Consider the following 72,089-nt stretch of genomic DNA (forward strand, 5'->3'; position numbering starts at 1 on the left):
TTAGAGCACATTTTGACAGTTTTAAGTGCATATTTTTAGAGCATATTTTGACAGTTTTAAGTGCATATTTTTAGAGCATATTTTGACAGTTTTAAGTGCATATTTTTAGACCACATTTTGACAGTTTTAAGTGCATATTTTTAGAGCACATTTTGACAGTTTTAAGTGCATATTTTTAGAGCACATTTTGACAGTTTTAAGTGCATATTTTTAGAGCACATTTTGACAGTTTTAAGTGCATATTTTGACAGTTTTAAGTGCATATTTCGCCACTTTTTTAGTGTATATAATCCGTTCTCTATTGACGACATATGAATTTTTCTGCTTTTTTTCAAAGTAAGGGCATTTGTTTGTGTTATTATTATTTCGTCCAATAGTTCTGAAATTATTTTTCTAGTTAGAAAATTCCCTCACAGTAATTAATAATTTTTTTTAAAGTAATTATGAAGTTATTGATTTCATTGATTTTTTTTCTCAATAACATTGAAATATTACTTCTTTCATCAATTCTAAAATTGTTTCTTTCACGCATTCTGGAAAATACATATATATATACAGTCAGCCCTCGGTATTTGCGGTCTCCTTCCCAGGTTTTTTCGAAAATGCTGTTGGGGGAAATAATTTTCGTATGGGAAAACATATAAGTTGTGCGTGTTACCATAAACGTTCAAAAAATTGCTCTTAAAAGTTTTTCTCTGGTGCTTCTGAAAATATTTGTACAAGACTGTTGTTTAAATGTTTCTAAAAGTGAAAAACTTGCAAGGAAAATTCGAAATATTGACAAAGGTTAGCTTCACTGCAGCGATTTCTCGTTATTACGGCATCAACGAGTCTAGAGCAGAGGTCTTCAATCTTTTCCTAGTCGCGAGCACTGCCTGTACCCATCATCAGAAGGAAGAGCACCCTTACGGCAAATTTGTCATACGAATGCATGAAATGAGGATGATTTCAACCCTTGAATGAAATTTGTTCTAGGTGTTTACTTGGAAATAAATATTATCTTATATGAAGAGATGGTATTTTTTCGGCCTGAAATATACTGAGAAATCGAATTTTCTGGATGTTATGCCGAAACTGATATTTGGAAAGAAAAGTGATTTGTTTCCTCCGGGAATCGCGAACCCGGATCCCCTTGCATACCGGGCAAGTGCGCTAACCAATACAGCAGAAATACACTTTTCAATTCCTTACAACACGCATTAGTAGCGTGAATCGCTGAGTGGAGTCATAGGAGCCTCCCTTAACTACAAGAAATACCATCTCTTCTCATACCAAAACGCCAACTAGGGGCGAAAATTGCTGTAGTTAAGGAAGGCTGCTATGACTCCACTCAGCGCTTCACGCTACTAATGCGTGTTGTAAGGTATTGAAAAGTGTGTCTCTGCTGTATTGGTTAGCGCACTTGCCCGGTATGCAGGGGGACCCGGAGCAGACATATCACGTTATCTTTCCAAATATCAGTTTCGGCATAACATCCAGAAAATTCGATTTCTCAGTATATTTCAGGCCGAAAAAATACCATCTCATCATATAAGATAATATTTCTTCATCAAAATCTCATATAGAGCAACTTAAAATCGAATACTGTTTCTCGTTGCCGTCTATATCCTGAAAAGCCGTCTTTTCCATTTATTTGTACGACTGAAAGCTAGTTGTAGAAACTACGAAGTGTTCCTAGCCCTTCTAAAACTTTTGCAGATGTCCCTGGAATTTTTTTTTTTGCATATTATTATCTTCCGCGTTAATATCTTCGTCGTCATGTGCATTTCAAACGCATCGTTCTGTAGTTCTCATAACTCAGTTATCAAACTTTCATTCGTTCATTTTGAATGGAACTATAACTATGGAAATCAATAACTGTTTTCATTTACCCATTTTAGGTATCTCATTGATGAACTGGCAGGGTGAAACGGGATAAATCCCCGAGTCTCGAGTACTATTGAGGTCAAATTCGTCAGAGGTGCCACTCTCTTAATGTCCGTCGTGGGGTTTCATGCTATAAACACAAATCTATAGCCCTGAACCTAAAGGACTTAGCCCGGCAGTGCCAAGCTGAAGCCCTACCCTACACGCAACAGCAGCGAACTACCCAACAGTAGCATAAAACTATCTCATGACGGTCAAAAAAAAGTCTTGGATGGGTTCGAAATGGGTTTTCTACCATTTTAGGTATAGAAAAATTTTGAGTAGCAAAGATAATACAGGCTGGAATGAGTAGTGAAACATGAAATGCAATCTGTTGCGAAAACAAAAATAATACGTCATCTTTTTAAAACCCGTGCTATTAGTTGCAAGTTTTCAATCCTATCACAATTCCCTCATTACATCAATCCAACTTAACCCCTCAGTTGAAATCCCTAGCACCTGTAAAGGAGACGGGTCAATTGTAACTGAGAAGCCACATTGGACAAGGTGGGGATAGGCAGAATTCCACCATGAGGTTGTGCGGATGGGGAAAAGTACTTTCATAGGGAACCAATTCTGATTGATGGCCCAGTCAGTAATAAATTGGAATATAGTCCAAGTAAAGAATATAATACGCTCTCTGACACAAATATAACAAATTCACAGTTATATGTGGAAAGCTTCTTCATTGAAAATTTGTTTAGACTATTTGAAAAATCTCTTTTTGGGTGGAAAAAATCTGAAATTTCAGCGACTCATAACTAAGAGGTACATCGTAAAACGAGTAAAAGAAATAACATTATTTTTCCTATCCCTTTGGCGGAAGAGCAGAAAATCGTCTTATAATTGAGAGAAACGTGTCAAAAAGAGGAAGGGTGTGTTAAGGTAGTGAGAGATCACTGTATTTGCCATTTTTTTCGATGCGAACTTTTCCCCTCCTGCAATGTTTATCATCAAGGAAAGCCTCAAAAAATGTTTGGGTCCCAGGGTCTACACGTCGTTACCGGTGAATCTGTGAGAAAACGTCTCATAACTCTAATTACTGCAGTATTTAGAATTATATTATGAGAGTAAGGATTCAATATTAGTGGCATAAATAACAACTTAAGCGTGATTGTTTGACTCAAATTATTACTATCACCTCCAAGCTTCGTCCTGCGATGATTGGAATTCGACTAGCAATAATTCTTGCATATCTTCGCGATGCTGTCCTTTGTAATTCTCTTGACTTCCCTAAACTGCGGGGTGCTTTGATCGATACAAGAAATAGCCGCAGTGTTCTCCCTTTCCCAAGATTTGCTCGAGGAAATGAATACAAAGACGTTGGAAATGAGTATAAGACGTTGAGACTCTCGTACGGAACGTTGTTCAATTCATTCATTATCATAGATAGACATGTGAAGACGGTTGTTCACAAGACGGTGAGTTCTGCGAGAAGAAGACGGTAGTTATTAGCATCACTTTCGGACGTCATTTATTCATTTTGGCAAACAGGTCGCGATAGGAGAGCATTAAGAAATGATCGAAGGCTTTTTGACAAGTAAGTAATCTCTTCTGGAACATTTGGTAATTATTATCGCGCGAACCACAGCGTGGAAAAAAAGGAAATTCGTTTCTACGATTTTCTTATTCCGTTTCTTCGATGCTATTAATTACCGATCTCATCTCGGAGTCTTCAGATCTCCTTTTTGTTTTGTTTTTTTTATTCATTCAACTATCATAATCATTCGTCTAAATGATGCAAATGAAGGGCGTTTAAGCCTCATCAGTGCCCGTCCCTGTCGTTTAATGTAAATTAATCGAACTCGTGAAAAATAGTTTCGTCGGGTGGTTGAATTTTAAGGCCGTTCATTCAATATTACGTAACATTCAATACATTTGAGAATTATAAACATGGCGGTAAAATGACGCCCTATTTACAGTCGCTGAACTTGAGGAGAAGCTAATTTCATTTTGTTTTTTGCACCTGCCTTTGGGTTAAAAGTAATGGGCTGCCATTAACGTAAAATTTAATGATAAGTTCAGTTCACGTCGGAAGTCTACCGACTACGAATATAATCCCATTTTTCCTTCAAAAGTTTTTTTTTTTTTTGCCATAATATTCCAACTTATTTTTCAAGTGGTGATGCGATTAATAAATTCTATAATAATAATACTTCAGACTGAATATCTCAATAGTAGTTAATGAAATAGATGGGTTATTTACACGTGTCTATTTTATCCTTGAAATTCCACAAAACACCAGTTAACTCTTAGTTCCTTCAACTGATGTTTCGATTTTATGAAAACGTCCACAGCATACAAATCTACTTCACAAGATCAGTCTTTTCGTGTTTCAGACATGGAGTTTAACTGCGCCAAAGTGATAAATTTCAGACGATAGACCGGGCTTGTCGATATCTTAGGAGAAGAAAAAGAACCTCCATACATTCCTTGTCGAATATAATTCAAAGTTTCCACGAAACATATGGCTCTACGATTGGTAATCATACACACGAATATCTCAACCGTCTCGTATATAATGCTGCATTGAAATTCTCGCTAGACTGAACTGAGTATCTCACCGTTCCATAATGCCATATTGCATTGCTAGCTAGACTGGAACAGATTATTCACCTTCCCGTGACGATGGATCGAAATTCCCACTACAATGAACAGATTATCTCACCGTTTTTAAACGCATGCCATATCGAAATTCTATCTAGACTGAACGGATTATCTCACCTTTCCGTAACGCCGCATTAAATCGCTTGTTAGACTTAAACAGATTATCTCACTTTATTCCTGTATTTAAATACTCGCTTGACTAAACGAAGTATCTCACCCTTCCGTAACGACGACGTATCGAAATTCTCATTGCACTGAACAGATTATCTCACCGTTCCGTATCGCCGCATTGAAATTCTCGCTAGACTGAACAAATTATCTCACCTTTCCGTTACGCCTTGCCGAAATTCTCACTAATTCCAATGGAGTATCTATACGGTTTCTCTCTCGTAACGCCGCAAAATTCTCGTTAGATAGCCCGTAAACTGTATACTTCGACAATCCAGTGTAACGCTGTATCAAAATTCTCCCTAGACTGAGTTGAGTTTCTCAACAATACCGTAATGTCTTGTCAAAATTTCTCATGGACTAAACTATTTAAATACATAGTACCTTAATGGTTTTATGACGCCACATTTCAATATTTCTTTCATTGCCGAGCAAAATAAAATACTTATATATTCCCCCTTAGTCATTCGATTTCCACTCCCCTTATAATAAATTACTTTTCCCATTTTAGTACTCGTAATAGCCAGTTGAAACAAAAATAAATAAATTTGTTTGTTTCATTTACCTCAACGTATCGATCCCTGCATCATTTTTTCGAGGGGATCACACAACATGAAATAAAATGAAAAAGAAACAGCGGAATCACCTGCTTATCGACTGCAGATCGAAATGTTAATAGAAAAAAAAAATTACGAATGTAATATAATTTTTTTCCCATTCTCCTTAATAATGGATGTCGGCTGGCCATTGCATCGTTGTTCAGGTGCTTGCTATCAACATAGCTCGGAAAAGGTGCGGGAGAACAAGTGAACAGAAAAAAAAGTAATATAATAATAATAATAATATATAAAATAAATCGAGACGGACGGCACATTTCTGTACAACTTGACTTCCTGGAATAGAAAATTTTCCGTCCACCTGCTGATTCTTGTTTTTCCTACACACGTATCCCGCTCCTTCCTATAATATAATCTTTCTTTCTTCTTTTTTTTTTACATACCCACTTAACAATATTCTTACAACATGCATGGCACATGTCCGCACGACTAGCCCATTTCATATAAGAACGGTGTTCGATCAGTTCAAGTTGCGTCGATGTGCCGCAGTGAACGCGAATATACCAAGGTACTCACTGATTAATACTCGCTAAGTACTGTATTGATCACGTTATGAGCAGTCACGCATGCTCTTGCCACTCAACATGTACGACATGTCAAATATCGATATCAGCTATAATCATCTACAGTTGAATTTACGTGGCATCTGATTTCCCGATAATCGAGTAATTTATTCATGGTCAATTTGCATATACATATATATAGAGCATTAAGCATTTATCCTTTGCCCCTATATGACATATGGTGGCGAGGTTATTAATCTTTGGGTTCGTGTATGAGACGAGGTGTGAGCGCAAGTGGATGTGTATTTGTCGAAGAAATCAATGAAGTTATCTGTTATTGCTGAGATTTGTATCCTTATTCAAATTATGAGAGCAGTACGAGGAGTGAAATTTAATATTTTGTAAAGAACTATGGATGGGGTGAAAGATTGTGGTAGGCTGGGTGACAGCAACAAGTTACACGGCTGTCAGCCTGTATTAACTATAGATTTATTTCATCAAACAAGGGATTTCTAGATTTATCTCAACAGAATTGCTCTTTAGACACAACCATTTTGTTTGCACGAGTTTCTGATATTGTTACAACTATTCCGTTAAGCCGAATCAAAATTTCGCTAGACTGAACCAACAACCCAAACTGTTCTACTACTTCGAGTTAAAATTTTCGCTATATTGAACCAGAAACCATAACTGCAGCGCCGAGTTAAAATTTCCGCTTGACTGAACCAGAAACCCTTCCCTAACTGTTCCGTAACGCCGCGCTTTGTGAAAATTTCCGCTAGATTAACCAACACACAACCCCAACTGTTCCACATCGCCGAGTCTAAACGAGTCTAAATTTCCACTTGACTGAACTAACAACCTGAACTGTTCCACAATACCGAATTAAAATTTTCGCTAGACTGAACCAGAAACCCTTACTATTCCGTAACGCCGCGCTTTGTTAGAATTTTCGCTTGACTGAAACAACAACCCTAACTGTTTCACAACGCCGAGTCAAAATTTATACCAGACTGAACCAGAAACCCTGACTATTCCGTAACACCGGGCCAAAATTTTCGCTAAACTGAATACATTTCATTCAGTTCCACTAGTGTTCGCAGAACCCTGGTCGGGTAGCATTTCCTTCTGAGGTGTTAAAAACAAGAAGAGTTATAAACAAAATGGCGGAATCAGATATAGAGGGGACAAGAAAAAGCCTCATTACTACTCTTACAAGAAAGTGTATATCGAGGTTGTTGGCCACGTGCGTACGCGTGGCGTGCTTTTCTTTCTTTTTTTTTAATGCAGCGACTGGCGTCGGCAGATGCAGGCCCCAGCAACGTTTGGCCAAAAGAGAGCCAGGTGCGAGGAAACTGTTACGTCCAAATTAAAAGAAATGTTTTTTGGAGATAAAACTTTTCACCCCGGAGGGAGGTTGAACACGGGGATCCCAGGAGGCTAAACGAAAGGTGGGGAGAAGGCAGGTGTTCGGCAATAACTGTTGCGCCAAAAACGTCTTTCTGTCCGTATATATTTTATTATCCTTTTTCTTCTATCCATATAAACATACATCTACTTCTTCCCCCCCCCCCCCCACCCCAGTGGTGTAGACAGCAAACTGAAAACAGCGCCCTCTCTGTCTGTAGAAATTTGAATACGGCGTTACGGAACGGTTGTGCTGTTGACTTTTCTCTGGCGGAAATTTTGGTTCAGTGTTACAGAATGATTGAGAGTGTATTTAGTTCAGCCTAGCAAGAAATTCAGCACGTCATTGCCGAAATAGTTAAATATTTGAATTAGTCTGGCGGGGAAATTTCTGACAAGGCGTTACTGTAGGGCTGAGATGTTCAGTCTGGCGGAAATTTCTAACAAAGGGTTAACGAAGGGTTGAGATGTTCAGTCTAGCGGAAATTTCTAACAAAGGGTTAATGGTGGAAATTTCTGACAAGGCGGTATTGAATGGTTGTAGGGTCACAACTGGGGGACGGGGCTGGCGGGACTTTTGAACCGTGTGGTGGACCGAAGCAGTCGCAAATTTTACGCTTTAACCTCTCCTTCAACTTTACAAGGGGGAGCCAAAATGCGTGCTTGCCCCAGCTGATCAAGCATCGGATTGCGGCCCTGAATGGTTAAGATATTTAGTCTAGCTAAAATTTTTTGACAAGGCTTTATTTAATTGTTGAGATGTTTATTCTGACGGAAATTTCTGAAAAGTGTTACTGAAGGGTTGTGATGTTCAGGGTGGCGGAAATGTTTGACAAGGCGTTATACTGAAGGGTCGGGGGGCAGCACACAGGCAGCAACACGGCACATAAAACAACAAGGGCGCGATCACGACACTCTCCAGAAACCCCCCGGGACAAACTGTGACCTGGCCTTTGAATGATATGAATGTGTATAAATACCGTCTGCATCGTGTCTTTATGTATATACTGCATATATCATGTATATACAGGGTGTTCTGTTAAAGGACCGACAAACTCAGAGGGTTGTTAGTAAGCATTAAGAGGAACAAAAATTTCAATGGAACATGGCGTCGCAAACCACATAGAGAGGGTGAAAATCGGGAAAACGCATGCAGGCTCTGAGTCCAGAGGAGACGAAAAGTAGATGTCAATTGATCGCTGAATGCGCTAATGGTTTCGCTCACCATATCTGACGTAAACAGCGTCGCCAAACGCATGAGCTGGGGAAGGATCACTCGCTGCGGACGACGTAAATTAGCGCTATTGCGGTAGCAGTTAATTGTCTGTTTCAATGAGTATCGTGATGGCTGACTACACGAACGACGAATACGCTGATATGCATCTGATTTACGGTCGAGCAGATGGCAATGGGTGTACCAACAGCAATATCCGATGAGGCGTTGTCCGCACCGTCCGGCGCATCCAGGAATCGTTTTTACGTCGTTGTAGACTGTGCAATGACGTCAGAGGCCGCCACTTTTTTCCAACAATTCTTGTAATAATTAATCAAATAAATCTTTTTGCAGTTATTATTGTAATTTTTTGTCGTTCCACCGTGACGTCGAAACCAGCATGCGTTTTTCGCGATTTTCACCATCTCAACGTGGTTTGCGACGCCATGTTTCTTTGCAATTTTTGTTCCTCTTGATGTCTACTAACAACTCTCTGAGTTTGTCGGTGCATTAACAGAACACCCTGTACTGTATATTCTTTAGTTTTGGTGTAACTATTTTTCATTTACAATAAAAAACCAGCATTAGCGCCACCCCTCGAAAGGGATTCGGCAGTAAATTGTCCCTAGACGGGTCTATTGTCTGCGAATTTAATTGCATTGAAGGGTTGGGATGTTCAGTCTGGCGGAAATTTCTGATAAAGCGTTACGTTACGGAACGGTTGCGGAATTTAGTTCGGTACAGAAAGAAATTTCCTGTTGCAAAGAGCAATTAGGCCTACAAAATTTGAAATTCACGTATAATACCACAGGCAAAATAACACGCCGAGTTGTTTGATTGTGAATTCGGAAGACAGACATCAACAGTTCTTAAACTCATAGCAGGCATTCTCCTCGGAAACAAATTTCACCTTAGGTACAGAACACATACATGGCACATTCCGACATGCACCAATTCGTTAGAAGTCCCTCAGATTATAGCTACTGGAAACCCCAAGCTGACTTATCAGTCGTCTTTGTGCAAAGTGTTGCTCAATGTTATCACTGCAGCAAATAGCTGTTCTCTATACCGTTTGGTTTTTAACGATTAGACTTTGAACAGAAAACCGATGTTTTTTTCATATTAAGATGGAGGACGGTGAATCCACTAGGTTTTTCCCAGTCTCCTAGACGAATATGAAATTGGCACGTCACTGCTAACGGGGCCGCAACTGGGAAAGGGGGTGCAAGCACGCAGGATCAAAGGGAGATTCCTAGCGCAGGATGAAAGGGAGATGGGTGTGACACGTTCATCCTTTCACCACTTTTTAAACATCGCATGCTTGCACGGGCTGACCAAGCATCTGGTTGCAGCCCTGTGTCGCTGAACGGGTGAGATTTTTATGACATATTTAGTTCTGACCAGGATAGATGTTTTATACGACTTTACTGAGTGGTTGAGTTATTTACAACGGTTCAAAAGTACTGTCGGGATCAATTTAGAAAGCAGTTTTGGCAGCTATAAACAACGTGGTACCTGCCATAACTGAAAATCTTACTTCCCTTGACCGTATATATATATATATATATATATATATATATGTTACGATGAATGTAATAAATCTGGTTATTGTGTATAATAACCGATTGTTATGCATAATCACTGAGCATTTTGGTAAGTTTGATAAATTTTCATAAATTTATCACTTTTATCGGTGATTATGCACAGTACTCAAACGTCGGTAGTAAATTTGATCTCAATCTCTCCCCTAAATTAATCAGTTTTACTAGCGATTATGCATAGTATCCAAGCGTCGTTGGTAAATTTAATAAGTACTAAAAAAAATTATCACTTTTAACGGTGATTACGCATAATACCCAAACGTCGCGTCGTTGGTAAACATGATAAATCGTTTATATATTTTATAAAAATTTAATAATTATAAAAATATTAAAAATATACTATTATACATGATGATTCAGCATGTATTGCGTCATTATATCGGGGTACGATCGTGAAATTTGTTATCATTAATCGGGGTCTGAATATATTCATCGGAAATACTAAACTCATTTGGATTTTTTTTTCATATTTATCAAATTCACCAATTACACCAGGGTATTATGCATAATCACAGATAAAGGTGATAAATTTCAAGCGCTTATCAAAATCGCCAACGACGTTCGGGTATTTTACATAATTGGCCGGTAAAAGTTATAATTTTTGTAGTATTTACCAAATTTTTACCAATGAGACGCTTGGATGTTACGCATATTCGCCGGTAAAAGTGATAAATTTAAGCCAGGTTTTTTCCGAGGAGTAGAATTTCAGCGCCGTGTGAAGCGTGAAAACGCTGATTGGTTGAACCTGAAATACGGGTTTTTTTTGACCAATCAGTGTTTTCACGCTGCACGCTCTGTAGAAACCCGCTCCTAGGAAAAACCCGGCTTTATCAAACGTTCACATTATTACGTTCTTGCTCCAACAGATATTGGTGAAATTACAAAAATTGTAAGGTCCTTGCCAAGGGCGTAGCGAGGGGGGGGGGACTTGGGAGTCTGCCCCCCCCCCCCCGAAATGTGAGAAAATGACCGAAAAAAGGAAAAAAAGATGGCCAAATCTATTGTTCTATCACTTTGGCCCCCCCCCCGAACGAAATTTTTGCCTACGCCCCTGGTCTTTGCGCAATTCGGCTACTTGCTTTGATATCATAACTACAAAGGTTTTAAAAAGTCTTCCTTCCTGTACTTTACAACTTCTTGCAGATCTTATAAATAATTGTATCGAAATATCTTAAGTCTCTGAAATCAGCAGCTGTGATTCCTATTTACAAAAATGAAGATTCAAATTGTTTGCATAACTAAAAACATAGACCTATCTCATCTCAAACCTCTAAAGTTTTTGAAGCAGTTGTTAAATCCAGAATTTACTCTTCTTTTATCTACTAATAATTTTTTTTCTCGAAAAATCAACATGGTTTTTTATCTGTCAGAAATACAGAATCTGTTCTATTGAAATTCACTGAACTCATATATAACGTCCTCCCTTCCTTCGCTTTGGACGTCCTCCTTCAAAAAAGCGGTTTGTGGTATGATGTGGTGTGGAATTCTTCCCTGTGGAAGCTTTCTGTGGTAGTGCATTCGTGGTTTTGCGGCAGGATGACTCTCGTGAAGTATCTTGGATGAGAAGGCTTGCTACTGAGACCAGTGTCTTCCAGGCTGAGGTATATGCAATTTTGCATGCAGTTCAATGGGTGCAATCCGAACAGCATCCAGTGCTCATATTTTCAGACAGTGCATCTAGTCTGTGGGCCATAAAAAATCCACGTTCACCGTATTACAACGTCAGAGAGATTCGTCGCATCCTGTGTGGAAATCCAAGAATACGGTTGGCCTGGGTGAAAGCGCACTCTGGAGTAGCTGGCAACGAGCAAGCTGACAACCTTGCTAAGGAAGCCGCTAATCTTCAAACTCCAGGTGAACACCCATGGCCAAGGAGCTTTGCTCAACGTTTATTGCGTGAGGATCTGTTGAAGACGTGGCAATGTAGTTGGAATTCTAATGCGGCCAAAGACGCCTATAAAGTCCAACGACGGGTCCGTTGGCACCATTATGTTTGGCCCAGAGAAAAGATAATAGTGGTAACAGAGCACGGTCCATTTCCGGTTTATTTCGAACGGTTTAAGCGCTCAACTCACTCTGCTTGTAATTGTGGAGCTTCTGGATCTCTCTGGCACTATGCGACGCAGTGTCCAATGACGGCTCAGTTCCACTTTGGTAAGATGCCAGAGTCTTATACCTTAGCCTGGAAGATAAGGACCCTTCGTAGTCCTACGAACTTTCACCGCCTCATAGGTCTTGTCAGGTTTCTGTAGCAGAAAGTTCACCATATGCACGACAAAACCAGAGGAGCACGTGAACCGAGAGGAGGCACCGACCCGACGTATGTGCCATCAAGGGAGTGCAGCAGTCAGGTGAGACAGTATGATTTGCGGCCAAGACTGAGAGGAGTTACTGACGTCACGCACCCGCCCTCGCGAGAGAGCGGCAGCCAGGCGATGATTTACAACTTGCGGCCTAGACGACGGCGGACCGATACTAGACCGATACCGACAATCGAACTGATACGTGGGAGCTGGACAATGGATGGCTGTGATTAGCTGATTTACTCTGCGATTCGAAATTTTATATTTATTATTGACAATCATTCGATTAACTGACGATGGCAAGATTCTTATGGGAGGGCTATCATCGCATAATCTTATTTATAATTTCGATTGTCGATTGGCGTTTTATGTTTCGAGTTTAATCACCTGTTATATGATTTTAGATTGACGATCGTCTTCATATGTATGTATATATATATATATATATTTTTTTTTTTGGTTGCCTTCGTATGAGGCGACAATGTTTTGTTTTTATAATAAAACTTTCCGGATACACCCACCCTTCGGGTACGCTTCGATATCTCTATGAGATGGGAAGCGGGGTGTGTCCGGTCTTCAAAGGTCAAAGGTGTCACAAGTGGAGTTCCTCAAGGATGTGTACTTGGGCCCCATACTTTTTTCACTTTATCGATAAACTCGATCAGGGTATCGATGGGATTACTAGCAAATTCGCAGATGATGAGAAGCTAATGGGGGTAATCGGGAATCAAAACGATAGGGAGTTGCTCCAGACCAACTTAAACAGGATTGCAGCATGGGCAAATGAATGGAGCATGACGTTTAGCGTTGATAAGTGCATGGTCGCTCATTTTGGTTCGAACAACCCACGGTTCTCTTACGAGTTGAATGGTGTCGCTATCGCGGATGCAACTAGGGTCACCGATTTGGGAATTCTCATTGACGAGCGGCTTAGGTTTTCTGAACATTGTTCAGTGGTGGTCAAAAAATCGAATAGAATGCTCGGCCCCATTTTCAAAAAGGTCTCTTCGCATTCTCCTAAAGTCATTCTTCCGCTTTTTCGAGTCTTAGTTCGTCCTGGACTGGAGTATCCTGTAAGGTTTTGGAGACCATACCTACAGAGGGACATAAACTTGGTTGAAGGGATGCAGAGAAGAGCTACGCGTGTCCTTATTGGCTTGAGTTATGAAGAGAGACTTCATTTTTTGAATATGTTTACATTGGATGAACGCAGATGTCGAGGAGATATGATCGAAGTGTTCAAAATTTTCAATGGGATAGATAGGATGGACCATGAACTTTTAGTACACCGCCAATCAACTGCTTTTACAAGGGGACACCAGTATCGATTGGTGAGGGACAATGCAAGGCTATGGTGTCGCAGGGAATTTTTCTCTAATAGGGTTGTTAATAAATGGAATAGCTTACCCCCGGAGGTAGTAAATTGTAACACAATTGACACGTTTAAAAAGAAATACGATAAACATGTTGGGGTAAGTCGAGAAGCTCTATCCATTCTTAGAATAAGACAACCATAAGTATTCTTTATGGGCGTTGTATAATATTTTATCACGTGTATGTATTGTTTATAATTTGTGTTAATTGCATTTTTAATGGGGTTGCTGTATTTTTGAAATATATGACATCCATATTTGTTATGGGCATCTTTTTCTCAGCCACCTCGTTGGGCATTTTGCCTGTTGTGGCGTTGTATTTGTATTAAGTAAACAATTTCCTCGTCAATGATACGGCATCATCAAAACTGGGAGAACATCTAGAATCACGGTAATTCTCACGGGGACCCTATCGCTGTCTCTCACGTAAAGAGGTCTCACTGATGAAATGTGTGTTGAATTGAACTAATAATTCGGAGTGGGATAATTCGTGTGGTAGAGTCGGATCTTTTAATAGAGGTTTAAGAATTATATGAGTCGGTGAGGATAAGTGGGAAATTCTTATTTGTAGAGCAGTGTTTTTTTAATGGTAGAAGTGGAAAAAGAACGGACGAGAGAACGTGAAAGCTTTATGGGGTTTGCTCTTTTTCTTCCCCAACTGCGGTTTTCAGTGATTTTCTGGAGGACGATACGAAGGCAATTCCCCCTCATCGGTGGAATACGTGATAAACGGGAGAATATATCTGGAATCACGGTAATTCTCTCAGGCCGCTCATCGTTCCCTCTATGAAAAGCCCCCCCCCCCCTATTCTCTCAGTTGAATTAAAAAAAAAAAGCTTTGAGAAGAGATGATCTAACAGTAAGTCAAGGATATCAGTCATACACGTCCTTTTCAAAAAATTAAACCCCCCTCCCCTCCAGCAATATACGACAGCAGTTCATGAATTCTCGAGATGGAAAGCCAAAATTAAGGGTACGGTTGTATAATTTGCATTTTCAACTTCTAAGGCAGTGACATCGGTTAAACTGGGCCGTGAGTGGTTTGCTGTTTCATTTTACCCATTTATTTCCCTCCCTTAATCTTATATATGGCTTGGTCGCTTATAAACAAACCCTACATTCCTAGCTACATTACAGAAATTTAGCGCATCGTGATTGGCCGAATTGAGTGCTGATGAACCATTGCGTCATTTATAGTGAAATTTTGGCTGGTGACGTTTAACAATAGTTATACTTAATTGTGCTTGAATCCGACATCTACATTGGAGCAATGGTTAAAACTTAGGGAACACGTAACGGAGGTTGTGTGTTCGATTCCCTCTCAAACCCACTCGAGATTTTCTTTTCCCAACCTTTCATCTTTGCTGTCATTTATTGATTCACTAAAAAATTCTTCCAATTTTTTTTTCTTGATTTAATCAAATACAGTTCAAGTGCATGAAGATGACAATAATAACGGCTCGCAAACATAAGCGAAGATATACTTGGAAGTCTGAGGGGGCACGGTCATTATTGCTGGGGGCCCTGCTATCATTTATTGATTCAGTAAAAAGTGAAAAAGTGCTTTAATTTTTTGTTACTTAACTTCGAGATTCAGTTTCGCCAAAAACTTCACCCCTCGTGACATTTTGTTATCTTTCTTGCTCGTAGTAACCAATCGCCGACGTGCTCAATGCCTCTTATGTTACTAAGAATGTAAGGATTGTAATTACAGGGCAGGGCCTTCCAATCACGAAAAAAAAAAAAAAAATCAACCTTACAGCGGGATTCCAAAAGTTGACAACCATTGTTTTAAGGGGCTCTTCTTGGCCATATCGGCGGCAAAAAATTTGCATTACGTAGATTAAATGTGTATCTTAAGGGGGTTGGTGCACGCAAATTTTCCAAAACACACATTTTCCAATTTTTCAATTTTTAAATGCTATGAAATTTTTTGCGTCTGTAACGAAGTTTTTGTTCTATCTGTACTAAAAATATTTTACAAATATTTTAATATAAACTGCTGACAGGCATTACACATGCCAATGTTTTTCCCTATAATGATATTTTATCAAAACAAAGTTTTTTTTAGATAAGGAAAATTTTCTCGAACAACACTCATTCAAATGTCTCAAAATTTTGTGCAGCTCTCAACACTATGGTGTTATATACTTTAACACGAGCTTTCAAGATTTTAATTGGCTATTTTTTTCTTTAGTTTTAACTTTAACAACACGCAACTTTTTCAAAAATCACAAAAATTTTCCCTTATTTTGTGCCATAAAATTTTTTCAAAATAAATTTTATAAAAAAAAAAAAATCCTCGTGTTTTAAAGTATCTAACACCATAGTGTTGAGAGGCGCACAAAGTTTCAAGACATTTGAATGGGTGGTGTTTGAAAAATGTTCCTTATATCTCTAACAAAAAAACCTAGTTTCAAGAAAACAGCATTTTAGTGAAAAACATTAGCATTGCGTAATGCCTGCCAGCAAATTATATTAATATATTTCTATAGTAAAGGTAGAAAAAAAACTTTAACACAGTTAGACGCAGAAAATTTCATAGTATTTAAAAATATCCCTTTAAAAACATTTTAAAAGTTAATTTTAAATTTTATAAAATTTTTTTTATCCCTTTGGGTCAAATAGTGTTTATTCTGTAGTTTTCTTTTTGTCTTTCTGTCTTGTATGTTTTTCATTTTGTCTTGTTTAAATAAATAAATAAAAAAAATGTTTTTTGGGAGAATTTGCGTGCAACAACCCCCTTATGATTATAAAATCTTTGCTTCAAAAAATTAGAGCTCCCCGAAAGAGTTGTTTCAAAAAATTAGACCATTTGACTTGGAACCTATTATTACATGGATATTTTCATGCAAATTTACATCAACTCGATCGAATTTCACATGTTTTGTTTACGAAATTTGAGTTGTGCTTGTTTAGGATGGCTCATTCTTCTAAATGCTACTGATAGTGCTTTGAAAAGGTAAATAAAAGTGAAAACTTGACAAGAAAAATTGGATATATTGGACTATGCTTGGCGAAGTCAATACCTGCTGTGGTCCGCCATTACGGAATACACGAATCTACAGTGAGATATACCGTAGCCGTAGCTGCACCCGTGGCAGTCAAAACTTTGCAGCGCCTATGGGATCCATGTGTTTCACTTACAGAAAATGTTTTTTTTTTTTGGGTACAAGACTGACACAAAAATGTATTCCAATTGATTATAATATTATAACAGAAAAAGGGAAAAATTTTATTCTTCCATAAAGAAAGGGCTGGTGAAACGTCTATTTCATCAGAATTTTATGCAAGTAAAAGTTGCTTCATAGGTTTAAGAAACGATTCGGATTGCGCAATGTAAAAAGCACTGGCGATCAAGCCTCTGCCTACCAGGAGGCAGCTAGAAAATTTCCGAAGACTTTGTAGAAAATTATTGAAGATTATATGAAGGGTTATGCTATTAGCAGGTGTTTAACGCTGACGAAACTGCACCATTTTGGAAGAAAATGCCGCAAAGAAGTTGAGCAAGAGAAAAGAAGCGAGCTCCTGGTTTTAAGGCAAGTAGAGATAGACTTAATGTATTGTTTTGCGCAAATGCGAATGGGTACATGATAAAGCCCACTATCATTTTCAAATCTTCGAATCCGTGCGTGAGCATTGAAGGGAAGGATAAGCCAAAGCTCCCAGTATTTTGAACGAACAATGGACTATGAAAACACTTTTCCTGGATTGGTTTAAACGGTTTTTCGTTCCGGAAGTCAGGAGGTACCTTGATAGTGAATGAATGCTATTCTCAAAGTTATTTTGATATTGGGTTGACAGAGGAGGAGTTAATGCAGTTGACTGGTCCTGAAACTGAAGCAGCACCAGATGAAGATCGAGATAAAGAAGTAGAAGTTCATCGCAAGTAACATAGCGGAAGGGAATCGCAAGCTCAAATCAGCAATAGACTATTTTCATAACATAGATCCCTCTATTTCACGTTCTTCACATGTAGAAAAATTAGAAGATAAAGCCTTGTGTCAACATACTCCAACATACTTGATGATATGAAGAAGAAGGCACGACAAACATAAAAATCACAACATTCTTTCAGAAAAAATCGCCAACAATCGCTGCACCCTCTTTTACTTTCCCTTCTACCTCTGCGTCACCCTGCTCTTTCTTCTCATGATGTTCAATAAACGAGATATACAATAAAAAAAAACCCATGGTTTCTGTTATTCGCGGATTTCCGTATTCACGGTCACTCCCGGAACGCAACCCCCGCGAATACGGGGGGGAGGGGGCTGACTGTATGTAAACCAGGGATTGTTCAATATTCGCAATACGGGTAGAAAAATGAGGCATTTCTGCAAACACAAAATTACATGTGCATCTACTAGGACAGTATGAGGAAACACGTGCTGACATCGTACGAATACATCGCACTATGGCCATCGGGAGATCGATGATTCAAGATTCTTTAGCCCTGATCATGGATTTTATGCATCAAGACATTGAATTTAGTCCCTGCAAATCAAGTTTGGATCGTGACCCATAGCTCAAGAATCCCTAGTGGATTTGTACTACCCATCTGGAAGCCCCAGTGAATCAAGGTTATGTCGCGACTTATAGGTTAAGAACCCCTAGTGTAAGAAAATAATCTCTACCAGAAAACAAGATAAACCATATGGGTTTCATAGATAAATCGCATTTTAATAGTATTATCTCTGTCCGTGAGTTTGGCTTCTGCGAAGACACTTTCTAGTTAAATCTGTTCTAGTAGTTGTCCCTACTGGGATATCGGACGAGCTCCCCGAATTGACGACATCGGATTTTTTTGGATCCTTAAAATGCTGAGAATTGATTGGTGCTTAGCGTCCCCAAGCGATACCCACCAGAGCCATCAGTTCGATTGGTATCCTTCGTGGAAGTCGTAGTGATCCACGGTGGTCCCTGTACGGAGGGCAATCACTTTCTTATGCCAGAGGCGTAGGTTCTTCTTCGCCTGCCTGAGGGCAGTCACCATGCAAGGGAAGACGTGCGTGCCGATCTCGAAAAAAGGGATCGCGATCTCGTTCAGCATGTTGAACTGGAAGATCGGAGAGTTCCTCATAATCTCTTGACTTACGACGTCCTCGAGGTTGCGACGCCGTCTTGATCCACCAGCTTCGTGAGAGGATTTCGCGTACGGTTCATCCTCTTCCACTTCCACTCTTTCCACCGCTTTCCTAGTTTCCAACCCAGGGTTCTGGCGCATTATGTTCACCAGCAACTTCGGGTTCTTCCGGACTGCGTCCACGACGGCGTCCCGATGCTTCCTCAGCTTCTTGATCGTGAGCTTAGGATCCTGCCGCATCGCTCCGACTAGGAACTTGGGATTCTTCAGCACCACTCTGACCATGAATCTCGGGTAGGGTTCCAGTATCTCGCGTAGGAACTCGAAGTTTCCCGCAATTATGTCGACCAGGGGAGTGGGATCCTCATTGATGACACTTGTCAGGTAGTCGGAGTCTCGCAGCATCTTGTTGATCAGGGTCTCGAAGTTCTCTATCACGATCTCCTCTAGAGATTCGATTTCGGTGTCCTTCGGCGACTCTTCGTTTAAGCACGTGTGTTGCCCGAATAATGAGACTAAGGAAATACGTTTTAGGGCTTCGGGTCCCGTTTCGGGATCTGTCACGTCGAACCCCTCGAACGGCAGTCTGAGGAAATAGTGGTGCTTCTGCAGGATGCAGATCCTTATATAGAAGTCTCTGGTCATCTTCAGATGCTCGTCGCCTTCCTTCCAGTAGGCGGAAAGTTCGCAGATCACCATCATTAGCTTCCTCATAGATTTTTTCTGTTCCGGCGTCAGTATCACCGAGGGTAGCGACGGGTAGTCCACTCTGTACCTCCTTGGCAACTCTCGGAACTCGTTCATGTACGTGTGGACGTTGTCTAAGCATATGTAACCGATGCATTCGATGGTGAGGTCTAGGATCTTTTCGAACTCCTTGATGCTGCAGTTGGAAAACAGGTTGTTCTCCGTCCTCAGGACGATGCTGAGGAACACGTTGATCCGAAGGACGTCTGTCAGCGGCAGCTCCAGGAGTATCAGTGACTTAATGACCCACTCCAGGACGTTTTCCGTGGTACCCAGCTCGACTATGTCGTGGATCGCGGCAGCCACCAGCATGGCTTTCATCTCGACCTTGCTGAACATCGTCGGGTTCGCCTTGAGTATCCAATACATGCTCTGCAGGGCACAAAGCGCGTGGTTGTACTGGAAAAACTCCGTCTTGGTATAGTTGTCTCGCACGTTCGTCAGGAAGTTCTCCAGCTTCTCGGTGTCGAACGCGGTGTCTCCCAGGACGTCGTTCATCAAGTACATCATTATGGGACTGATAAGGTTCGTCTGGACCTCGTGTGATTTGAACAACGGGGTGTCGATCTTGGGGGGTGGGTCGTTCTTCAGTGATTCCACGACGAGCTGCATCTCTTCGGAGTCGTCGGCGCTCATTTTTCTCGGTAGGCGCAGGTAGCTCTGCAGGACGTTCAACAGCCCGAGTCTCTCCGGACCCCGTAGGAGAGGGTGTTCGTCGTCGGCTCCTTCGTCGTGGTGGTGTCCTTCGTCAATTTTCGGGTTCAATGTTTCCAAGATGGACTCGAGCATGCGCGCGTGACTCTTGTCGAAATTATTCATGAAGAAGTTGTAGAGGAATTTTTCGTCTTCCTCAAGGTAGCTCCTGGCGTCGTCGAACGAGATCTTATTCGCGAAGTCGTTGAGGTTGATCTTCTCTTGCTCTTCTTCGGTCATCTCAAAGTCCTGCCGGTTCTGAAGCTCGTGCTCTTTCAGGATACTTTTCGGGTGAGGGTGGAACCCAGACTTAGTCTGATGGCAACCCATCTTTATTTCGCCTGATGTGTATGTGTTTGCCACAACCACCACAAGCTCCTAACAACAAGAATGACCGAAACGGAACAGCCTTTGTAAACCTATGATGACTGTGTGACAATATTTTTCTGACGTTTCTCTAAAGTCCTGAGGTCTTTGTAACAACTGGTACTTTCAGAGGCTTAGTAAGCTGTGTCAGTAACGGCTAAATACACTGTTAATGCGAGCATGGGACTCGGTTCTGAGCTTCAAGCAGGCGCGGATCCAGGACGACGTGGTGAGAAAAGCCAATTGTTTGAGTTTTGATCGTCCCGTTCTTTACGGGACGAAAAACTCGACCGAACATTCGGTTCTTTGGAGGGATGGCCCCCCTCCCCGCATCCAAGCCAGAGCGAAGGCAGACATCTTAAGATTCGAAATGGAGCGAAGGCAGACATCTTAAGATTCGAAATGGAGCGAAGGCAGACATTTTCAGTTGTGAATGGAGTGGAAAGCAAGCATTATCAGCTGCAGATCGGGTGGAGGCAGGCATCTTCCTTTGCGAATGAAATGAAGGCAGGGCCGGACTTGAGCAGGTGCAAAGAAGGGTGAGTCAGCAACGGGCCGCTAAATTTTAGAGGCCGCAAAATGAAATAAAATACTTTGATTACATTTTGACTCATTATTTAACTTAACAAAGTACGTAAAGCTTAAAACGTTGTCCAAGACAGGGTAACTCTTAATAGTCAGACATTGAACCCTCAGGCAGTGCCGTCTTAAGGCATGAGCCCACCCGGGCACCTCAAGCGAAGAGAGGCCTCACAAGAATGAGATCTGGGTGAAATTTTTGAGAATTCGTTCGGTAGGGCCTCAGAAAAATCAATTGGCCCGGGGGCCCATGATACTCTTAAGACAGCCCTACCCTCAGGACTAGGGTTTGACACCCCCTCCCGTGGGAAGGGGTGTCAAGTAAGTGGATCTGGTGTCCCGGGTGCTGGACCAACGGGCAAGCTGAATTCTTCTTGTAATGAATTATTAAAAATTACACGGGGGGGGGGGGGGGGCTAAAATGTTCCTTGCTTGCTCCGGCTGAAAGAGTAGCTATATGTAGTTCCATGCAGGGCCGTCTTAAGAGCACCATGGGCCCCCGGGCCAAGTGGTTTTTCTGAAGCCCTACCGGGTAAATTATAGAAAATTTCAACCAAATCTCATTTTGTGAGGCCCCTCTTCTCTTGAGCCGGGTAGGCCCATGCGTTAAGACGACACTGGTTCCATTTGGGAATTCCCAGCCGGGCTGATGATAAAAATTCTCCCAGCATGGTCTATCAAACTGCTCAAGTTCCCTTGGGGGACAGAGCGGCGACTTGGCTGAATCTTGTTTGCCCCGGGTGGGTGGCAAAAATCCGAGCTACGGCCCTTGTCGGAGGAGCGACTTATTGTGCAAGCGCATTGGATCATCCCGTATTTTACGTGACAGATAAATTGCTCGTATAATTCATCTAAACATAGATTTGTAAAAAAAATCAACATCCGGATGCCACATGCTAATCTGTCCTCCGTGAAACCTGTACTCAATGTAAAGACGGGCTCCCGGGGCAATGGGATTCTTTGGGGGGGGGGGGCACCGTAGTTAGTGGAAAGTACACACCCTCTAACAATTTACATACTTACTCTCGAAAATCATAGAGCTTATAAATCTCATCATCATGAGGATCTCCGGGCCGTGCCGTGCGTTAGGACTACTCTGGCTGGGCTTTCCCTCCCTCTTTCATCATTGGGCCGTTCACTACTTCAAGGGGCCGTAACTAGGATTTTTGTGGGGAAGGGGGAGGGGGGACGACAAAGAATTTCACCGCCAGGGGGCAATTGCCCCCTTTCGCCTTCCTATTTTCAACTATAGTGTTATTTCCTCTAAAATGGTGAGTCGAGTGCGTTCAAGGGCGTTCGCGGACATATCTCGTTACCAGACACTTTTTCTTTGAATTACGTCGGCGGGATTCAAAATGTACAGGGTGTCCCATAAATTCGTACATAATTTAAAACTTCATAAAAATCGGCATTTTTTTAAATGCGGCCTGCGAAAAAGTTATTCTACTTAGGTACATTTTTTTTTTGGCACAGGGAAAAAAAATTAGTTCAGATTTCTGTCTATAGAGGGCGCTGTACAGAAGCAAATCACGGGAAATATGTAAATCGGAGTCCTATAAAATTCAGGGTGCACGATTAAAAGCTCATTTCTGAATTTTCCTGTTGCTGGCACTTATATAAGGTTTTCATTTTGATGTCGAGGATGAAGTAGAATCGGTGAAGTTGTTTTTACCTCAACGAAAAATCACTGGCTGAACGTTTCAGACACGGAAGTGATTGAAAGATGGTTCATTTGGTCCCTGACGCACATCGCCCTCTGTCAACAAAAATTTGAACTTATTGATTAAATCTCCGTTCGCGGCAATAATTTTTCGGAAACCGCATTCAAATGAGATAATTCTAGCTATTTTATGAACTTTTATTAAACTATTTAAGAATTTACGGGATACCCTGTATTTTACTATCCGTTAACGGACACTCCTCGTTCAGGGCCGTCTTAACAGCATCATGAGTCCCGTGGCAAGTGATTTTTCTGAGGCCCTACCTGGCGAGTTCTCAAATATTTTAATCAGTTCTCAGTTATGTGACGCCCCCTTGGTAAGTGTCCGCTATTGAGAGAATCTACTGCATATATGGCTCGTGTAAAGTACACTTAGTATACAATCGCTTTCGTGGCCCCGGGGGATTTGAGGGCCACACTCATACTTCCGGCACAATTCAATCGGTAGTAAATTGCCTATGGCGATAGACCGGAGTTGTGCTCGGTTTGAATGAACGAATGCATATATGGCTCGAGCAGTGGTACTCTAACGCAGTGGTTCTCAATTTTTGGAAGCCCACGGCCCGGTAAATTTCTTTTGTGCAAGTGAAAGGCCCGGTCATACACACGTAACGAGAAATTAATGGAAAAAAATGAAACTACGAATCCCTCACAGCTCGGTATGACTAATGTAAGGGCCCGCGGTCCGGTAGTTGAGAAACACTGCTTCAACGGACCAACGGGAGCCCCAGCTCAGGGAGTAGCAGGGGCCACTGGATTAGCATCGATTCTGAAATTATCTCTTTGTTTTGGCTTATTTCGACGCATTCCGTAGTTATTGCATTCACAGTGAAACCTCGATATAACGGTACTCTGTTAACCGAGGACCAAGAGAAAATATCGTTGTAGAGGGATTATCGTTGTTTTTCCAGTGACAGCAGGTTAACATTAGAGTATAGACATTTCCAAACAAGGCTAAAAAATATCGCCCCAGAGAGGGATGGTCACCTTTTAGGAGAGTGCGGGGCCCTTCACTGATTTGAAAACGTTTAATTCAGTAGGCACCGCAGGTCACCTGAGTGATTTGTAATTGTGCACCACTTAAGTGATCTGGATCTGTTCCGCTAGTTACTTAAGTGGTCTAAAAGCTTGCCGCGGGCTGCTTGAGAGATCTGTAACTATGTCGCCGGTCACTTAAGTTATCTGTAAATGTGCCGGGTTATTTAAGTGATTTTTCAATGTGCTGTGAGTCACTTAAGTGATCTGAGAAAGTGCCGTGGGTAGCTTGAGTAGAAAAATCTGCCGCGGGTCATTAAATTGTAGAGAGCTGCACCGCGGATCACTTAAGTGGTCTGAAAATGTGCCGCGGGCTGCTTGAGAGGTCTGTAAATGTGTCGCGGGTCCCTTTAGTGATTTGGAACTATGTTGTGGTTCACTTAAGTGATCTGTAAATGTGCCGGTGTTATATTTAAGTGATTTGTAAATATGGTGTGAGTCACTTAAGTGATCTGTGAATGTGCCGTGGATCTGGAAATGTGATGCTTATGGCTATAGTTAAGATTCACAAAACTAGGTTCTAAGCTGTGGGCCACATCAGATCATTACGAGGGCCCAATGCGGCCCTCAGAGTATACGTTGCAGAGGGATTTATCGTTCTAACGAGCATCGTTGTATAGCGAGGTTTCATTTTTCATTGTACAAATTTGGTCTTTTAGGATGTTGGACTCTCCCCCCCCCCATTCACCACGTGCTTCCTAATTGGGGCTGAAGAAAGCGCCCGAAAAAATATTCGGACCCAGGAATTTTAGGGACCTGAAAATTTCTCTGGAGTCAAAGCTCCTAAGAAAACACTCTCTCTCTACGAAAATTTGAAATTAAACTTGAACGGGGGAAAAAAAAAAAACGAAACCTCCCCGGCGGGGAATCGAACCCCGGTCTCCCGCGTGACAGGCGGGGATACTTACCACTATAATACCGAGGACATGCAGTTTGCGTTTAACTAAATTTCAACATATCTGGTTCATGCGAAAAGAAAAACATTTAGGAATACAGTAGCGCCATCTAATGTCTTTTTTGCTAACGATTTTTAATCTTATCATGAAACGAATTTTTTTTTTGTCACACTTTTATCTAATCAATCCTAATATTCAACTTTAAAATTTAAAAAAAAATTAAATTCAAATTGAAAATTCAGCAAAACATTTTTCCCTGTATAAACTTATTTGGAGGATTAGAAAAGTGTTCGTAAAACGAGAATTTCGCTATAATGGTATTCGTTAAAACGGGATTCGACTGTATATGCTTGATATATAGGCCCTTGTAACGTTGAAGGTGAAATTTGAGTCTCCTCCCCATCCCAAGGCCGGAACTAGAGGCAGGGGTGTCTTAAGAGCATCATGGGCCCCCGGTCTGTGATTTTTCTGTGGCCCTACCTGGCGAATTCTCGAAAATTTGAACCGGCTCTCATTTTTGTGAGGCCCGGGTGGGCCCATGCGTTAAGACGGCACTGACTAGTGGGGAGCAACTGCCCCGGGCGGCAGTTTTAGGTGGGAACGAAGAACACACTGCTACAAAATTATCGAATTTTAAAGTTGTGGCGGCGGGGGCGGAAATAATGTTTGCCACGGACGGCAAAAATCCTAGTTACGGCCCTGCCCCCTCTCCTACGGGACGCAAACTCGCCTGCTAGAGGAGTATCAAGGCTTTGGTAATACCTCCGTACCACGGGTGGCTCAAACAGGGCCCAGTGCCGTCTTAACGCATGGGACCACCCAGGGCCTCACAAAAATGAGATCCCGTTGAAACTTTCTAGAATTTACATGGTAGGGCCTCAGAAAAACCACTTGGCCCGGGGGCCCACGATGCTCTTCAAGATGTCTGCTTCACCTGCAGCTGAAGATATCTGCCTACGCTACATTGGTAGCTGAAGATGCCTGTCTTCGCTCCATTTAAATCTGATGTCTGCTTCCGTTCCATTCGCAGCTGAAAATGCCTGCCTCCCAGGGCCGTAACTAGGCTGGGGCACCAAGCCGAATGGGAGGGGCAAAAAAATGTGTACTTATTTTTCCCCGCGAAGGGCGGCTCCAAGAAAAAGTCTGTCAGTGCCCCGAGAAGGCACGCTACGGTCCTGCTACCTTCGTTTCATTCACAGCTGAAGATGGGTGCTTTAACTCAGGCACAGATACAGTGGTGGTGGGCAGTAACAATTGCGCCTAGAAAATAATACGGTAAAATTACGGTACGAATAATATGGGAAAATTTGTCTACATAAAATACGAGATGATATAAACGACTTTCGCAATTCGCACCTCCCCGGATTTGCGCCTGGTCAAGGCTCAATGACGCAGGGATTCCCACAATGTTTCCAATATTCACGCGGTGCCGCCTTAATAGCATTCTAATTTTATACAACTCATGGCAGCCTACCTGGTCCAGCTTCCCCCACCCCCAGCATCATAGGCGGAGATAGACTTGGAAGTCTGGGGGGGGGGGGTGGCATGATGATGTCAATTCATATATACATTAGATCAGTCGATTCCACCTTTGACGCTGATGGGTAGGGGAGGGGGCCGTATGTCCAGCATGACCCAACCAACATGGGTAAAGGCCTTAAATCCCGGAAGGGCCTCATAGCCCGGATCTTGTCTGGTCTGACAGACTGGGACCTTTGGCCTAAGCCAGACTCTTCACGGGGCCCTCTTAGTGAATTTATAGCATGGGAAACAAAAAATTAGGATATTTTCTCGTATCCCAGGATTGGAGCCCTGTCAGCCCCCCCCCCCTCCTCAGGGCGGATTTAAACGGCTGCACCAGGTATAACTTAACTCAGAAATAGCTTATAACTCTGTTCAACTCAGGGAATCCCTATAATATTCAGCCATTGAACCCTCTCTGGCTGGCCTAGGGTTCAATAACACCCCCCCCCCCCGACTTTGGGAGTTGATTTCATTTATATCTGATGGTGTTGCGGGCTGTAAATACTTTTTTTTTAGTGTAACCTTTTTTAAAATTACATGGAGAAGGCAAAATTATTTTTCCGGCTGCAAGAGTATGTAGTTACAGCCCTGGATAGATAATTGGTTCTCTACCTGCCCTGAGGGGCACATTTTCAACTTTTCCAATGAGTAGTGAACAATCAGGGCCGCCTTAAGAGTATCAAGTGATTTTTCTGATGCTCCACGTGGCAAATTCTCAAAAATTTCCCAGATCTCATTTTTATTAGGCCTCTTACCGCTTAAGGACCACTGGCCATGGCTGGTTGGGGCCCCATGTGTTAAGACAGCACTATAGTCCGAATATATGAGTGACTGTATAGGTGAGGGTATGATGTGAGTGATCAAGTCAGTGACCAAGTGAGTGTTCAGGTGTCCGTATGAGAGTAGCCAAGTGAGTAGTGCAGGCAAGTGACTATGAGTAAGTGTGACTGTATGGTTGAATGAATGATCGAGTGATTGTATGAGCGAGTGACCATATTAGTGATCAAGTTAGTCACCACACGAGTGACAAAGGGAATGATCGTATGAGTGACCACACTCTCTATCTCATATGGTCACACACCCACTCACTTGTCCACTCATCTCTTTAATTGGTCACTCATACGATTGCTCACACATTCGCCTGGTCACTCTTATGATCATTCAGCCACTTACTTGGTAATTCATCCACTCACTCTGCCACTCCCAGTCAGGCTAAATGTAAGGGACGAAATATACCTGGAGTGAAACGTCGGAGACAAAATTTCCATAAACCGGTCCATATCCATCTCAAAGTGCAAGTCTAACAGTTTGCATACTCACTCTCGGAGTTGCTTGAACCCCTGGTTAAATTTTCATGTAACACTACCTACGAGTCAAAATCTTCCACAGCATTCAAATACATAATCAAAGTTACGAAGGGGATCACAAAGGATAAGAGACAATGGAAAGCGAAAACTTCTCTAGAGAATGTTTCGAAATACTTTTTTTAATTAAGTTTTAGAATACACTTTAGCACAATTGAGAATCGCTGGTGGTTGATACATACTTAATGCAACCATTTTGAGAACGAGACGATCACTATATGAATAAACTGAAAATTATAAACGGAGAAATACCGCGAATGGACTAATAAACAAGTTCCTGAAAGTGAACAATTTGTGATGTTGGACTCCTTTTTCCTATGATAACCTTTCACCGAGATGATTATAAACTGTAACAGACTTATCTAATAAGAGCCTGGCATCACTTAGGTGTTCCCATATCCTCTTTGCCGGAACCTCACTAATTTAACGTAAAAACAAAAAAAAAGAACATGAACATAATTGATCCTGGGAACCCCCGCAGCTTTCAGGCTTGAACCTTGTCAAATTTGGAGTTTTTTGAGAGAGATATTTAGATGACTACCAGCTGGGATTATCGCCAAGTCATCACCAAAGGTTAATATGGTAAATAAAGGACACATACTACTGTTTGGCAACTTTTTTTTTATCGCCAGATCCAACTTGGCGCTATTTGGTTAGGTTACATAAATAGAAACGGAAAATCAATGTCAGGGGTCTTCAACCTTTCTCAAGTTGCGAGCACTGCTTATGCTTATCATCAAACGAAGACCAACTTTATGATAACATTGGCTTACATATGCCAGAGAGCTGCGTGCTCGTAATTCTCTTGAATGCAATTTTTACAGGGTCTTTAATTGTAGTGCTGATTAAGTGCTAGCGAGCACAAAATCGGGCATGAGCAATGAGCAATCTTGATGCTTCAGAGAAACACCACAATGCTTGCCAGTAATGGGTTGAAGATGGCTGATCTATGTTTCACTGCAGGGATGCACAACGTTCAGCCCGGAGGCCAAATACGGTCCGTGAAAAGTCTTCCAATAGCCAAATGTATCACTAGACACACAACACGATAAACGCCCTAGGCTGACTATCTTTCCATCGTAAGAATCGGGATTCATATGGAATATTACATCACTAATTATTTTTAAAAAATTGTAAAACGCTGCACGTTCAAGAAAAGTTAAAGGTTATTGAGAAAAAAAAAATTAAATGCAAGTAATGTTGCCAAATTCAGCCAAGTTGCCAATGTCAGACAAAAAAGCCACAGACATGTGAAATTGTCAATAACAGCCAAACAAATTGTCAAAGACACTAATTTATAAAGCATGAAAATAATTTCATGTTTTCAAAAGTTCGAAAACACCACCGCCTTCTTGAAAATAAGGGAAAAATCTACACATTTTATTTTAAAAAATTTTGACGACAAAAATTACAGGACATATGGCCATCCCATACATATGCAAATTTCTGGCCCGTGAGTGGCAGAATTGCTGCATATCCAGCCTGTGGACTAAAAAAGTTGTGCACCCGTATTAATGCAAATTTGTGTCTCACGGTTTCTCCAGTATTAATGCAAAGGAGGAAGATGGCACCCTATCACTGTTTTGGCATAATTGAAAACTTGACGACAGGAAAAGTATACTGTATATTGGAGAATAACACTCATCAGCGGCTGAGCTTTTACATTCGGCTTCTTCCTGACAATAGAATCGTCTGAAGGAACATAACCAAGTCCCATCTCGTGCTTCAAGGACAATACAACAGTATCAAGACAGCAACGAAACGACTAAATGAGATGTTATCCTTTCTCCCATTCTTTACTGTTTGTCACTTAATATTTTTGAAATAAGCTCGGGTCTACTTTAACCAAAAAAATTAAAATAATCAAAGTAATCAACGAAAGTGAAATTTCTGCCGTTGCTCCAGCTACATCTGAAACTAAAAAAAACAAAACAAAATTGCAATCTATACACAATTGGCCGTTTCAATTCAAATTAACATTACAGGGATTGAATTTCGATATAAAGATTTCATATGCATTACAATTTCTATTTTTCGACTTCACCATTGTCATTCACTATCACATTAATCGCTCACAAAAAAAAAAAAAAATTGTGCGATCATTCATTAGACTCGTCAGATTCTGTTGATTTGAGATCAAAAAGTTTTGCGACTTCACTGAGGTCATCATAAGGTTTTGATTCATTGATGATCTTCCTCGCAACGTTTATTTTTGAGAAAACGTTCCACAACAGGATACCGACCACAGTGTCCTTCTTCATGTAAAACACAATCCCCTTGTTGTACTGGTCGCTCGAACGAGGAAGTCTAGGAACCCGATCCTCAAACTCAATGTCTTTATGAGGTGCTGCATCAGACTCTGTACTCTTCTTTTCTGCCGCATCATCCGGAGTGGCTTTAGAGAACACTCCAACAGTCTCCAACGAAGAATCTACAAGTCCGATGCCTTCAAGAGCGATCTCCGGACCAAGATCTGACCAAAACATGGATTGGTGCCAGTATGGCTTACCGCTACCAGTCATATTCTCACCGGCGAGGCGGCCACTGACAACAGCATGATCATGGTGTTCGACCCTCCTGCGTCCTAACTTTGTGTCATAAAAACAGGAAGCATCGCCAGCGACCCACAAGTCCTTGCGAGCTTCCAGTTCCGTATTCACAAGAAACCCACCGTGCTTCTCGTCGATTTCCAATCCAGACTTTTCAGCAAGTTCGGTCCTCGCATCTACACCCACAGCAACTATAATATGATCCGCAGACACTGTTTGGTCATTATCGAGCTGAAGCTTCACTGCTTTATCCTCATAGGACACACTCTTTACATTGACTTTCGGAATGATATGTACATGCTGGTTCTTAACTTTCTCCATCGTCCACCCTCTAAGATACTCGGGTAAGATTTTAGCAAGATTACCAGATTCTGGATACAGTTGGGTGACAGAGAGAGAGCCATCCGAAGCCCTCAGACCAAGCGCACATGCAAGCTCGCTACCCAGGAAACCTCCACCGACAACAGCAATGGACCTCGCTTTCTGTAGCACCTTATTCAACCTGTGATAGTCGTCAACGCCGCGGTACAACATCACCCGCTTCCTCACGTTCTCATTCGAATCCTCAAAGACTGCCAAGTTCTTGGGTTTTGCCCCAGTTGCAAGGAGACACTTGCCATAGCGCAGCGTCTTACCACTGTCCAGGTACACGATCTTCTCCGTCGGGTCAATCCTCACCACTTTGACGCCCCTCACAACTGAGACACCACCGTTCTTGTTCTCGAACAGCTCCTCGACGGGAGTGTAAAAGTCATCCTGCTCAAAGAATAGGCTCCTCTCCCTTCCGTTCCACTGCTTGAAGACGAGCCTGCTGCCCACAGGGGGCGCTTCTCCACCTTGCCAAAGCTCCTTGGACAGTGGCGGCCTCATGTAAGGGTAGAAGGGCTCCTCGCCGAGGACGACGATCCTCGACGTAGGGTCCCTGCTCCTGATCGCCCTGAACGCCGAGAACGAAGCAGTCCCGGCGCCGATGAGTAGATACGGGATCGGTCCGTTCTTCTCGAGGATCCCCAGCTTGTCCTCGAGGCGATCCTCGACGAATTGCGTGCCCACGAACTCCTCCTCGGCTGCTGCTGATGATGATTTGAGGTCCCCGGATGTCTTCCCGGACGTAAACAAATAGGCCAGGGTTCCCACGGAGAGGCCCGCGGCTCCGGCGATCACGTACTTGTACCTCTGTACGAAGGAAGCCCGCTGGCCACCTGAGGATGATGAAGCATTTCTCGACGAGTTCAAACACACTAACCTGATAATTGGCGCTTTGCGACAAAAATAAGGAGCCGCGGCGATCCTCGAAAATCCGCCAAAACTGCGTTGAGAAAGCATTTCTATAATTTATTAATCAATTAAGAGGGATTTTCACACAATAACAAACATCCGGGAAAAACGCCGCTTTGAGGTATCAAGTTTTTCGATGATGTGCTTCTTTTTGAGGAAAAAGTGAAAAAAAAAAATAATTATTAGTAAGCTGACCATATTTCTTCGAGAGAAATACGGGACAACGGTATTCCAATCACGGGAAAATACGGGACATCGCTAAAAAAAAATAATAAAAATTCAAGTAGGCTTCGTGTGAAATATGGGAAAAATCGAGACACTTTTGCCAAAAAGTCGGGATGGCCAAAAAAACAGAAAATACCGGGACTCTCCCTCTCCCTAGAAATACGGGACGTATGGTCATCCTAATTATTCCTCAAATTCCACACTTATCAGAATAATTTAGAATTATTTTTATATAAAAATGTCTGAATAATAGAGGTTATTCGATAATTTATTTGAACCAGCATTTTTTACCACCTGACACGTATTGAACAATCACAAGGCATTTCTTATTTGAATAAAAATAAGAAAACCGCATTGATTGGCGAGCGTTGTTAATAACATTAATTCAAAGAAAAAAATCAAAACCTTTGATTATTGAAATAATTTTACATTTATTAGAACGACGGAGGATTGATTTTATGTAAAAACAGTCAGAATAATTGAAACTGTCTCTTAATTATAATAAAATTAACTTTTTTTTTTTTAATCAATTTGAAAATACTGAGCAATTACAAGGTATTTATTATTTGAATTTAAATAAGAGAAGAGCAATGATTGGCGAACGTTGCAAAATATCATTGTCCTATAGTTTCCTGTTAGTGCTGCCATCTGTGAAAGCGTGAAACGACACGAAACTATGTTTCATTTCATTTTCAAAAGATGGCAGCATAAAATCTGCAATCAAACTGAAGTTTTGTTGTATGTATATTGTGTGACCATATGACCCATATTTCCTGGGACAGGGGATGGAAGCGCACAGTTTGAGAACCCCTGCTCTATTGAAAGACTTCTCAAACAGTTCGTCGCCAACCTTCGTCAGGGTCACGGCGGAAAGGCGGCTCAACAAAGGTTTTTCGAAGAGATTGTGTTATAAACAGTTCTGAGGAGCAGTGGATAAGCGTTTATTCTAGCAAGGGGCGAAACTGGTGGAAAAAGTTTGAGAACCCCTGCCCTATATTGCAACGCGATTTCAACCATTACGACTACTTTTTTTATACTAAAAATGTCGAATTGTTTCCCGTATTTTCGATAAAAGCCCCTTGAATTTTCATTTTCAACTGAAAACACGGATTAAAATTATTTTTTAAACTTATAAATTATACATTGAAACCAAAGGGGCGACTCGAGAAAAAAATCTCTACGTGTGCTAGACATACTTTTGGCGCCCCCGACAATGTTCTTTTGGTCAACAAATATATATATATACAGTAAAACCTCGTTAAGTCGTCACTCCGGTTGAGTCGTCATTTTCCTTCAGACCCTTCCAGCTCTCATAGACCACAATGTTATTAAACTCTCGTTTTCTCGTCGCTAATTTCGGTTAAGTCGTCACTATGAAAAACTTTGAGAAAGAGGAACAGACTATTTTTATGGCTCCCATTAAAAAAAGAGCTTATTAACAGCATTGCCATATGCTTAAAAGTCACCATAAAATCATATATATACCAAAAACGGAAAGTCACGAAAGATAAGCTGGGGAAGTTCATTTGCCTTATAAGGTTTTTGGGACGTTGGGAACTGTTCAAGCTAGAACTCATCTCTGCCTGGGCTCCATTGGAGAAGCTGGACAAAACGCGAGACACCCAAGCTCTGTCGCAAGAAGCAACGTAAGCACTTCGCGCCCCCCGGGGGGGAGGGGGGTCAGGGCACCTTCGGCAAAACCAAGATTTATTGATATGTCACATAGTGCATGGAAATCAAAAACTATGTAAATCGAAGAATCAAATTAATCAAGTTAAAGTCGAAGTGCAACGTGGGCGCGGATAATAAACCATCATAGAAAGCATGGGCTCTACTAATTTAGGGCTTGAAATTTAAACAAAATATCTTTGTTGAAAAACATCAGTCATTCTTTCCGAAGTTGAGGTCTTCTGTTTACTTTTCCCTGCCCAGGGCCCCTCCACCACGTCAAAAGTGTTCGAGATTACTTTGTAGTTGCATCATGAACTACTGATGAAGAATTCAAACACTAAAATTAAATTTGATGTATATGTAAAATTAATGCGCAATAGAGAGTTCTGTTATGAAGAAAAGTTACTTTATTCAAACAGTTGGTCTGTTAGTCTAAATTAAAAATTACTGGTATAAATCAAAGTGTACAGTACATTTCACCCCAATAAGTTAAGTAATAAGGGATCAAAAAAGGTAAAAAATTGCTATTATGTTTTCTTTCGCAATATATAAATTTTATTAATATTGTTATTTTGATTCGTACTTTAATAAATGTCATATTACTTTAAATTTATATCATTTTCATAACATCGCACATTAAAACTGACGGAACTCCGCTTAAGTTCTCATAATTTTCCGATAACTTGAGGTGACGACTTATCGAGGTTTTACTGTATATTTGCCCTTCAAGTCGGTTTTGGCACTGCACAAGAGCCGCCCCTAGTAAAACGCCATCTTTTGCGGGCACCGACAGGAAAAAAAAAAATCCGTCCGTAAAATAGGGATATGACCGTTAATCAGGAGTTTGAAATTCATACTTGTTATACATATATACTTATATACTTGTTATATTATTATATTTGGCCACGCAAAAGAAAGTTGTCATACAAGGGCAGTGGCGCATCTACGGGGGTCTCAGCGGGCTATAGCTCAGGGCGGCAAGCTAAGTAGGGCGGCAAAATTTGTAGAACACCAACTAAATCGGCCTCTGCGATACAGCAAGGGACTAGGTCAGTGAGTGAGTGACCTGAAGAGTTTGCTAGCACGTGAGTGAACAAAAGAGTGAAGGACCAGGTCAGTCAGTGACCTAGGGTGTTTGTAAGTATGTGGATGGCCAAAACAGTGATCTAGAGCAGCGGTTCTCAATCTTTCTTGACTCGCGGAGTATTTTTTCGCGGTATTTTTCTCGAGCTGCCGCGGAGCCCCTGGGGAGTTCACAAGGAACACCGATTGAGAACCGCTGATCTAAAGCATGTGTAAACGTGTAAATGATGAAAAAAAAGTGGCCTATAAAGCAAGGAACCATGTCAGTGAGCTACCAAAATAGTGACCTAGAGCATGTGCAAGTATGTGAATTACCACTACAGTGTTAAAGCATGCGAGTGACCAAAACGGTGATCAAGCACGTGAGTTACCAAAACGGTGATCAAGCACACGAGTTACCAAAACGGTGATCAAGCACGTGAGTTACCAAAACGGTGAGTTACCAAGCACGTGAGTTACCAAAACGGTGATCAAGCACGTGAGTTACCAAAACAGTATGCGAGCACGAGAGTGTCCAAAACTGTATGCAAGTATGTGAGTGACCAAAACGGTATGCGAGCACGTGAGTGTCCAAAACAGTATGCAAGCATGTGAGTGACCAAAACGGTATGCGAGCACGTGAGTGTCCAAAACAGTATGCAAGCATGTGAGTGACCAAAGAATTTTGGAAGCATATGAGTGAGTGACCAAAACAGTGTGCAAGCATGTGAGTGACCAAAGAATTTTGGAAGCATATGAGTGAGTGACCAAAACAGTGTGCAAGCATGTGAGTGACCAAAGAATTTTGGAAGCGTATGAGTGAGTGACCAAAACAGTGTGCAAGCATGTTAGTAGAAAAAAACAGTGTGCAAGCATGTGAGTGGGAAAAGAAAACATTATGCAAGCATTGAATGACTAAAAGAATGACTTGCAGACACGGGTGCATTTGCAGGAGGGGGGGGGGCAAGCAGTTCATAGCACAGGGCGGCGAATTCGAGGAAACAGTAGTCAAGAAAATTAGACTGGAATGAAACAATGGCGGTAAAAAATTCCTGTAGCTCACGGGCGGCAAAACCATAAGTACGCCTCTGTACAAGGGAAATTATCGTTTGGTCCTAAAAGAAGGTTGACAGTTAAGAGGGTTTATACTGCGCGCGTTACGGTAATTTCAACTATAATATGAACTCACGTCTTTTCAAACGGTTTATACGTAGAATTCATTTGAATCTACTGTGATTAGCAGTTGTGCTACATTTCCTGCCATTAAGGGAGGACTTAATACCTTTTAACATGGTAGTAAAACACACTAAAGTCTAATAGAAATATAATTAAAAATAATATTTAACCATTGATCTATTTAAAACTTTTCACACATGTTCTTGATTGTGTGTGCTATCCTATGCTGGTAAAAAAATGTACGTATCTCGAATACCTAATTTTTTTGTAAATTTTGAAAATGAATGCATTAAATACAGCTTGAGCGCAGGATAAAACACCATGATATCAATGTAATTGAATAAAAATTTATTAAAAATAAAGTAAACTGTTCAATTTTCATGTGTGAAATTAAGCAAAAGTTTGAAATTTCATTGATTCAAATTTGAAAAATTTCGAGCCCTTGAAGTTCTACTGATATTTGGACAGGTTATACGAGAAATATGTGTTACATACCTTATGAACACATACATGTGAAGTCACCACATCATTGATCGGGGCCCTTGATTTTAGAGATCCCTGATGTTGGCAACAGAATGAGCTCTCGGGCAAAGAGATTCTACCAGGTGGCCTTTGAAGTCCCAGCTAGTCCAATTCAAAATATTGCATGATACGTATATTAAACAACATTTTATTTTCCGTATGGTTTCATTAAAATGCCCACTTCGCCCCTAGGGAAAGCTCTAGGGCCGTCCGAACGCACGGGAATTTTGTAAAACAGAAGTGGGTGTGTCGTGACACGGCTCATTGCCGCAACTAGATGTTTCATCAGCCGGGGCCAAGAGCACATTTTGGCGCCCCAATGTAATATAGAAGTGGCAGTTAAACTGGTGGATTCGGCGCCCCTTCCAGTAGTTTAGTTCCCGGGGCACAAGACCCGCCTTCATACCTTTAGTTGTGGCCTTAACATAGCCTCTAAGTTAAAGGCGTAATCGCTTCTCTGCCTTTTGGCTAAGAACAAAATGTAATATACGTCAGTGGCGAAAAATCACGATTGAGAATATGAGAAATAATTTATTACAACACAATTAAAGGACTTAATTTCACACACTAAAGTGAGCGCAAATGAGCAATAAGCACTCATTTCTCAAGTGCAATCATATCCTGAATAACAAACCAAATTGCATTGCAATCAGATCTTGAATTATCATTCAGGTATCAACACATTAGGGTGAATGTTCACACTGCATAATATGAATCCTACTACGCCAGTTGATTGCATGATTGCAATGTCACCGGTACCAGTGTCAACCAATTCCTTATGTTGCCACCACTGTCTCGCACAGTGCCGTAACTAGGCAGGTGCAACTAGTGCAGCCGCACATGGCCCACTTGGGAGGGGGTGGATATGACCTAAATGGTTCCTTCTCGGCCCAAGAATGGGGCTAGTATGGTCCTAAATGCAAATTCTTGCACAGGGCACAGAATGGCTAGTTACGGTGCTGGTCTCGCATATTATAGGCGACCCCTCTTTTATAGTTATTTAGGCAGCCAGTTTAGGGACCGATGCAGGGCACCGGTGTGTAGGCGCCTATCTGTAGGACCGGTTGTTGAGCTCCATTATTAAATATAATAACAATCAGAAGGTTTTTTATAATACATGTTTAATTTGGTACGGACACATAAAAATGAAAGACATCACATGACAATGGTTGCTTGCCGACTGCGAAGAAAAACATTCGATTTTTTATCGCAACTTGCGTTGCTAGGTAACAAAATATTCGCATCAGAAAATTGCGAAGTGCGACGTCATTATTTTTCCGCAATCGGTGAAAGTTCAAGTAGAGGTCGCTACACACTCCCCCCCTAGTGTCAACGAAATGTCGTGGTCGAGTATCTGTCGGGGAAGTGGACATGACGACCGGAACGAGTCACAGTTGCTGGTACTGTACTTGGATGGACGGGTGACGTCGAAGGCACTTGGGTATGCTGGTCACTTAAGAAAGCTGGGATCAACCGATCGATGGAGATTCTCCTGGATGTCCCGTTGAAGTCGATGTCGAAGAATTTATCTCGTCGATCTTTGACCAGAAATGGGCCTTGATACGTTGGTTGCAAGGCAGAGTGTGGTGCATCGTTACGCAGGAAGACATGAGATGCGGATTGTAGACATGTAGGAACATATGTTGGCGTAGATCCGTGAGTTGTTGTAGGTATGGGTTTCATTGAACGCATTAGTTTTTGAAGTTGATGGACGAAATCGGATTGTTTGACGTCTGGTATTGCGGAGAAGTACTCGCCAGGCAGTTGCAATGGTGATCCGTAGAGGATTTCGGCGGAGGAGCATCCTAAATCTTCTTTCACTGCGGATCTCAGGCCTAGTAGTGCTAATGGAAGAGCGTCAACCCAAGCTGCATGGGATTGGATTCGGCATCTTAGGGCAGCTTTCAGAGATCGGTGTTGTCTCTCGATGAGTCCATTCGCCTGAGGATGATACGCGTTCGTCTTGTGATGTTGGAATCCGAGGTATCTGCTTAAGATTTGGAAAAGATGACTCTCAAACTGTCTTCCTTGGTCTGTGGTAATCTTCTGTGGTATGCCAAATCTGGCAAACCAGGTCGCAATTAGGGCTTTGGCGACTGTTTCGGCAGTTTGGTCTGGCATAGGTGCGGCTTCGATCCATCTGGAATATCTGTCTATTATCGTTAGGAGGTACCGTGAGCCTTGGCATAATGGCAATGGGCCAACTATGTCGAGATTGATGTGTTGAAATCTATTGTTTGGTACTTTGAATTCGGCCAGAGCGGAACGAGTGTGTCGGTGAACTTTAGAACGTTGGCATGCAATGCATGCTCTAGTCCACGCCTGACAATCTTTTTTGATGTTGCGCCAGATGAAGCGTTGAGAAACCAACTTGGTAGTAGCTTTGATACCTGAATGAGCAAGCGTATGGAGTGATTCAAAAGCTTGTCTTCTGTGTGATTCTGGAATATAAGGACGAATGTGTCCCGTAGAAATGTCACAAAACAAGTGCTTCGTTATATTACTGTCCGGCAAACGCAGTTTGACGATTTTCAATGATGAGCTTTGTTGGAGTTCACGTAATTCATCGTCACATTGAGAGTCGGCAATCGCATCGTAGTCGATTGGTGATGGAGAAGCAATAGTTGCGATGCGTGACAAAGTGTCAGCAACTACATTGTTTGGTCCGGGAATATACCTGATATCAGTAGTAAATTCTGCGATATAATTTAATTGCCGTAGTTGTCGAGGCGAAGCTTTGTTCGGGTCTTGTTTGAAGGCATACATCAATGGACGATGGTCACTATAAATGGTAAAATGACGTCCTTCTAGCTGGCATTTGAAATGTTTTACTGCGCTATAAATAGCTAGTAGTTCTCTGTCATACGCACTGTATTTTACTTGAGACTGGGAGAGTGTGCGAGAGAAAAAACTGAGGGGTTGGATCACACCTTCATGTTCTTGCTGAAGCACTGCACCGATGGCATTGTCCGATGCATCTGCTACGAGAGAAATGTGCGCGTTTGGCTTTGGATGAACGAGCAAAGTGGCGTTGCATAGCGCTTCCTTGACATCGGCGAAGGCTTGTGAAGCTTGTTGAGTCCAATTGAGTGGTTTCCGGCTGTTTTTCGCATGACCTACTAACATAGCGGTGAGTGGTCGCTGCAGGTCTGCACACTTAGGTATGAACCGGTGGTAAAAATTCAACATGCCCAGAAATCGGCGCAAGGAAGTGGCGGAAGTGGGTTGCATAAAGTTCTTGATGACATCTACTTTGGCGGATAACGGTTTGAGTCCATTCTTGCTAATTTCATATCCCAAGAATTTGATGGTCGGGACGCCAAATATGCATTTTGGTACATTTATGCACAGTCCGTATTCGTCAAGTCGACTGAATACTTCACGTAAGTGTTGGAGATGAGTTTGCTCGTCTGGAGAAGCTACCAGGATATCGTCTAAATAACAGAATACGAATTCCAATCCTTGTAGGATCGTATTCATGAATCTCTGGAAGGTCTGCGCTGCATTGCGTAATCCAAAGGTCATATACGGAAATTCGAAGAGTCCAAACGGTGTAGTAATTGCTGTTTTTGGAATATCCGGCTCGTGCACTGGAATTTGTTGATACGCTCTAATCAGGTCGATTGAGGAATATATTGTCGTTCCGTGGAGAATGTGCGAGCAATCTGTGAGGAAAGGAATCGGGTAACGATCAGGAACTGTGATTTTGTTTAGTGCTCTATAGTCTCCACACGGTCTCCAGTCGCCAGATTTCTTTGGCACTAGATGGAGTGGACTAGACCAACTGCTCTTCGAAGGCTGACAAAGTCCTTGTTGCATCATGAACTCGAACTCTTTTCGCGCAACTTTCAACTTTTCCGTGGAAAGCCGTCGAGGTCGGGCAAAAACTGGTGGACCTGTAGTCTCAATGAAGTGCTTGATATTGTGCTCTTTAATTTTCTTATTTTGGATGTGTGGACGGAGAATATCAGGAAACTCTTTGACTATATCCCGATATGGCGATGATAATAGATCGATACCGTTCAAGCAAAAAGATGGAGCTGCGATATTTCTTGCAATGGAACAAGTGGCAGATAGCAAGGTCGTTCCATCGATGAGGCGATGATGTTTGCTATCGACTAACAGATTGAAATGCGATAGAAAATCTACACCAATAATTGGTCGGGTTACGTCGGCTATGATGAATGGCCAAGCAAATGTCCTTCGGAGGTTCAAATTCAATGTTAGAAGTTTGGTACCGTAAGTTGAGATAGAGGAACCATTGGCGGATGTAAGAATCAACTTCTCGGGTTTCTTGTGGGTATTGACGACAGTTCGCGGGACGACTGACACATCAGCGCCCGTGTCGATCAAAAAAGTCCAGTTGGTTGAAGGATCGGCCAGTATGACTCTGTCGACGAATTGGCAGCCGTGGCCTTGGCCGGTGGACGACTGCCTTATTAGTTTCCCGGTGAGGTTTTGAAGGAGCAGGGCTGTTGACATTTCTTAGCCTGAGCTCCGAAACTGGTGTGATAGAAGCAGAAGCCATTTTCAGCTTGTTTGTATTGGGCTCGGCTGTGGGATCGCGAGCGAGAATACCGTTCGCGATGACGGAATCGAGGTCTAGGCTGTCGCTGTGAAGTGTGAATAGCGGCCTTCAGCTCACTCAACTCTTTGGTCAGAGCTGCGACTTGTTGCTCCAGTGATTGGCTGATTGCGTTCTCGGGTCGACCGGATGCTGAACAGATATTTGGAATGGCCAACTCAGCGATTTTATCTGCCATCGAAGCGAGTTGTGGAAGCCCTTCGCTCGAAGCAGCTAGTATAGCTTGGACGTTAGCGGGGAGTCGCGCTAACCACAACGATTTCAGCAAGTCATCACTAAAGTTACGTCCGGCAAGCTCACGCATTCGGGCAAGCAGATGCGATGGTTTTTGATCTCCTAGTTCTAAACCTTGCAGTAGCGTACGGATTTTCGATGATTCGCTCTCCGCGTAAACCTGAATCAATCGTGTCTTCAGCGCGTCGTATTTATTCTGCTGGGGAGGTTCTAGAACTAAATCTTGGACTGTCGATAAAATATCGGCATCGATACCAGCGATAGTATGGTTGAACTTCGTAGCATCGGCAGTTATCGCTGCGATCGAGAATTGTGCTTCTAGTTGGATAAACCACAAGTTTGGATTGTTTCTCCAAAATGGAGGCGGCTTTATAGCGACGCGATCGACATTCGGCGGATTGTCCATTTGGAACGGAGGAAACGATTACTCGCTTACCTTGAGAATTTTGCTGTTCGAAATCATGGCGCTGTTCGAAATCACGGCCGGCGTCGCCAGTTTAGGGACCGATGCAGGGCACCGGTGTGTAGGCGCCTATCTGTAGGACCGGTTGTTGAGCTCCATTATTAAATATAATAACAATCAGAAGGTTTTTTATAATACATGTTTAATTTGGTACGGACACATAAAAATGAAAGACATCACATGACAATGGTTGCTTGCCGACTGCGAAGAAAAACATTCGATTTTTTATCGCAACTTGCGTTGCTAGGTAACAAAATATTCGCATCAGAAAATTGCGAAGTGCGACGTCATTATTTTTCCGCAATCGGTGAAAGTTCAAGTAGAGGTCGCTACAGTTAGTTATTGCTTAGAACGAGCGCCCACAACCCCACTTCTGACGTAACTGCCAGTTACACTATCTAGGGATAGAGGGGGGCAGAGGGGCAACTGCCCCGGGCAGCAAAATTTAGGGGTGGCAGTTTTAGATTGAAACAAAGAACACCGTTATAGAACTATCGAATTTTAATTGGGCATCTTTTTCCTCAGCCACCTGGTTGTGCATTTTGCCTGTTGTGGCGTTGTATTTGTATAAAGTTGTGGGGGCGACAAAGTAATGTTTGCCCCGGGCGGCAGAAATCCCAGTTACGGCCCCGGTGCCACTCAAGTCCCTGCTGGGAACGAGCTCGTAGGGCACCCTGGGATCATGCACAATTACCCAGAAGGGGTACCCACAGCCTCAAACTCCGAAGAAACTGATGAAGACGAGCACACATTGAGCTCCTGGTTTCTTTGTTACTGTCATAAACAAGCACCCAGAGCCACACGGCTCCGATTTCAATGCTGAGGACGAGCTCAGACGGCAACTGCCCCCCCCCCCACCCACCCTGTGTCTACGCTATTGCCGAGGAGACAAGATAAATCGGTTCGAATGTTGCTCCTGAGAACGAACATTCACAGACCCGGCCTACTACATCATCGCCGAGAACGAGCACCCAAGGGCAGCTGGTCGCATCACGCCCTCCGCACTTACGGTAATGGTAATTTTGGTAATTTCTTCTGTAAATTCTGAATGCTAGAATCCTGAAATTTCATCAATTATGGAAGTATGTCTTTCATTAACTTTGTTTATTCTGAATTTTCATTAGGTCTTAGATTATTTCTTTCATTTACTCAGAATTTTCATCAATTCTGAAAAAGTTATTCTCTCATTTATTTCAGATTTTCATCAATTCTGGATTTTCATCAATTTGTTCTGGAATTAATTTTTTTTCATTTATTCTGAATTTTCATGGCTACTGGGATTATCTCTGTTGCTTATTTTTGCCGTTTTTGATTCTGAATTTACATTGCTTCTCTCTCACACAATTTCCTTCATAAGGTTCCAATTTTAATTGGTCATGAAATTAAATTACACTTCAATTTCTTTCATCAATTTTAAAAGAAATTTCTGTAAAAAAATTTCCATTAATTTTTTGTTAATTCAAATGCGTGTGTGTTTTTTGTATGGAAATTTTTCAGCATTCTTGTATGTTTCGTGAAAATGCGTGAGGTTTTTAGATGTGAAGACCCACGTTTCCCACAAAATATATATAAAATCGGGGCTAAGGAGCCCCGAAATTATTAAAACGCCTCCGGCCCCGCTATTATTTTCGTACTGGGTCCCGCGCCTTGTGAGGGTGGCCTTGATTTAGACTTTTCCAGTTATTTTTTCGTGATCAACACTTTTTCGTGACATTCCTGAATTTAGCCCGGTATCCCTGTTTCGAAATCCAAAATGAATTCTGTTTCCAATAGAAGTTTTTTTCCCCCTTTGTTAGGAATTGTTTAGATAAATTTGGAGATGGTGGGTAGGCGGGGTTGCCAAAAATAAGTTCTGCTCGAATACAGATTCTGTCACAAAGTGGCCCCCGGACTAACCGCATCTTGAGCCTAATCTCGGGCTAGTTTCGGCCAAAGGCAACCGAAACACCAAATCCGCGTATATTGGTTCCATAGAGCCGAATAATACAGGAAAATTTATCTGACCCGTAAAATACGGGATGATCCGATGCCCCTACACAATAAGTCGCTTCTCCGACATATTAACTTGGATCCGCCTGCCTTCCGCTCTATTCGCAGCTGAAGAAACGTGCTTATACTGCATTCACAGTTGAAGAAACGTGCCTATACTCCATTCACAGTTGAAGAAACGTGCCTCTACTCCATTCACAGCTGAATATGCCTGCCTACACTTCATTCACAGCTGAATATGCCTGCCTACACTTCGTTCACAGCTGACTATGTCTGCCTACACTTCGTTCGCAGCTGAATATGCCTGCCTTCGCCATTCGAATCTGTCTGGTTCCGCTCCATTCGAATTTGAAGTTAACGGTTCTGCTCCACTCGCAGCCGAAAATGTCTGCCTCGGCTCCATTCGCAGCTGAAGATGCCTGCCTCCACTTCACTCACAGCTGAAGGTGTCTGCCTTCGCCATTCGAACTCCAAGTTGTCCGGTTCTGCTCCACTCGAAATTGAAGTTTACTGTTCTGCACCGAAGATGTCCGCCTCGGCTCCATTCGCAGCTGAAGATACCTGCCTCCACTTCATTCGTCACTGAAGATGTCTGTCTTCACTCAGGCACGGATCCAGAGTGGGGGAGGGGGATATAAATGACCACCCCCTCCCAAAAGCCGCATAACATGGGAAAATTTTTCTGTCCCTTAAAATACGGGACTATCAAGCGAACTCACATAATTCGCTCCCCCTCCCGTCACATCATCCTGACTCCACGCCTGATCAATGCATGTCGATCATGATTCATGAACACACACGCACGCACACACACACAAGATCAGTCAAAGGGTTTATATGATAATATCAGACAACGCTGGGACAAGGTCACAGCACAGGAAATAATCCCGGAAAAACCCTTGGAGTCCTGCCCTGGCTGGGGTGTTCCTCTTTGTCGTCGTCAATGATTGTTTATACTCCAGGCGATCCCAAATTGATGGAACTTTTGTTCATGATCAGAAACATCTGTAATAATGCCGCCCCTCCGTTCTCTCTTCATCCGTTATTCAGAAAAAAGGGCATCCAGACACAGACAGACAGAAAATGACGTCACGAATCCACGTGGAAATACCGGCTTTTTTTCAGTACAGCATACCATTTTCTTTATTTCCGTTGTAAAGGATGCCGTAATAAAAGAGTTTTTTTTTTACCGGCAGCAACTTCCTTCTGATTCAGTGAATCCATTCTGGGAGCCACAAATGGAGAAGGGATCAAGGAAGAGCTCCCCCCCCCCAAAAAAAATCTCAAGTATCATCTGTCTACCTTTTTTTTTTTGTTGTTGTACCAAACGGTATTGGTACTTCCGCCATGTTGGTTAGAGCTCTCGCTGCTGTTCGGAGGCGCCAAAATTCAAAAATGGGGGGAGGAGGAGGAGGCACCAAAGGCAAGGAAGCAAAATTTCAAAATACCGTGAGGGGGAGGCAAAATCCAAACTTTACCCTCCCTTCTTTTTATAAGCAGGTGGACTTTGTAAAAATTCATTATTTGCCTGCGATGTATGTTTTTCCCTATTCAGGATGAAGCGGGGAAAAAAAAAACTACCGGAAATATTGTCGTATTGTTAAATTCCGATTGAAGCGACATCTGTAGAGTAGCCGTGGAAACAATTAAAAGATGGAGTTTTCTCTGATGAAGGTCATTTGAAGGTCTTTCTCTTCCCCCTTTATTGTGCAGATGGATTACTTTTTATGGTGTTTTTTTACTGACATGACCATGAATAATTTTCAATATACACATGGAAAAAGAAGCGTAAGCAAAATGATGATACTTTGATAATCATAGTTGTCAGTTGATATTTGTTAAAAGTAAAAATATTGATAATTAAAAAAATTGGCAGCATATTGGATCAGTATCTCTTCTTTAGCTGCCAGGCCTTCTGGAAGCCGTTGAAATAGCCCAAGCATTCCGCACATATTGAATCAGTACTCGATTACTGCTCTGTAATTGGCCACTAAAACGAAAGTGGACATTCAACCGAAATCGACGTAATTATTTTTATCTATTATTATCTTATTTTTAAACGGTCCTCAAGAAGTCCCCCAGAGATTTTCTCATACACAGCAACATCGTGCATGTTTTTCCTCATTTTCCACCAGACTGCTTTCAGATGAACGAATTACTAACCTGACCATTTTTAGTGCATAATTATACAGTGACTCATGATAATTCTCTTTCTTTTGTGGATATGGCATTTTGCCTGCAATAATCTGTTAAATCAGCTTAGAGTCCCGATTTTGACTTAAATTTTTACACATACAGCTACACATACTATTCATCACACACACTTTTACACAACAAAATAGGCCAAGTACTTCTTGTGCCCACTGCTAAGACCGGTAGAACGGCCATCAAAAATTGTGCCGCGGGACCGGCGAATTAAGTTCCATTCAGCTCAGCTCAATTGTTAAGTGACCCTGCACACCATATTCTTACATAGGTTTTGAGGTTGTTATAATTCTCGAAAATTTCAACCAGATATCACTTTGTGAGGCCCCTTTTTTAGCTCGAGGTACCCATGCGGTAAGACGGCACTGGATAAAAGTAATTAAGGGTTAGAGAAAACATTTTACAATCGAAAAGTAAACTATTAGACACACACATATTTACGGAAAGATACTTTGCGACAGAAAATAAAGATTGTGGCTTCAGAGACAAATAAAACTGCAACGAGATTCAAACATGATGTTGAAGTGCCGAAAACATCCTTTTCAAACGTGCTTCTCATTTACTGCTCCTAAATTAATGAAGTCATTTCAGTCATGAAAACCAACAGCTCTAAAGTAATACTAACCAAAAATATGAAATTTACAAATATGCGAAAAGCATTCAGAATTATGAAGACACGTTATTCTGAAACCGTTCGCCCAAAAGTTTGATCAGTTACGTAAGCAATTAAAGTTCCCGTGTGTGTACTCCGAGTAGTTTTTCTCAAAAACTACTTATCCGAACACAGCAAAATTTTTAAGGTATCTTCAGAGACGCCGGAACATACATGCTCATGTTGCTAAAGCAACACCAATCATTTGCATGGTATTGCTCAGCAACACCAATCATCATTGAAATATAGCTCACACTCCTCAGTTCAGGCGATGGGAGATTTACAAAAGACATTTTTGTTGAATGTGTGATGTATGGTCTTCACACATATCCAAGTGAACATTATTTTCATTACTCGAGCAATGCCAAATATTTTTGATTTCCGGCGTCCCTGGGTATCTTAATGTGACCATGAGAGAGAGATTTATGAAATTTTTTAAAAAAAGTTCAATCTTCAACCACAAGATGGAAAAAGTGGCGCTTTTTTTATGACATTTTATGTTGTCAGTATACTGACGGGCTTTGGAGAACCTTCATTTCCCACCCAACTCCGCTGGTTGGAAATTGAAGTATGGCGATATATGACCGGAGTTGGAGTGCGGTAAAGTAGTGTACTGACGGGTGCTACATTGGGCTGTGAGCAGTATCAGTACACTATTGCACCAGACCCTTATAGCACCAGTTGAATGTAGTGACCCCACGTCATATTAATAAGCGAGTATATTCTGAGAATGCTTACAATATATTAATACAAATTATTCCGGTAGACGTATTCCATTGAAACTTAGTATATACGCTATATGGTCCACGGGGGAAAATTCAATAGGAGAGCGCCACTTTTTCACCTGGTGGTCAAAAATTGAACTTTTTGTAAAATCTCGTTAATTTCTCTCCCATGGTCTTTTTAAGATATCCTAAAAATTTGGGTATATTCGGATAAGTACTGCTCCGGGTACGAGAACTTTAATAATAATCACCATGCATACATAAAACTAACAATATCATATTATATATTATTTCTTAAAATATATATACAGTGGATCCCGCTTATAACGTTTTTTAAAAAATCGTGATACAAAAAAACGTTCTAAGCGAGAAAATGAAAGGAAAATGAGAATTTGTAAGAGTTGGGACTACGAAAATAAGTCGTACTAAGCGGGAGAACGTTGTAAGTAGGAACGTTATAAGCGGGACCGACTGTGTTATAATTTGTATTAATATATTGTAAGCATTCTCAGAATATACTCGCTTATTAATATGCCGTGGGGTCACTTACGTGACGTGGACCTGCACCGCAGGTCACTTGAGTGGTCTGCAAATGTTCTGCAGGTCACTTAACCCTTTGAGCGCTTTTAATTTTCCTGATCCGCATTATAACTGCCACATTGGAGATAAAAGCGTGTTAAGAACCCGAGATATTTCGGCGTGACCACAATAAAACAGATCAAGTTTGACGAGATATCTCAGGATTGCCGCTGTAAAGCTTAAATGATCTGTAAATGTGGCACTTCATTTTTTCAAAATTAGGTTTGGTTTCACACGCCACATCAGATGACGCTGAGGGCCACTTTTGGCCCGTGGGATCATGTGAAAGGCATAAATGTAGTAAATAAATCGCATAGCTGTAAAATCTGAATTCGAGTCACGTCAGAATTCACATCATTTCATGAAGGGAAGAGATTGTTAATTTGATCTACCGTCTACAGCAGTGTTTCCCAAAGTGGGCAATATCGCCCCCTTGGTGGGTGATAGAATGTTCCAGGGGGCGATAAAAGATTCAAGTACAACGTAGGATCCTATAGGTTCGAGTGGGAGAAGCGACGGGAGGAAAACATTTCTGAAGGAGGGGGCGATGGAACAAAAAAGTTTGGGAAACTATGGTCTACAGTAGCGGTCTTCAACGTTTGACGCTCGAGGGCCACATAAAAAATTTGTCGCGTTCCGCGGGCCACTCATTAACGGCGAAGGGCCCCCCCCCTTTCCTCCAAAAACGATCACAAACTAAATATGTTTCAAAATATTTAAAAAAAAATTTAAACATTCAATTCAATTAATTTTAACAAATATTAATTTTGAATGATTTAAAAAAATACACATATAGTGACAAAAAATTCCTTTTTTGCTATATTGATTCATTTCTGTTACTTAAAAATGCTTCTGAAAGATTCCTTGTGCCTCCAATCAATCCCAGTGTGCTCTGCGTAAGGTTGATCCTACGTGCGCTCAGATACGACAAAGTAAAATGCGACGCGTACTACATATTTTATGATTCCATTATGTAGCATTTTCGTTTTAAAAAATTAAACTGAATTGGGGTAAGACCAAATATTTTAGGTATTTTTTTATAATATATGAACAGAAGGAAAAAATGGAGGATTTTCGTTTATACAGGTATATGTTGAATTAATTAAGAACCAAATGAAAGAAAAGTCTTTGGTTACTTACATTACGAATGGATGTAATTTCTAAATTAATGCGAGAAACTTGACATTGTTTTTGCTTGACTAAAGCTTCATTGTTAAGTAAAATTTGTGTCGTTGCTATTCGCGTAAAGTATCCTCCAAATGCCGATCAGTCAGACGCGTTTCTAGTTTTTGATTTAATATTCTTCATTTGACTAAACAACTTGTCATATATGTAAGTGCTGCCAAATATAGAAGACATGAACAATGCTCACGTTTGCGTGTTTCTGGATACTTTTCTTCTTTGGACACATACTTAGAATAAAGTAATGAAGAGGAATTTCAAAAATTTTGCATTTAACTGCGGAGTCACATTGCAAATCTGCAAATTCTAATTGTAGCTCTCGTGGAACACTTTCGACTTCGACCGAGGATGGTGAGGAAAACATTTTCTTGAAAATTTCGTTCTCACGCAAGTCGGAAAATTTGCTTCTGAATTCCTTTCTTAGATTTGAAATGCACTGCACGTAATTGTCCGGTTTCCAAGTTGTAGATTTACCAACTCCAATAATTTAGGAAAATGTATAGTTTTTTTGTTTCGCAATTGACGTTCCCCAAAGGAATAATTTAGTTTCGAAAGCTTTCACGTACGCAAGATCAAAGAAATGAACCGGCCCTTACTATATACAGCCCTGATTCACAGCCCCCGTGGTCGTATGCTATTCAGCGGTGGTGGGTTGAAGTTTGTTTTCTGTAGCTCCCAACCTCGAAGCAAGAATACGAACCGATCTCCCATTTAAATAGTCTCGCCACAAAGATCAACAGGCCTAAAACGGTACAATTATTCAATCATTGCACTTCATCGACAGATAGAAAAATTGATGGTGGATGGCAGCACTACTCATAACAAGCATTAGAGAGTAACAAACTTCACGTTAGGTTCACGACACGCAGTTCGTTTGCCGTCGGATCGACTAGTCTCGCGACGGTTTTTTGCTCTCTGAAAGTGTTATTTCGAATCGTCAGTATAATGACGTGTGTATCCGCCTAGTAGTTACGAGATTTTGCGTATCGACAGGATCAACGGTCTTGATAGTTCAACGGACAGCGGTTGTCATCCAAGTTTCCGAAACGTTTTCCCGGGATTTGTTTTGGTCGTGCGATCTTGCCCAGGGTAAAAACCTGGCCCTGGCCATAGATGTGGCTCGTCAGGGGTAAGTTCTCGACTTTTTCAACTGCGTCATGCCACTCTGCTGTATCTATTCCAATCCCGTTGACAGGGCCCCAAATTTTGGGGCTTCGAAGGCTTGCGGAAAATGCTCACGATAACAAAGGGAGAGATCTCGAAACCTTTGCTGGAAGTTTCTTTCCCTGGATTCGAGCTCAATATGATGCAGGCAATGATGGTTTTGTTGATGACTGTGAAGTGATTAGAGAGTTATTGGATGTAATTTCAGTGTATGTCGAGTATCTGGTAGAGCCATCGAATGGTGAAATATGCCGTAAATTAGTAATTGAAGCTATTGAATTTTTTAATAATTTGGATGGTTTTGATTGTACACATAAACGGGCTAGTGGTATCAAAATAAGCTTTCGCTTTGAAACAGATGGTAAATTGCCAGTAATTAGTAAAAAGGTAGGCCTACAGATAAAGCAAAATGTGTTAAGGAAGGTCAAAATTTTTTGGATGAAAATAGTGTTTCTTTTGTGCCAAATTCAAATAGTGATACTAATGGTTGCCATTTGGTATGTCATGCTCAAAACCTCAGTATTTACTAACGGTTGTGCATCTGTGGAGGACACTAAATCTTTGGATAAACATGATATTTCTTCTGTTAATGACACCGATAAATATAGTAATGCTAATAATTGTCATTTAGTGAGTAATGCTCATATATCAGAAAGTGTAATTAATGATGGTAACACCTTAAATGTCACAAAATTTTTTGATGAAAATAGTGTTCCGATTGGTGATAATTCTGACATATATTGTGGCACAAATGATTATAATTTAATGTGTGATGCTCGAACTTTAGAAGATGTTCCTAATAATAGTGCCACTCTGAATGACAAAAAATTTTTGAATGTAAATTGTGTCTCTACTACTAATTTTACTGATATATATGATTGCTCTACTGATTGTCTCTCAGAGTGTAATGCTCAAACCAATGAAATTATTCTTAATGGTGGTATCACTTTGCGCGATAAAACTGATGTTGTTAATGATTCTTTGCATTCTAATAAATATTTGTTGAAATGTAATGCTTGTGCACATGATAAACGTGCTACTGCGCACACTAATGCTCCAAAGCACTGCGTTGCTAACGTTGGAGGTACTGATCATGCTAAAATTCATAAAAATTGTTCTCACATTGTTTGTAAATCCCAGACTGAAATTATCACTGAATGTAATGTTCTTTTGGAAGGGAAAACTCGTGTGTTGACAGTACACAACTGTCAGCTGACTCGGAAATCAGTGGCTGTGACAAAGCCCCAAATGAGTCCGATACTTCAAACTGTTTCTTGAACGAGAATACGTACGCTAATGACAGGTTAGCTACTGTGATAAGGGGTGACCACTCTGTCATGGACGTTCTCAATGCATCTAATGACCTTAATGGTTCTGATCCCCTGAGCAGTGATTGTGGTTTGGACTGTTTAACCTTTGGTATTAGAATTTCTAATGTTTATGCTCCTTTGAGTACTTCTGATCTCGTGAATGCTACAGATAATGATGATGACATGGTGGGCACTCCAAAAAATTCTGATGCTAATGTAAATAATATCATAAGTGATGTTGAGTATAAATCTGACTCCTTATCTGAGATGCAAAATAGTGTGTTAAAAAATAAAACGAGTATAACTAGAAAAAATAAGAAATCTAGGAAAAAATCAAAAAATAATTATTGTGATGAAAATCTACCTAATGAATCTATAATTGATTTTATGAACAGTGAAGATGTAAACGCTGACCTTGTTGGTGACAATGCGACAATCAAAGCAAATAGAAAGAAAAAAAGGGAAGAATAAAAAGAAAAAGATCCCTACTCATGATGCTGCGGTCCCTGGTAATAGTGGACTTTCAACAGCTGAGCTAAAAGCAGCAGAGAGGAAAGGACAGATGGAACTTATAAATTCTAAAAAAGATGACAATAAGAATACACTGACAAGCTCAACCCAGCTCTCTCGGGTTAAGTCTTACAAAAAAACAGGTTGTGTCTGCGACCCATCAGCTTGACAAAGATACCCTTTCACAGGCTGTCCACAAAGACCTTCCAGTAGAAGTGACGGGGCAAGAACCTTTCTTCCCAAACTACCTCCCAGCTTAACAGGCATCCAATATCTCTATGTGCAACATACAAGCCACCTAGAAATAGACTTGACCTGAATCTACTTAACTTTCTGATCAACACCAACAATCCAATTCTACTGGCTGGGGACTGGAATTGCAAAAGTCCTGCCTTCTGCAGTAACAGATCAAATTCCTGTGGTAAAATTCTGGAAAGATGGTGTAGAAACAAATGCCTACAAATACACTCCAGTTCCACACCAACCCACCACCCTGGAGGGCTGGGTACACCGGATGTACTTGTCTATTTAAAAACTTTCGGAATAATGTTGACTTAGAATCGTTCACTGGCCTCAACTCAACACATAATCCAATCATATTCACAATTGATCAAACAAGGCCTCAAGATGTTCCTTTCTGCCTTGCCACTGACTGGAATAAATTCAGGGATCTGCTAGATGTTGACGAAGTTCTCGAGCTTCAGCATGCAAACAAGGAGGAAGTTGAAGCAGCAACGGTTATCTTTTCGGACAGTATTAAAGCCGCATTACACAATTCAACTAGAAAAATCAAACACCCGGGAAACAAATTTGGAATCTCTCTTGAGCTAAAGGAAAAAATTAGACTCAAAAATAAAATAAGAAAATCCTGGCAAAGATTTCGTCGCCCTTTGGATAAAGTTGCGCTCAATCGACTGGAAAAGGAAATCAGGAAAGAAATCAAAGGATTCGTCAACGAGCGCTTTTCGAACTTCGTTGAAGAGGCCACTGCGAGTGAGGGCTCCCTTTGGAAAGTTTGGAAGATCTGCAAAAAGAAAAGCAAGAAAATTACCAAAATTCAAAACGAACGAGGTGAATTGGTTTTCACTGATGCTGAGATAGCAGAAGTGCTTGCTGAAACTTATGAGGGTCAATTCAAATCTAACACGAATCAACCGATTGGCACTCAGCGGGAACACTTGAATATAATTGAGGAATTTCTCAACAGACCACGTCATCAGAGTCTTAGTAGGTTCAAGATTCAGAGCTAACAACTATGGAGGAGGTTGGAGAACTTATTAACAAACTCTCGATCAAGAAAGCCTCTGGCCTGGATGAAATCTCCAATCTTGCTCTCAAAAATCTGCCCCTATCTGCCCTTATGACTCTCACCAACATTTTTAATAGCTTCTTAAAAACTTGTCACTTCCCGAAAATATGGAAACTTTCAGTAATCAAACCTATCCACAAATCTGGCTTTAACCCTCTCATAGCCAAAAATTTCCGACCTATCATCCTTCTGAGCAATATATACAAATACAAATACAACGCCACAACAGGCAAATTGCCCAACGAGGTGGCTGACTTAAGAACATCATGGATCCCCGAGCCCCTACCTACTACTGCTACACCACACATGTACCCCCCCCCCCTTCCGCTGAACCCCCCAACGAATCGGTACATGCGGGAATGTGCGTGTACGTGTAGTGCAACCTGACGTAAAGTTTGTTTCTGTGTAATGCTTGTTATGTGTAGTGCTGTCATCTGCCCCCAGTTTTACTAACTATGAGTGAAGTGTTATGGTTGAATGATTTACCGTTGTAGGACTGTTGCTCTCTGTGGCGAGACTTTTTAACGGGGAGATCGGCTCGCATTTGCGCCTTGAAGTTGGGAACCACAGAAAACCAACTTCAGCCGACCACCACTGTGGGGTTCGAACCCGGATCCTCGCATCACGAGTCCGGCACTATAACCACTCGACCACCACAGCGGCATATCTAAGCAGTTTGAACGTATTCTTCTTATACGATTCAATATAACTATCTCGAATCTTCTAATTTTTTTCGTCCTGAGCAGCATGGATTCAGAAGAAACCACTCCTGTGTCACACAGCTGCATCGAGTCGTAGAATTCACAATACAAGCCTTCAACCACAAGTTCACCTATGCAATGTGCTTGGACATTAGCAAGGCGTTTGACAAAACGAATCACGTAACTCTGTTGGCCAAGCTTGTTAAATACGGTTTTCCTGACCACTACAAGTTGTTCTTCAACAGCTATCTTGAAGACAGGCATTTTCTGGTAAAAAATGGAAATTAACGTTCTTCTATTCGTCCAATAAAAGCCTCGGTTCCCCAAGGATCAGTTCTTGGTCCTCAGCTTTTCTCCATCTACATCAACGACTTCCCTGCCCCCCCCCCCCCCAAATGGGCATACTGGGACTCTTTGCGGATGATGCAATTATTATCAACAACAACAGAAAATCTGATAAATGCAGAGAAAATTTTCAGGAGACTCTGGAGGAGGTTGAAGACTGGTGTGAAGATAATGCTGTCGAGCTTAATCATGCCAAGTGTCAGTTCATCTGGCTTTGGATGGATGGAGCCTTCATTTCCCACCCATCTCCACTGGTTGGAAATTGCCGTATGGCGATATATGACCGGAGTTGGTGTGCGGTGTAGCAGTTCATCTGGCTAACAAGAGGAACCAAATTCACTAGAGCACCAATCTACTTGGGCAGAGAAGCCATAAGATGGATTTCCATGGATTCCCATTCCTATGGATTGGCCATAGGATGTATTCTAAACCAATCATTATCCTTCGTTCCTCAAATAAATCACGTAAGAACTACGGCTACCCAAACCATGGGAATGATGTCACGCATTACATTTCCAAGTGCAAGACTAACTCTGAAAAACAAAGTCATATTGTTTAAATCAATCATTAGACCTATCATGACCTACGCGCCCCAGTATGGGCTCATGTTTCAAAAACCAACATGCAGCGTCTGCAAAGTCAACAGAATAAAATAATGAAAAACCTTGTGAGCGCCCCAAAGTACATCAGAGGAGCTGATATTAGAAAAGACCTGAGGATTCCAGCCATCCTCAACTACATCCATCAAATCTCAGGGGATCACTTTGAAAGAATGAGGAACTCAGAATACGGGCATCTGAGAGAGCTGGTCGATTACAACCCACGTCAAAGACTAAAATTTCTCAGGCCTCAAAACGTGCTGTACGTGCCATGATCGGTACGTTAAGGTCTGAATTACTGAGCCGTATAATCTTCGTCTATCTATCATAATATTTTTGTAGTTTTGTCTTGCTATATATATATATTATGCGATAAATACAAGGATATTATACATAATTATATATATATGTTTGTGTTTTTTTCCCCTATTAACTTACAAGCACTTCACATCTACACAAACACGCACAAATTTGTCTATAACCCCCTTCATAGCTAGCAAGAGCAGTCTGTAAGGCAGCCCCTTCGGGCTGGGCAGCGACGAGGAAAATTAAATTCTGTCTGTCTGTCTGTAAAACTCGAATAATATTTCTTAAGTTAGTGCTAATATTTGTAGGCGCTTCAAAAAGAGAAGCCCACGTATTCAAGTCAGAGAAATTTAGTTTCGTTACGTCTACTTTATTGGCTGTTATAATGTTGAATGAATAACACAATTATATATAGAAAAAGTTTGATGTCAGTAAATATATATTGTTTGAATTTGTTGGTCCTAAGCCAGGGGGTCTTCAATACGTGGCCCTTGAAGTTCTTTGCAGTGGCTAGCCGACAAAATCGCTTTCATCAGGGGTCTTAGACCGTTCGGATATACCCCGAGGGCCAACAAGTCACACTGCGACATCTGGATTCACACACTGGCATCTTATCGGGTGAGCCAAAAACACCCAGGCTTCCAAGCCCACTAAGGGGGGGGGGGTATATTTGAGCAATTTTTTCTATTTATTCTGAGACTATTTTTGAATCAGAGAACTATGAATTTTCATTAATTCTGAAATTGTTTTCTCATCAAAAATTAGAGTTTTCATTATTGTGGAAATATTTTTCACTAATTCTGAAAATATTTCTTTCAACAATTCTGAAACGCATTTCTCTTCATTGAGTTTGTTTCCTTTTTTCAACATTTCTACAAATTCCTTGACTATGTAAGCCTTTTCGTCGGCGGGCAAGGCTTGAGCTATGAAGAGAGACTAGATTTGTTGAATATGTTTTCTTTAAAACAACGTAGGCGCCGTGGATATACGATTGAAGTATTTAAGATTTCCAATGGGATCGATATATGATGGACCGTGAACTATTGTTATATATACGCTGTCTTTCAAATATTTCGACTCGAGGACATTGGTTTCGATTAGTTAGGGATAATTCAAGGTTGTTAGGATCTTAGGACAAGGTTCTTCTGATGTCGCGAATTCACTTACGATAGACCAACACCTCCTAGAGATAGAAGGCCACCCCACGCTGCTTGTGAGGTCAGTAAGTACTCCATTTTCCCTCAGAATACAGGGGAAAAAATTCCCTGCTCATGCTAGTATCATCGTTGTGCGGGAAAGAAATGATAGGGCTCAGAAAAAATTGGCGATTTCTATATGCTCCCACATCCAATCACCCAGTTACTTTTTCTGTCGTATTATTTTTGGGTAGTTGTATTTAGGCTACGACAACCATTAATTTCATGGGTTTTTTCTAATAATACATAATTTAACCTTTAATTATATTTAACCTTTTAATTTTTTTCCAGTCACCTTGTTGGGCAATTTGCCTGTTTCATTCTCAAAAAGGTCTCTTAGCGTTTCTCCCAAAGTGATCCTTCCACGTTTCCGGGAGTTTTCCTGTTTGTCCTGAATTGGAGTATGCCGTTAGGTTTTGGAGACCATATTTACAGAGGGACATTTGAACAATCCTGTTTGTTTTCAGCTCGATCTGCTGATTTTCGATATCTGCTGATTCGTTCGGTTTTCTCTCCCTTTTTTTTCTTTCCCTCTTCTGCCGGGAGGATCATCATTAGAGCCCGGAAGTATAGGCACTAAAAATGGTCAAAATAGGCAGGCAAAAAGGCATCAAAAATGCCTAGAATAGACACTAAAAAAAAGGCATTTATTATTTTTGTAATGAGGAAAAAATAACTAAAAACAAAGGTACACTAAGGGTCCAAAAAAACTAGTTTAAAATATTGGTTCTGCTAAATCATCTATTGTTTTAATTATAGTCTATAATAACTGCATTATTATCCCAGTTAGATTGATTCCAAGCCCAAAATAAAATGTCAGCAGACCCTCAGGATTAGGCCAATTCCAGGGCCACCATTACCAGACGTGAAGCCGGAAGAGTCACACTTTTGTTTATTCCAAAAAAAAATCGTTAAATAGTTTTGGATGCTAAAAATTATGTATTTAGAACTGTGAGATACTTTTTCAGATTCAATAGTAAGGGCTGTGCATTTGATACATTAAAAGGGCCGTCGGGGGTTCCCTGAGACGAAATAATTTTTCAGGCCTATGATTCCCTATCCAGGGTTCTTAACCTTTTTCAGTCGTGACCCAAAATCAGCAACAAGATCAACCTTGCGATCCATGGGACTTTTTTTCCTCGAACTTAGTGAAACCAGTGCATTTATAACAGAACTATAAGTGAATTTTTACTACCCATCTCGGGAGCCCCTGCCAATTGTCTGCGTCATGACCCATAGGTCGGGTCCCTGTCTGTTATTGAATTTTTGCGACTCATCTCAGAAGGCCCCCCCCCCCCCTCCCTGCGAATCAGGGTTGGGTCGTGATCGATTACTCAAGAATCTCTGGCTGTAAGTGGATTCGTACGACCCTTCTCGGAAGCCTCTTCGAATCAAGCTCGAGTCGGGACCCATAGCTCAGAGCCTCTGGTTGTTGGGGATCTGAACTTATCGGATTTGGACAACGACCCATCCCGAAATCTCCTGCGACCCATACGTTAAGAACCCCTGGGCTACATATTTCTACAGGCCAATTCAGGCCAATCCAAAAAAGGTACACATAATTTACACAAATTCTGAAAAAGACCTTAATGAAAGAAAATAATTTTAGAATTATTGAAAAAAAAAAACCCTCATAATTGATGAAAATTTATAATTAATGGTAAAAATAGTTACAGAATCACTGGAAGAAATAATTGCAGAACACTATACGGATAGATATAATCTTAGAATTGTCAAGAGTAATTTCAAAATTATTAAAAGTAATAATTTTTTCATGAAAAAAAATTAAGAATTCTTGAAAGAAATAATTAAATAATTAATAAAAATTTGAAATTAATTGATGAAAAAATAATTCCAGAATTATCGGGACAAGTTTGAGATTTAATAAAAGAAATAATTGATTAAAAATCATTAATTAATCAATTAATGAAAGGAAGTTATCTATATACTCTATAATATAAAATCAAACTCGAAAAGGGGCCCGTTTCTATGCAACGGAAATCGGTTACGATTTTGGGTCAACATACTTGGGCTCCGGGTACCCAGAGCGGGGCATTGGACAGATACCTTCATGGGGGGGAAGTTGACATGACAGGTTTTTCATTTCAGGTTTGTCTCATTGTTGTCTTGTTGCTTTAACATTGAAAAATTTGGAATAGCGGAAACCCGAGATACACACATCCAGTCTGCGCCCCAACTCCACTAAAAATCTGCGAATTACGTCCCGGGTCCTTGGCTGTAGTGCCCTGGATTCTATTCGTTTGTAAAATGAATACAAATTAATTTTTTTTTTCGTGGCCCTCACGGAGGGAAGTATGACAGGGATCTAGCTCGAAGGCCCCCACGGAGAAGTTGGCAGGTTTCATTCCGACCCTTCTTTGATGGATCTCATTAGTTTTTTGTTGCTTTAGTAGTAAAAAGTTTGCTAAAGCGGAAGCCCGGTGTAAATCCACTTACGGGCCACACAAAAGTTCTTCGTATTGGCATTTTTTTTTTCCAAGCCGAGCACAACTCAGGTCTATCGCCATGGGGGCAATTTACTACCTAGTGAGTTGTGCCGGAAGTGTAAGTATGTCTGAGTGCGTATCTAGTGTTGTGTATGATTTTTTAGTTCTGCCATCTATATCTCAGAAGTGAAGTGTAATGACTGAATATTTGTACTGTTTGTAGGACTGTTGCTCTCTGTGGCGAGACTTTTTAACGGGGAGATCGGCTCGCATTTGCGCCTTCAAGTTGGGAACCACAGAAAACCAACTTCAGCTGACCACCACTGTGGTGAGGGTGGGGCTCGAACCTGGTCCCCGCGATGCGAGTCCGTCACTATGACCACTCGACCACCACAGCGGCCTTCGTATTGGCTTTTTTTTTTTTTTTTTTTCAAACCGAGCACAACTCAGGTCTATCGCCATAGGCAATTTTCTACCTAGTGAGTTGTGCCGGAAGTGTAATTGTGTGTACCTAACAGTCTGAGTGCGTATCTAGTGTTGTGTATGATTTTTCAATGCTGCCATCTATATCTCAGAAGTGAAGTGAGTGATGTGTCGTGACTGAATATTTGTACTGTTTGTAGGTCTGTTACTCTCTGTGGCGAGACTTTTTAACGGGGAGATCGGCTCGCATTTGCGCCTCGAAGTTGGGAACCACAGAAAACCAACTTCAGCCGACCACCACTGTGGCGACGGTGGGGCTCGAACCCGGGCCGTCACTACGACCACTCGACCACCACAGCGGCCTTCGTATTGGCTGCCTGCTCCTTGATTGGGGACGGGACGGGGGGGAGCTTGGACTTTAATATCACTGGCAAAACGAATACAAATGAAAATTTTTCGTGGCCTTCAAGGGGGGAAAGAAGGAGTGCAATAGGGCTCCAGGCAGGCCAGGGAACCCTATAAGGAAGTTGACACATTTCGGGGGCCCCTGATAAATTGCATTGTTTTTTTGTTTTTTTTTTGTTGCTTTAATATTGTGAAATTCGTCAGTAAGATGGTGCTTTCACGAGCCACTTTTCATAAGAGGGGTTGGGCCCGCAGTTTGAAAATAAATGTAAATTCAAATTTATATAATAAAAGAAATAAATCCAGAGTATCAGAAGTGTTCCGTAATTTGGGAAACCCTGTTCAATAATGGATAATACCAGTATGACTTGGTGGTCTGCGGGCTTCGTGGGTAGTTCAATGTGGCCCGCAATGTCTGTAAGGTTGAAGACCCCTGCTCTACTGTATCCGTGATTCCTACCCGAGTCGTCAACACTGCATTTCTTTGAAGCGCCATCTGTTGAGTAAATTGCTTCAGTGTGTTTATAAAATTCTTGGAGTTATTTTGTTAAATGGGAAAGTTTAAAATTTCTGTATCGGAATCAAAATTTCCCAAGATATTTTATTACATTATTATGTTATAATGTAAATATTGTATATTGTATTATTTGTTGCATTGTTTTAAATTCAATTTGAAATGAATTAATAACTTTCTTTATGCTTAAACCTGTCAGACACACAGGTGTAAGAGCTCTGGAACGGAGCCCTTACGGCTCAAGTCTAGGCTATATTGTGGACTGTACTGGGACTTTTTGGGAAAAGTGTGACGAGTTGAATAGGTTGCCTCTAAGCAATTTTCTCAACAGGGCATCAACAAAATACTTGGTCACGTAGAAATTTTTGAACACCCCTGTGTAATGTTGAATGAGCTGTTAAAAGTGAGTTCTGGTCAAGAACGTTGAGACGGAAGGGGCGAATTGTGCAAATTTGTTTAAATTCAGGGTGCCCCGCCAACCTTAGCGGCGACCCGACAAAGGTTTTTCGAAGAAATCCTTCGTTAAACTGCTCTGGGGAGCAGCGGATAAGCGTTTATTAGGGTAAAGGGCAACATGATTGGAAAAGTTTTGAGAACCCCTGGTTTAGTTAGTTAAGCTCGACGGGACAGCCAAATTTTCTCATATATTAGGCTCTCAGAAGGAGGAGAGGATTGTTCCTACTCCCCTCGATATATGCAACTGATTGAAGACACACATCTTCAGCTAAGAATGGAGCAGAGACAGACATCTTCAGCTACGTATGAAGCCGAGGTAGACATCTTCCTCTGCAAATAGAGCGGAAGCGGACATTTTCAGATTCCAATAGAGCGATTGGTGACAAGTTAAGCTGTGAATGAACCGAGACAGATATGTTTAGCTGCGAATGAAGCCTAGGCAGATATCTTCAGCAGCGTATGAAACTTAAGCAGATGTCTTCAGGTGCGATTGAAACCTAGACAGACATCTTCAAGTTCCAATGAAGCGAAGATAGACAACTTCAGCAGCGAATGAGACGAGGCAGATATCTTTAGCTGCGAATGAGCCGAGGCAGATATATTTAGCTGCGAATGAAGCCGAGGTAGACATCTACAGATGCGAATAAAGTCTATGATGACATCTTCAGCCATAAGAGTCGTGAGTGTCTCGAACCTGTGGGTATTTAGATTGAACTTTATGCAGGAAATTTTGATATGTGATTTAATTCCGGGGGTGCTCAAATCAGTTCTAAAAATTCTATGGCTCACCTCACCCCCGGCTCCAACGCCACTGACTGCAGTTTCAACTGGAGCGAACGCAGGCATCTTCAGCTGCGAATGAGCCGAGGCAGTGATGGTCACAGCTGCGAAAGAAGCCAAAGTAGAGAGGCATGTTCAGCTTTGAATGGAGTGAAAGCAGACACCTGCAACTGCAGATGGAGCGGGAGGTTGATTGATAGACGGCGATGTGTCGGACAAGCTACTTAGTTGCAGTGCACACTGCCTTTCTGCGTAGGTGTATCAAGCATCAGATACGGTGCTCTATTATTTTTTAAATGCATCTGAATTGGTAGGCTACTACACGCTACTTCACCGCACACCAAGGTCCAGATATTCGCCATGCATCAAATTACTGCCGATCGAGACTAGGCTCGGAACTGACGGCTCCATCTATTGGGGAAATTTTAGTATCAACCGGGAGAGGAATCCGGAATTGATGGAAATTCAGAATTAGTGTAAGAAATAATTTCAGAATTGGTGAAAGCCCTTTAAAATTTACAGTGAATGTGCAGGATCTGGTGCAACTGCACCTGTTGCACCCTGAGGCTGTGGCCTTAACAATGCCATAGCTGTCTTTTTTTACCTGTGCCTTCTTCCCCCCCCCCCCCACTAGAATATCCCAGGACCGTAAACAAAGTTACTCTCATAAAAACATACCGAATGAATCACGTAGAATTGCTGATTACCTTTTTGGGGGGCATTGTCTCCTCCAAAAAATGAATCCTGATCCTCTTCTGATCCGGGCAAGGGTGCTAACCACTATGCAACGGTGACTCGACCATTTTCTGCATAACACGCACAGTGGCACGCTGAGTAGAGACTGTATTTCTTGGAAACCGAGCACTACTCTGGTCTCGCCAGGGATGATTTATTCAAAATGCGTTCTATCGGAAGTGCGCTTGAGTACCCAACAGTCTGAGCGCGTATCTAGCGTTTTGTGTGAATTTCCAGTGCTGCCATCTATATCTAAAATTGTGAATGAAGTGTAATGATTGAATATATCTGTACCGTTGAAGGTCTGCTGCCTCGGAGATCGGATCGCACTCGCCTCTCGAAGTTCAGAACCAGCGAAAACGAACTTCAGCTAACCACCACGACGCTGACGGTGGGGTTCGAGCCCAGGTCCTCGCTATGTGAGTCAGTTACTCTGACCACACAGCGACACTGAGCAGAGACCACAGCCTCTCTTAACTTACACAACGGTAAAAATCTTCAATCATTACACTTCCTTCAAACAGTTACAAAAATAGATGGCAACACTATAACAAACATTACACAAAAACAAACTTCACGTTAATTTCACAATACCTTCACGCACATTGCAACATGAACCAATTCGTTAGAAGTTCCGCAGAGAAAAATGGACGAGCAGGGCCATCTTAAAAGCATCGTGGGCCCCCGGGCCAAGTGATTTTTCCGAAGCCCTTACCAGGCGAATTCTCGAAAATTTTAACCAATCTCATTTTTTTGAAGCCCCCCTTCTTACTTCGAGGCCTCCGGGCCGTCCCTGGCCATATTTGCGGCTCTCGGCTATAGCCCTTTTGTCTCTCTCCGAATATACACCACTGATCATCGTCGCCATGTGTAGATGATGGCAACACGTTGTCTAGAACCCCGTTTATACACAGGCCGACGCATCCGCCATTTTGATCCTCGGTAGCGCGCTGCTCAATGTTATCTTACCGTAGGATCCTTAGGACACGTCTTCCTTTTTCAAATATTATTAGGGTGTTTTTTTTAATCATTTTTGTAATTTTTTTTCGAAATTACTGCAAAAATTCCGTGATTTTCTGCTCCAGAATGTCAAAATTCGGATAAAAAAAAAGGATTTCTGGAGTTTTATAAAGACCAATGCAAAAGAACCGTGAACTGTGCATTAGAGCGCCGAGTTCCTCATGGAAACGGAGCTTCCCTATGCGAGAAGTAAGTGAAATTTAATTTTTTTTAATTAAATTTTTTTAAAATCATATTTATGATACATATTTGTGATAATGTTAAATTTTAGAACTAAATGATATTAATGAAAGTAAAAAAATTAGTGGAAAATAGCAGACGATATTTGGCAGGGAATTCTGTTAGGTTGCCATGTCTCCGACGCGATCCTTGTTTTTAAATCTGCTTGGCGGTCATTTCCGAAGCGATGATTAAGTGCAGCAACCCTGCAGGACCTCAGCGAGGACCACAATGGCTGACGGTTCCGCTCGTATATGAAGGCGTCTTAACGGTGTCTAACAATTTTCAACTACGTCAATGAGAAAAATAAAATGACAAAAAAAAACATGGTAAGTTTGTTTTTTTTTGATCGTCAATGATGCCAATCAACAATCGCGCCAAATAGTCTTCCAACGAAGACATACTCCTTCGGATAAGGTCTAGTCCAGGCATCTTCAACCTGTTACTCACGGTGCTCCCTGAAGTACCCAGAATGCTCGATTCTCTCTTCCCCCCCCCCCCCCCAAATGACGGGCCTGATTAAACGCCTTGTGCAAATTGCATTCAATGATTAAAATCATCCCAATTTCTCTCGTGCAGACGTAAGTGAAACTTGCCGTAAGGGTGCTCGCGGCTAGGGAAAAGTTGAAGACCTCCTGGTCAAGTCCACCAGCGCCTTACAACCCATTAGAAATACTAGTACTTGACAGCCACGCAGAGACAATGGCCAAGTAAGTATCAAACAAGATTGGCTTCTCCGTACGGATAGCGCTATCGTAACTGTTTAACTTACATACAATTAAATAACTTTACTTTGTAGTAAAATTAACAAGTGTTTCAGAAAAAGTGAAGTATGTTTTTCAAATAAATTATATAATTTATGATTTTATGCTATATAAAAAAAACATACATATTTATTAAATGCGATATTGATTGTATATGAGTATCTTTTTTTGTGATGATTGTTTTGAACATTCAAGCAATAGATGTCGCAAAAATAGATTTTTTTTTAAAAATCTGAATCTTGCAATACAGTAGAGGGGTCTTCAACCGTGCAGACGAGGAGGGGTGGGGAGTGGGTGCTAATTCAAACTCCCCACAAATCCCGCGGGCCACCAACCTGAAATACTCAGAATTATAAGATGGAATCCATATTTACAGTTTTATCTCAATAGAAGGGCCAATAGGGACCCCGCCTAAAAAATAATTGGACACTTCATTTGTTATGAAACTATATCTTTTATTAATTCTGAAATCATTTTTCCTTCTGCTGGAAAAATTTCTGATTTTCTTTTAATTGTTCTGATATTACTTTAATCAATTAGCTCAATTACAATTAGTTACTGTAGTTATTAACTTCGGTAAGTCTGTAGTTCCGAAAATACATGTATTACATTTTAAAATAATTTTCTCTCAATAATTATGGATATATATATATTTTTTTTGTCAATTTTTAAATAATTTCTATCGCTAATTCCGAAATTATTTCTCTTTCGCCAGTTCTGCAAATATTTCTTCACTAATTCCAAAAATATTTGTTACAAAAATAATTTCTTTCAGTAGTTCTATAATTATTACCCCATTAATTAGAACTTATTTTACGAAATTCAGTTACGAAATGGTTTTACGAAATTGAATTATATGGAATAAAAAATTCAAATAAGTCCGAAATTATTCTTTTTTCAATTCTGAAATTATTTCTTTCAAATAATTCCGGAATTTTTTTTTTCGAACTATTCCGAATTACTACTATTTTCGAAAGAAATAATTTCAGAATTTTTGAAAGAAATTATTACGGAATTATTGAATTTATTATTTCTTAATTTATTTTTGTAAATTTTTTTCGTAACCGAACTTCGTAAAATTCTTTCTAATTAATGGAAGAATAATTATAGAATTACCGAAAGAAATAATTTTTGAAACAAATAATTTGGGAATTATCGATAAAAAGTATTTCATAACTGACAAAAAAAAATCATAATCATTGAAAGAAATTACTTCGAAATAAATGGAAGTAATACACGTATTTTCAGAAATACGAGAATAAATATAACTACAGTAATTGTAAATCAATGAATTGATTAAAATAATTTTAGAATAATTAATTCCAGAAGAAAGAATTGATTTCAGAATTAACATATGGTATAATTTCAGAATAATTGAAGTCTTCAATTATTTTGTGGACCTTCTATTGGCCCTCCTATTAAGATAAAACTGTAAATATGGATTTTATGTTAAAATTCTAAATATTTCAGGTTGGTGGCCACGGGGTTTTTGCTTGGAGTTTGGCCCGCCATGTCTGAAAGGTAGAAAAGCTCAGATAAAGAAAATCTATGTGTGCGACATCTATTGTCTGAATGTTTAAAAAAATCATCACGTAAAAAATATTTCTACATACCAGCTAAATAATCAATCAATGTATATCCTTTCTTTATAGCACAAAATCAGAAATTATAACTTAATAAAAGACATGCATAGTATACATGCATAAATAGAAAGACATGCTTCTGTTTTTCTGAACCTAAACACTCGTTAATTTTGTTATAAAGTAAAATTAAGTAATATGTATGTTAAATTTTATTGGTGGTTTCATGGATTTAACCGTCGCCTTCCCACAACGCATCTGAGACTGACGGATGTGTAAGATGTCCCCCTGGATAACGAAATAGCTTTGGGCATAATTATGAAAGAATAAAAGTGTTATCTACTATCTCTGTTGAAATGTACCGTGTTTCCCGAAAATAAGACCCGGTCTTGTGCTAATTTTTGCTTCAAAGAATGCGCTAGGGCGTATACTATTAGGAGCATCCTGAAAAACCACGCTAAGGCATTTTTTTTTTTTTTTTGACAGTATATCTTGCTTTTTGAAGACATTTCTGAATAATGGTTGTACAAAAATTGCAAACGCTGAACTGCGTTGTTTCTTTTTTGGGTGTCATCGTTTAAATTAAACCAAAAGCTCAGTTTACCTAAGTTTCAGAATCGTCGAACTGTACCGGTTGTTTACTTGTGACAACTGCATTCATTGGGTAGGATAGGTGTCCATTCGGAGTGCGCATGCGCATTATAGACATAATGTTCGATATTCTAGAAACCTTGTGTTCGAGAATTGATAAATTTAATTACAGTCGGTCAACCGCAGCTGTGGTGCAGTTGGTACGGCGACAGCACAGCATCAAATGTAGCAGAATGGTTCATGGTTCGAATCCCGCCTTCGATTCCGCATCTTTGTCGTACCTACTGCTCAACAGTTGCTGCTAGCTGACCGTAATTAAATATATCAATTCTCGACCATCTATTATGCGCTCTCAGAATGAACACCGATGGTAATAAAGTTCGTTAGACATCAGTTACTCTCGGATATCGTTTTATAAGCATGGAGGGGATGGTAGGTCCCCAGGATGAATCCGTAATCTAATGAAGCGGCGAAGAAATTTTCAAGATCTTCAAAACGTGCTCAAGAGACTGGGTGGTTTCAACTGTCTGAGCGGAATGGGGTGCTCCTCCCTTCTGTCATACAATCCTTGATCGATCAAACTTCTGATTGCGACGTGATTTTATACAATTTTCTATGATTGTTTATGATTGGTGCCAGTTGCACTTTGACTCTTGATTCATTTGATACTTCTATTTACACAATTTTAATAACGGTGCACTATATAATAACGGTGCTTATTGCGTATTGTGGTGCATTGCGTATCATTGCGTTTTGTTCAATGCGATACATTGCGTATTGTGGTGCATTGCTTATTGTAATGCAGTGCTTACGGTGTATTGTGGTACATATTATTGTACTTTGCCTATTGCGATGCATCGCGTATTGCGCTGTATTGCGTATTGTGATGCATTCCTTATCATGGTACACTACTTATTTTGCAGTATTGCTGATGTTGGTGCATTGCATATAGCGGTGCATTGCTTATTGTGCTGTATTGCCTGTCGTACATTGCGTGCGTGTGGTGCGTTTTGTGCTGTATTGTGGTGCATTGCATATAGTGGTGGATTGAGTATTGTGCTTTATTGCCGATAGTGGTGCTTTGCGTGTTGTGATACACCGTATACAGTGAATCACTACTTAATTTGCTGTATTGCTGATATGGTGGTGCATTGCATATAGTGGTGCATTACTTATTGTGCTGTATTGCCTATCGTGGTGTATCACGTATGTATTGCGGTGCATCGAGTATTCTGTTGTATTTATGATGGCAGTGCATTGCTTATCAAAATCAGAATGGGAACTGACTATTTCGCTGGCATTTGGAGTGCCTGAGGAATATTTTGCTTTATAATTGAAGAAGATGTGACGAGTAGTTAGCTCCATTAGAGGAGTTGGGGGGTTGCCCCCCCCCCCAGTAAATTAATAAATTTCGATGACTTTATTAATGTATTGGAAACACTTAAAAAAAAAAAGAAGGTAAGATTTCAACTATACATAAATTTTTTTACATAAGAAAACTTAAAAAATACTCAAAAGTGATTATTATATTATTGATATCAACGCGTGGGAGTAATGTGCATTCTAAGAGTATTAAATAGACTTTTCCCCTAACGTATTTCTAAAGAACCTTCGAATAAAAATGCACTTTTAAAAGATTTAAAATATTGTTAACAAAATTTTATGCAAATAAAAAGCTGGTGACTTTTTCAAAAAAAAAAGTAACTACAGTAAAACCTCGGTAAGTCGTCACCTCATGTTATCGAGAAATTACGACGGCTTAAGCGGAGTGACGACTTAAGCGAAGGGCCATCAGATTCAATGTGCAATGTTGCGAAAATCGTATAACTTTAAAGTAATATACATTTATTAAAATATGAATCGAAATTAAAATATTATTAAAATTTATAGATTGCAAAAGAAAAATATAATGGAGTTGGTTTTTAATCTGTTATTACTTAACTTTTAGTAGTAAAATACACTAGTAAAATTTATCAAGGAAATCTTTCACATACTAATTACAAGGTAATCTCGAACACAGAGTCCACTTTAGACTTGAAAGGGCCCTTGATCACACCATTAGAACCTCAACTTTAGAAAAAATGTCTGACTTCAACAAGGATAATTTGTTTAAATTTGAAGCCCTAAATTAGTGAGGCCCATGCAGAAATCAGGTCTAGCTCGAATAGTCCCTGACGTTTCAAAAACCTTAGTCAGTAAATGAACTTTCGTTACTTAAACTGTTCTGTTTTGGTACATGGGCTCTTTTGGTGACTTTTAAGCGTACGGCAATGCTGTTAACAAGCACTTTTTCTAAAGGGAGCTACAAAAATAATCTATTCCTCTGTCTCAAACTTTTCCATAGTGACGAGTTAACCGAAATCAGCGAGGGATTAATAACATTGTTGTCTATTAGAGCTGAAAGGGAATGAAGAAAACCGACGACTTAACCGGAGTGACGACTTAACGAGGTTTTACTGAATTTTTGAAATAGATTTTTACTACTTGAATCGCATCTTAGCATAGAATGTTATGCATCTGTGCATGAATGAGAATCGTGCAATCATCCATATCCAATCCATAGTGGAAGGAGCAAAGCAACGTATATTTATTTTTCATGAAAAAGTTCCTTTTATAATATTATAAATTTTCCATATTATAAATTTTTTTAGAAATGACTGAAAATATATGGTGAATATCTTAATGAAAAATAAAGTATATTATATAGCGTTGAAATTGGTCTCAATTTTCTTTTGGTATTCAATGGATATCTTTTTTGGTTAAAATCAACGGAAATGAAGTTCTGAAAAATTGATGCTCTTGGGGAAGTTTTGAGGTCAAAGGGGGGGTAATATTTTCAAATATTGTCAAGTTTTCATTAAAAACCCTGGCCCTAATCCTGCCGCCTGGCAGTCGAGTGGTTAGGGAGCTAGCCTCTTACTGTGCAGGTCTGGGTTCGAATCCCGGTTCGGGCATGGATGTTTACTAACGCTAACAAATTCCCTGGACGGATCATACTGATCCCTTGGGAATACGTGAGGATCACATTATTTAATTGATACTTGAAAATAATGTTGAATTATAAGTATAAACTCGTCTATTTTCGAGTGCTCAATTCCTTACTAATTCGACCTTTTTTTCTATAACAGAAAAGTATAAGGGGTCATTCGAGTATTACGTCAGCATCGAGGGGAGGGGATTTCGGATTTTCTGACTTTTGGATGGGGGGGGGGGTTGAAGGTTGCTTACGTCATCAACCACCCTTATTGAAGATATGAAATATTCTAAGCTGCTGACGAAATTTTGCTGACAAGGGGGGGGGGGGTCATTGTTTTGCTGACGGGGGGGGGGGGGGAGAGGGCCAAAACTGGCTAAAACTCTGCTTACGTAATACTTGAATGGCGCCTAATAGCCACGCGGGTCAATCGGCCAAATATATAACATCGGCATTATAGTGTGTGGTGCTGCTGGAAAACGATCTTACAGTGAAGATGGGTTTCGAGGACGGATCTCGATGACGTCACGAATCTCGGAGTGAGGCTTTCTGCTTTACAAGGTGTTGGGAAATCTATTTCTGAGACATCTATTGTCTAGATGTTTTAAAAAATCATCAAAAGTCATTACATGTACAGGTCGGGCAAAAAGTCCGTAGAAACTTTAAAAATGAATAAAAACCGAAATAAAAAACGGTTTTTACAGTGTTAGCATCGCTAAAAGTCACGGGAATGTTTTTAAGACAGGAAAAAATATAACTGTGGATAGGTGCCACTGGTACGAGCGACTTTGGTGGAAATATACAAATGAGACGGTTATAAGAACTTGCACTCCAAATCCGCAACCAGTTCACCGTTGTAAACCGTGTATGAGGACCTACTGCACTCTGCCGTTGCTGGATTTGTGACTCGCCTGCAATGTGTTATCCTCTGTGGTGGTGGTGGTCATGTGGAACACATACTGCTGCAATGAACGATTTGGAGGCATTCTGTTCGTTGTTTGCGCATCTTTTCTTTGACTCGTGTATGTCAGCGCCATCTATCGGCTGTTTTTGAGGGTTTTTTTCTGGTCTTAAAAATATTCCCGTGACCTTTAGCGATGCTAACCCTGCGAACCCTAACTCAAAATAAATGCTTTTTGGAACATCGTCTGAAGTCATCGATTGCCGAATACTGTAAGATTAATGTTGTTACTGGCATTCATTTGATTGTATACACAGTCGAATCCCGTTATAACGAACGCCGAGAGACCGGAAGAATCACTTCGTTAAAACGAAATTTCGTTGTAAAGGAATTCCAGGTTACCTAGCATTGTTCCTATGTAAACTTGTTTGAGGGATTAGAAAAATGTTCGTTATAACGAGAATTTCACTATATCGGTATTCGGTTGTATTGCTATACAGAAACATAAGTAAACAAATATCCAAAATTTAGAGCTGTTTTATGACGGTGCGAAATAACTTCATACCAAATATATTGGGAATTTAAAAGAAAATAATTTTCATATTATTTTATGGGAAAACACAAAATATAATATAGACAAAATTATAAGACATCCTTTACCCCTACTACTGATTTTTTAGGAATTGTAAAATTTAAAAAAAAATTTATACACAAAATCATTAAAATCAGAATTTTTCAAATCCACCTTTGTTGCGAATCCAAGCAAAAATACGATTTGGCATTTATTCAATCAAATCAATGAGAATTGTCACAAGAGACCATTCCAAACCCTATGATATGGCGGCTTTTAGATGCTCGATGGAAGAAAATTGCCTCCCACCTGTATATACGCTTCTTTTATTTGGGTGGAATCCCGTTTTAACGAATGCCAGGAGACCAGAGGAATCACTTCGTTATAAAGGAATTCCAGTTTACCTAGCAATGTTCCTATGTAAACTTATTTGGGGGGATTAGAAAAGTGTTCGTTAAAACGAGATTTTCGCTATAACAACGGCATTCGTTAAAACGAGATTCGACTGTACTGATCTGCAAATGATGTTCCACAAGTTTTCCATGGAGGTTTCCCGTCAAGGGAAACGAGCTGTCCATGAAAGGGCATTGATGTTTTCTTGCTTGAACCCACTGTTTAGTGCAGAGGTCTTCAACCTTTTACCAATCACGCGAGCACAGTCTGTACTCATCATCAAAAAGAAGAGCACCCCTTACAACAAGTTTGGCATACGAATGCATATAAAATCAGGATGATTTCAATCCTTGAATGCAATTGTGTACAAGGCGTTTAATACGAGCATCAAGCACCCTGGGTGGTTCAGGGAGCACCGTGGTGTTCGTGAGCAACGGGTTGAATATGCCTGATTAGTGTGACCTGATACATGAGTTATCGCATCATTTTGTTGGAATCTTCGCCCCACACACACACAAAGAACTTTGAAAGTTCTACATAGCTTTTTGAATTCATCCGAAGGCAGAAAAAATACATCCTTTAACATGAATGACATATACTGTGTACTGCACGTTATTTGGGAACTTTTTCTAATTGGAAGTACTATACCTCTTGGACCAACGGCACTCCGAAAAAAAGTCATACCCCCCTGTTTGCTATGCACCCTGTACATTGTTATTGGTTTTGTTATCCAGTGACGTAAATTTGACATGTTAAAATGATTTGCACTAAGTAACGCAGTGGTACTTCTGTGAAATAGTGGAAATGAAAATGCCTTATATTCTTGTCCTAATTTTTTACTGGAATTGATGGATCAATATCAATATTGACTGGATCAATATCAAATATTGAAAATTGTTTCTCGGACGTCCTTGTAATTTCACTCATAATTGACAACATGATCCGATACATGTACTATAAGGTTTCATTTTTGTAGAAATAACTCCTCTTCCGTCTTGTTTTCGAAAATATTTGTTGCATCTTATAATTACGTCTCACACTGTAGCAATTTTGAGCAATATAAACTGTATCTAAT

At 40.8% G+C, this 72,089-nt stretch overlaps 1 protein-coding gene across 1 annotated transcript; it reads right to left on the bottom strand.

Moving 5' to 3' along the window:
* Positions 1 to 27,805: 27,805 nt before the first annotated feature.
* AIF (Apoptosis inducing factor) lies at positions 27,806 to 31,637 on the bottom strand. Its single transcript, XM_089253351.1, has one exon. It carries the CDS (start codon positions 31,577 to 31,579, stop codon positions 29,804 to 29,806), a length of 1,776 nt encoding a protein of 591 aa, XP_089109477.1. The 5' UTR covers positions 31,580 to 31,637; the 3' UTR covers positions 27,806 to 29,803.
* Positions 31,638 to 72,089: the final 40,452 nt, after the last annotated feature.

The sequence above is a fragment of the Pholcus phalangioides genome, unplaced genomic scaffold (genome assembly GCF_987345545.1).
Source record: "Pholcus phalangioides strain wild (caught in Gottingen) unplaced genomic scaffold, Ppha-v1.0 ptg000037l_1, whole genome shotgun sequence".
Taxonomy (NCBI): Eukaryota; Metazoa; Arthropoda; class Arachnida; order Araneae; family Pholcidae; genus Pholcus; species Pholcus phalangioides.

What these genes read in the sequence shown, in the direction of transcription:
- AIF (XM_089253351.1), bottom strand. Translation starts at nt 31,579, where the DNA reads ATGCTTTCTCAACGCAGTTTTGGCGGATTTTCGAGGATCGCCGCGGCT.